Raw genomic sequence first — 72,089 nt, forward strand, 5'->3', positions numbered from 1 at the left:
CAAAACAATAAAAATGGCAATGTTTTTGTTTTCTGTGACTTTTTGAACTCTTTTTCTAAAACAAAGCATCAAACATGCAGAAGCGATCTTATGGCATTCACTATGAACAGTCCTGTTATGGCTCAGTATGATTTCGACAATCCCATCTACCAAGCTGAAGAGGAGAGTGAGGAAGACTGTGAACTCCCTGCAGAATTGGCCAGGTTACTGAAGCAGGAGGAAAGGGTCATCCAACCTCATCAGGAGGAGTTGGAAACTGTTAATTTGGGTACTGAGGACGCCAAAAAGGAAATTAAGATTGGGGCTGCTTTAGAAGACTCTGTCAAGAGGAGGCTGATTGAGATGCTGAAAGAATATGTGGAAGTGTTCGCCTGGTCGTATCAAGATATGCCTGGGTTAGATACAGACATTGTGATGCACCGATTACCTCTTAGAGAAGGATGTCCTTCGGTCAAGCAGAAGCTTCGTAGAACGAGTCCTGACATGGCAACTAAGATCAAGGAAGAGGTTCAGAAGCAGTGGGATGCGGGTTTTCTGGCTGTCACCAGTTATCCACCGTGGGTGGCCAACATCGTTCCTGTGCCGAAGAAGGATGGTAAAGTCAGAATGTGTGTCGATTACCGGGATTTGAACAGAGCGAGTCCGAAAGATGATTTCCCATTACCTCACATTGATGTATTGGTTGATAATACGGCTCAATCCTCGGTATTCTCTTTCATGGATGGTTTCTCCGGATATAATCAGATCAAGATGGCGCCAGAGGATATGGAAAAGACGACATTCATTACACCTTGGGGCACGTTCTGCTATAAGGTGATGCCATTTGGACTAAAGAATGCTGGTGCTACCTATCAGAGGGCAATGACGACTCTCTTTCATGACATGATGCACAAGGAAATCGAAGTATACGTAGATGATATGATTGCGAAGTCGCAGACAGAAGAGGAGCACCTGGTTAATTTGCAGAAGCTGTTTGACCGGTTGAGAAAGTTCAAGCTGAGGTTGAATCCGAACAAGTGTACGTTTGGGGTGAGATCAGGGAAGCTTTTAGGCTTCATTGTCAGCGAGAAAGGGATTGAGGTTGATCCAGCAAAAGTCAAAGCTATTCAAGAGATGCCTGAACCGAAAACGGAGAAGCAAGTCCGTGGGTTTTTAGGGAGGTTGAACTACATTGCAAGGTTCATATCTCATCTAACTGCTACATGTGAACCGATTTTCAAACTGCTTAGAAAGAATCAAGCAATCAAGTGGAATGATGATTGTCAGAAAGCTTTTGACAAGATTAAGGAGTATTTGCAGAAACCTCCGATCCTTATACCTCCAGTTCCAGGGAGACCTCTGATAATGTACCTGTCAGTGACTGAGAACTCGATGGGGTGTGTATTGGGACAGCATGACGAGTCTGGTCGAAAAGAGCATGCCATATACTACCTTAGCAAAAAGTTTACCGACTGTGAAACAAGATATTCACTGCTCGAGAAAACTTGCTGTGCTTTGGCCTGGGCTGCTCGCCGACTAAGACAGTATATGTTGAACCATACCACTTTGTTGATTTCTAAGATGGATCCAGTGAAGTACATCTTTGAGAAACCAGCTCTCACCGGACGTGTTGCCCGTTGGCAGATGATTCTAACAGAGTATGACATTCAGTACACGTCACAGAAGGCCATCAAAGGTAGTATTCTGTCAGACTACCTCGCCGAGCAACCGATTGAAGATTATCAGCCTATGATGTTTGAATTCCCTGACGAAGACATCATGTATCTGAAGATGAAAGATTGCGAAGAGCCTCTCGTCGAGGAAGGACCGGACCCGGATGACAAATGGACACTGATGTTTGATGGGGCTGTGAATATGAATGGTAACGGTGTTGGGGCAGTATTGATCAATCCTAAAGGTGCTCATATACCTTTTTCTGCCAGACTGACGTTTGACGTCACCAACAACGAAGCTGAGTATGAGGCTTGTATCATGGGGATAGAAGAAGCCATTGATCTGAGGATCAAAACACTTGACATATTTGGAGATTCAGCTCTAGTGGTCAATCAAGTCAATGGAGATTGGAATACGAATCAGCCGCATTTGATTCCATATAGAGATTACACCAGAAGAATACTAACGTTCTTCAAGAAAGTGAAGTTGTATCATGTCCCCCGGGATGAGAATCAGATGGCTGATGCCTTGGCTACTTTGTCATCTATGATCAAAGTTCATTGGTGGAATCATGTGCCACATGTTGCGGTGAATCGACTTGAGAGGCCTGCGTATGTGTTCGCAGCCGAGTCTGTTGCTATTGATGAGAAGCCATGGTATTATGACATCAAGAATTTCCTCAAGACTCAAGAGTATCCTGAAGGTGTGTCTAAGAATGACAAGAAAACCCTGAGGAGGCTAGCTGGAAGCTTCTATTTGAATCAGGATGATGTGTTGTATAAGAGAAACTTTGACATGGTCTTGCTCAGATGCGTGGACAGGCCCGAGGCAGACATGTTAATGCAAGAAGTGCACGAGGGTTCGTTTGGTACCCATGCTGGTGGTCATGCAATGTCGAAGAAATTGCTGAGAGCTGGTTATTACTGGATGACTATGGAATCCGATTGTTTCAAGTATGCTCGGAAGTGCCATAAGTGTCAAATCTATGCTGACAAGGTGCACGTACCACCAAGCCCTCTGAATATCATGAATTCGCCTTGGCCGTTTGCCATGTGGGGCATTGATATGATTGGGAAGATTGAGCCTACTGCTTCGAATGGACATCGCTTCATCCTGGTTGCGATTGACTATTTCACCAAATGGGTAGAAGCAGCTTCTTATGCTAACGTTACCAAACAAGTGGTTACCCGGTTCATCAAGAAAGAAATCATCTGTCGCTACGGAGTTCCTGAGAGAATCATCACTGACAATGGTTCGAATCTCAACAACAAGATGATGAAAGAGCTTTGTAAAGATTTCAAGATTGAACATCACAATTCTTCTCCTTACAGACCAAAGATGAATGGTGTTGTAGAGGCAGCAAACAAGAATATCAAGAAGATTGTGCAGAAGATGGTCGTTACGTACAAGGATTGGCATGAAATGCTGCCTTTCGCTTTGCATGGGTACCGTACCTCAGTACGTACGTCGACCGGGGCAACCCCTTACTCCCTTGTGTATGGTATGGAAGCTGTCCTACCTGTTGAAGTGGAGATTCCTTCTCTGAGAGTTTCATTGGATGTCAAGCTGGACGAAGCCGAGTGGATTCGAACAAGGTTTAACGAGTTGAGCCTTATCGAGGAGAGACGACTAGCAGCTGTATGTCATGGACAGTTGTATCAGAGAAGGATGAAGCGAGCCTTTGATCAGAAAGTGCGTCCTCGAAGCTATCAAGTCGGTGATCTAGTTTTGAAGAGGATCCTCCCTCCCGGTACAGATAACAGGGGCAAATGGACTCCTAATTATGAAGGTCCGTATGTTGTGAAGAAGGTCTTCTCCGGTGGAGCCTTGATGCTTACAACTATGGATGGTGAAGATTTTCCATCTCCTGTCAACTCAGATGTAGTCAAAAAATACTTCGCATAAATTGACCCGCTGGACAAAAGAATAAGAGAGTCCAGGCAAAAAAAGGGGCATCCCGGCGAACCAAAAAAAACAGAAAGAAAAGGTTCGGGCAAAAATTAGGGATAAAATGAAAAGAATTTGTACACCCGGTAAGTCGAAAACCCGCAAGGGCGGCTTAGGCAAAAATGGGTATCCCGGTGGATTGAAAACCCGAAAGGGCGATCCAGGCAAAAATAAGGGATTAAAGCGAAGACTACAGTCTGAGTTATCTGTACTTCATCAAGCTTTGTCGTCTGCCATCTCGAAAGATGTAATCCGTCCAGTCATTCTTCTCAGAAAGCAAGGAGTTGGGAGGAAAACTGATGATCTGTGGGTTATAACAGAATTGGGAAATAGTGGATGCCGTGTTCACATTGCCATTAGGATAGATTTTTCCTTTTATGCGCAATTACCTCTTTCTAGGAATTGCTTCCCAATGTATTTTGCCTCTTCAGGCACATTTTCAATCAATAAAAATTGTTATTCAGATAAATAGCTCTTGTTTTTATTTTTACTGTTTTGTTTGCAAAAATGTCCGAATTCTTGATAAGCATTGCATATAAGAACATGGAGGCTATACAATAACGTGCAGAAAGATAAAACATTTGAAAATCATTTTGAATGTTGAGGACACTTGAGCGTATCTTGTCCGTGTATCCCCTGGGGGCATTTTTTTTGTGCTATTTTTTCAGATTGGCATCTGTGAGGACGTTCCCTCAACAGATATTTTCCCCAAGCAAGCTTGGAAGCTGTCATAGCTATGTTCCCCTGTAGAGACACCCGTGGATAGTGCCTTCTATTCCCCAACAGGTCTAAGGATTGCCTATCCCCAACAGGCCTGTATTTGCCATTTCCTCCCCGAGTGAGGCGGGTTCATTAAGGTTATCTCCAGCATTTATCCTACCTGTGGACTGAAGGATATACCCTAGCGGAGTTTACCTTTCCCCAGCAGCAGTGCTATTCTTCAACATGAGTGTGAAGTCGCTTTACCATTCCTCAAGCAGAGTTCCCCGCAGAGTAGTTCCCCAAGAGGAGTCTCCCCACAGAGTTGGAGTATCTGATCATTTCGGCTCCCTAGCCAGGGTTCATTTGCATTTTGCATATAGTGATCATTGCATCCTCAAAAATTGCGTAGCATTTCCATTCAATATGGAGCATTACGCCATAGAAAAATTCAAACATATGCATTCATGTGTTAAGCTTCATCAGACCGTATCCCCGGCAGAGGCGGATCATTTCATTCGACTTCAGCACAGCAAGACTGCTACAGTTGCTCTTGACAGCATTCAGAATTATTTATTCCCCACAGAGGTTTATTTCCTCACCCGATGGTGACAGAAAGTTTGTTTCTCCTCAGTGAGACCCCCAGCAAGTGATCAGCCTTGCTTCAACACATCCCAGATTTTGTTCTTTGTGATACCAGTAAGTGTCATGTCAACACCCGCGTGTGTCTTCTCTTTTTTGATGTCGGTAAACATCATCTTTCGATGTCGGTAAACATCAAGTATTCACCCAGTCATCAGTAAATGTCTGGTCATTTTTTGTGTCGGTAAACACCATTGTTTCGGTGTCTGTAAACATCGAGTCTCACTCCAGTCATCGGTAAATGTCTGGTCATTTTTGATGTCGGTAAACATCATCTTTCGATGTCTGTAAACATCGAGTCTCCACCCAGTCATCAGTAAATGTCTGGTCATTTTTATGGTGTCGGTAAACGCCATTGCTTCGGTGTCGGTAAACATCGAGTCTTTCTTTCAGTCATCGGTAAATGTCTGATAATCCCCAACTAGAAATCCCCAGTAGAGTCATCTGTAAATGTCCCATCTGGTTTCCAGTTGCAAATATTTGTATCTCCCCAATAAATTTCTCATTCCCAGTCATCGGTAAATGTCTGGTCGTTTCTTTTGATGTCGGTAAACATCATCTTTCGATGTCGGTAAACGTCGAGTCTCATCCCAGTCATCGGTAAATGTCTGGTCGTGAAATCAAGATCCCCAGAAGTCGTCGGTAAACGTCTCGTCTGGTATCACCACAAGGATTTTGTTCCTCCCCCAAGTGGAGATGCCATCGGTAAATGGCCCCGTTTTCTTCGATATCGGTAAATATCGGATCCCCAGTTGCAGCAGCCATCGGTAAATGGTCTTGCTGAGTTGACATCGGTAAATGTCAAGTTTCTTCGAAGCCACCATCGATAAATGGTCTTGCTTCCCTTTTACATCAATTCGTTTTTCCAGCAGCCATCGGTAAATGGTCGTGCTGAAGTTGATATCGGTAAATATCAAGTTCTAACCATCGGTAAATGGTTTTTGTTTTCCAGAAGTTTGTTTTCCCCAGCCGCCATCGGTAAATGGTCGTGCTGAAGTTGATATCAGTAAATATCAAGATTCCAGTTCCTCAACCATCGGTAAATGGTTTTGCTTTTCTGAAGCTGTCATGCAGTTTGTCATCGGTAAATGACGTGGTCCTTTTGTATTATATCCAGTCTGTGCAAATTCTACGGTTCTTTGGTATTCAATCCCTGTTTACCCTGAAAGTCTGACAGCCATCGCTATCATCCATTCGGGTTCCCAGCTGATTGAATAGGGGCAGCTGTAGCACCTCAAATTTGCACCTATCATTATACATACATTTTCATATTAGGTCATAGCATGTCATGATCCATTGCATAGCATTTGCATTGTTCCTCAGTTGCCTCAAGTGCAAGCAGTCAAGAATTAGGTCAAACTAATCTCCTGATCAGTCAACCAAGCAAGCAAAGGAATTTCTCATTGAATCAAGGCCTTGGGGTTTGTCCAACAAGTTCACATGGTTTGGAGGTCTATTTGAAGTGTTCATGTCAAGGGTTAAGGGCTCAGAGGTCAGCAGTTCATGCCCAGACAGTCAAAAACCATAGAAAAGTCAACTGTCAGTCAAAGCAGTGGATGGTGGTCATTCTTGTGGAATTTGGGCACCATGGTCAACAATCAAGAGTTCATACAACTTGGGACATCATTTGAAGTCAAATTCTCAAGGAATTAGGGTTTGGAATTCATCAGTCAATGCATAATCAGACAAAAACCCTAATAGTCAACTGTTGGTCAACTGTCCATTTAATCAGAGATTTGATGATTGGAATTGGTTTGTGGGAGTTCATTCATGTCCAAATAGTCATCATATATCATGCCAAACACCATCATGGAAGAATTTGAAGCCAGATCATGAATTTCCCAAAACGGAAACTGGGCCTGTAACTGAAACTTACCAAAAATGGAAAGTTTTGATCCTCAAACTTACATTTTGATACAAGCCTCAAATGAATTTTTGCCCAACATGAAAGTTGAAGATCTTGTTCTCCCATTTCCAAAAAGTCCTAGAACTCTCAATTCCCATGTATGGTCGGCAAGTTATGATCGAATCGATTTTAGAAAATCTTGAACTTCAAAGGGCCATATCTCCCAAACCGTTTGGCCAAATTTGGTGGGGTTTTTTCCTACAAACCACATTTTTCATCCTCTTTCCAAAAATATAAATTTCATGACCTAAAACCTTACCAATCAAAATGGCATTTTTGGACCTTTTTCATTTAAATTCAAAGTTTGACCAAGAGTTGACTTTTTGACTCAAGCATTTTTTCAACATTTGGCCAATTGGGACAGCTCATAAATATCATTTTAAGTGTGTTTGCAAGCTCAAATTATGCAGCACATGTGAATCATTGCTTAGTTGCTTGGAATTTGCAAAAAAAGGACACTTTCATCATGCTAAACCATGCTACTTCATACCATGCCTTGTACCTCAAAAGGACAGCAACATTATGCATCATTTTCTGTCATTTGAAGCCTCATTTGCAGCCTAAAAAACCAGCAAAACAAAGGCCATGCTTGCTTGCTTGATTTTGGAGAAAAAGTACAATTTGCAACCATACCTATCCATACTATCCATGAGCCATGCTTTGTATCTCTTAGCAAAAAGATTTTATATCATTTTTTTTCTGTCAAGTGAAGACTAGAAGCAACCATACACAACAGAACTTCATTCATTCATATTCTTCTTGGCATTTTTTTCCAAAAACCTGTCAAAAAAAAACTTCCAAAAGACCAAGCTTTGCCTTGCCAAAAGCAACATCAAACAGCAGACCAAAGCATCATTTTCTGTCAATAGAAGACCTTAGTTGCAGCAAAAAAACACAAAAAACATCTCATTCTAAAAAAGCTTCATTTTGTGCATTTTCAAAAACCAGTCCAAATTTTAAGCCATTGCAAGTTGTTTTGAACCAAGCATCTTCACCATTCATCATTAGGAGGGTTTTAAAGCACCTGTTTCGCGTTAACATGGCCGAATAACAACCGAATCAGCACTGCTCTTCCAACTCGGTAAAATTTCGACTCTCACCTCTCCCAAAATCATGATACACACTTTGTAGATCTCCTTTCCCTGATCATTATGAGCTTTGAATGGTTGAAAATGGTTTAGTATTTAGCAAGTTATGTTGAGTTGAAGTTTCACATCCAAACTTGTTTTTGCTTATTTCTTTTTGTTTAGTTTGATTTAGTGAATATGGAGTTTGGTTTAGGTTTGAGCATGTTTAGATGCACATATTGGTGTTTTTATTTTTTTAATTTCGAAGCAAAAAAAATTCAACCTGGGTTTGTAGTTGTTGAAGCTGCTACTGTAGTTTTTTTTTTCTCTGCAATATGAATACTACTGCAATATGAATGCTGGATTTTCTGTTTTTTACTGTAGCAAAGCCTATTCTGTTTTTTACTGTAGCAAAGCCTATTAAATAAATGTCAAAAGGTCTGGGGCGAGGGGGATTTGAACCCCAAACCTTTGCTTCAAATACCAAGTGTTTTACCACTGGGGCGCGATGCCAATTCAATTATTAAATGCCTTCTAAAATATATATTTAAAAAGGAGCGCTGCTACTGGGCGCGTTGACCGGGGCGTTGACCCCCCCCCATTGTTTCTTTATTTATTCCATTAATCCATTTAATTTTCAATTTTTATTTCATTTAATCACTCAAACTTACAAAAATCATAACTTGTTCATTTTTAATCCAAATTTAATGGGATTTTTTGTGTTGTGTCCATCTTGATCTCTAGTTTTTTGTCATATATTTTCCAGAATTTTTTCATGGTCGAATTTTAAATGGTGCTAGGGTTTGTGACATGTGACCAAATTCTTGTACACTTTGCCAAAACATTTGTGAAATGATGAGAATGTATCCAATGGCTCCCAAATTTTTTGTGCTTAAACTAGACACACTCGTGGTGATTTTGGTGTAAAGTTTGTGAATTTATCATTTGTGGTTTGTGAGTTATGAATTTTTGAATTAGGGTGTGACAATTTGTGTCACACCATTGATGCCCAACTTCATGATTTTCATTACCATACTTCTTGACCTCCAATTGATCTGATTTTTTGCATGAACCTACTCTTGTATGTCTAGTTTACATGTGAATTTTCCTGGAATTATTTGAGGCATTTTCCTAATTGTTTGAGATTTTCTCCCCTGCTTGGTCAAATATTGACTTTGTGTGACACATGTTCCTATTTCATTTGTGGAATTCTCATACTTTATTGGATGGACATGAAATTTTACATGAGATAACTAGACATCCTCATCTTTGCCATGGTTTTAGTCCCATTCATTTATCATATGCTATCACTGATTTATGAATTTTCTAAGTTGATGCATGTTTGGTTGACTTCTTTGAGCATGTTCAAAATGGCTTTGACTTTAAGATTTTCATTGACCGCCTTCCACTTGTCCAAATGAGATGAAATTTGACATGCTTACCATGCTGTGGGTTATGATTGATCATGATTTATTTAATGATTTTTGGAAATGTTTGAGATTGGTTTTGATGCAAGTCTTGCTGTTGACTTCTATGAGCTTCTGTTTGCCATACTTTGACCTAAATGGTTCATGAAATGATGATAGTGATGGATATGAATGTGAACCCAATTGAGTTTGTTTCTTGAATGTTTAAACTTGACTTTGATTGGATATCCCTTGCTGTTTTGACTTTCTCATTTATTTTTGACCCTAGGCTTGCCCTAGTGGTCCTGGTACTCACTTTTGAGCTTATGTTTTCAGGTTAAGCTACAAATGCTTCAAAGAGATCATTACAATTTGATTGAGCTTGCTTGAATATCATTGTCTAACTTGTTTGTTTTGTAGGTGGCTTGGCTCACATGCCTTAAGCCTTGTGCCTTGCACATTCACTTGCTTGTGTTGACTGGTTGATGTCTGTTTCATTTTGATTTAACTCTGACTTGTATACTAACTGTGCTTGACTGATTTCAGGTACTTTAGTTGCTTTTAGTTCCTTGTGAACTTTTGCTTTGCTTTGCTTGTATAAGCAATTTGCATTGAGGTATGTCTCTTTGTCTTCATGTAGTCTGGAAGACCTGGCCTGTTACTTGGCCAGGCAACTGTCTGAAGTCCTCCTTAAGAGGCAATGTTTGTGACTGTTTACTTTTGTCCTTGCATAGAGTCAAAGACCTCCTAAGTGAAGAGGCAATTGGTGGAAGGTAGGGATATGCAATCTATCCCCCACTATTCAGTGTGTCATCTGCTTTGCTCACACCACTGTGTTGATGCATTGCAGATACAAACCCAAGATCTTGTGCAATTGCACAGTTGAGTCAGTTTTAAATGTGTAGAAGGGTTCCCACTTTCTGAACCCACACATTCTTGTCTTGAGCTCTCCCAGGCCAGGGATAAGAGCTGTGAGGTCTCATCCTCACTTCATCCTTTCATCTGCTTCACCTTAGCCCCTCAATGGCAAGGTTAAGAGCAACATTCACCCAGTTCCAGAGGTTTGTTTGTTGAGGTTGATATGACCCCTCGACTAAAACCTAACCCTTGTTTGAGCCACTTGTTTGTGTATAGCGTGTGCTATCTGTGCAAGTTAGGATAGTTTGACTTGCTTCCTGTGCAAGTTAGGATAGTTTGACTTGCTTCCTGTGCAAGTTAGGATAGTTTGACTTGCTTCCTGTGCAAGTTAGGATTAGTTTAGACTTGCTTCCTGTGCAAGTTAGGTTTTGCTTGGCTTGCTTCCTGTGCAAGTTAAGTGTGTGTGGCTTGCTTCCTGTGTGAGCCATACTTAGGATAGGTTGGCCCTCGTGCCATTTAGCTAGAAACCTTAACTTAGGGTTGATTTTGCATGACAACATCTAGGCTCGAGTCGTAGTCTCCCTAGAGTTGTGTCTCCCTCTGTTATCTGGTTAGGCTAGTCCTTTATCCCTGCGTAGGGGAACTACATCGCCCTGATCTTCATACCAGATGAAGTATGTAGGCAGGAGATTGAGCTGATCTCTCCGGGCGCCTTTTCTTTCTTTTGTGTGTGTTGTCTGACCTTTGCTAGGCTCGAGTCTGTGACTCCTTAGCATTTGCTGTCTGTCTGTTTGTGTGTGCTTGACAGTTATAGGCTCGAGTCCCCGACTCCCTATCAACTTGTTGTGTTGTTGTGTGCTTGGAAGCTGATGTAAGTCCATCGAGTGGCAGTTAGGTTCCAGTGTGCGTGTGTTTAGGTTCGGATGCTGACATAAGTCCAGTGATTGGCGGTCGGGCTCCACGTTTGCCTTTGCCACCCTTGTGTGTTTGTTTATTTAGTTGCGTGCGTGTCAGCCGAGCTACGAACGCTCTGATTCTTCTCTCGTCCGAGAAGATACGTATGCATAGGATGCGATATCCTAGCGAGCATGTGTCGTTTCCCTAGTCCGAACTACTTTGACTCTGATGTCTATGCCTGATAGACTAAGTAGGCCCAGGATGCGACATCCTGCCGAGTCCAGTTTCGGTCAGTCTCTTTCGTTTCTTTCAGCCAGTGTGTGTGAATATTTGAGCAGTGTTTAGCAACCAATTCTCCTTTCTAGTGTGCGTGGATCCCGTAGAGTACTACGGATGCGTAGGGGTGCTAATACCTTCCCTTCGCATAACCGACTCCCGAACCCATCCTCTTTGGTCGCGAGACCATGTTCTTTCCTAGGTTTACTCTGAGCGTTTCCTTTCCCTCTTTTGGGATAAATAACGCTCGGTGGCGGCTCTGTTGTTTCTTTCTTTTCCCGCCGGTTTTTCGCGCGATGCGACACCGGCCACCAAAATAACTTTTTCAAATCATGATACATCTTCGTAGCCCCAGGATGAATACTCAGGCCACTACGATGTCCTTCCTCGAGTATACTCTTCTTAAGTTCGGTAACATCCGGAATACACACCCGATTACCAAATTTCAAAACACCATTCTCATCAACTCTGAATTCACCACCTTGATCTTGATTCACTAGAGTCAACTTATCAACCAAAAGCACATCGGATTTCTGACCCTCTCTAATCTCATCCAGAATACCACTCGTTAACTTCAACATTCCCAATTTAACACTATTGTGAGTACTCTCACACACCAAACTCAAGTCTCTAAACTGCTCAATCAAATCCAATTCCTTAACCATTAACATAGACATATGCAATGATTTCCGACTCAATGCATCAGCCACTACGTTTGCTTTACCCGAATGGTAATTCAAACCAAAGTCATAATCCTTCAGAAATTCTAACCATCTCCTCTGTCTCATATTCAACTCTTTCTGATCAAACAAATACTTTAAACTTTTATGGTCACTGAAAACCTCAAATCTTGACCCGTACAAGTAATGCCTCCATAACTTCAGAACAAATACCACAGCTGCCAACTCTAAATCGTGTGTCGGATAGTTCCTCTCATGAACCTTCAGTTGTCTCGAAGCATAAGCTACAACCTGCTTATTCTGCATCAAAACACCACCCCAAACCCAATAATGAAGCATCACAGTAAACCTCAAATGGTTCTGACGGACTCGGTAATATCAGAATAGGAGCAGTAGTTAATCTTCTCTTTAACTCTTGGAAACCTTCTTCACATTTTGAGTCCCAAACAAACGCTTGCCCCTTTCTAGTCAACATCGTCAACGGTAACGCCAACTTAGAAAATCCTTCAATGAATTTTCTATAATAACCTGCAAGTCCAAGAAAACTCCTTATCTCAGAAACTGACTTCGGAGCTTCCCACTTAGATACCGCTTCTATCTTAGAAGGATCAACAGCAACACCACCTCTTGAAACCACATGACCAAGAAAACTAACCTCTTCTAACCAAAATTCACACTTAGACAGTTTAGCAAATAACTTCTTTTCTCGTAGAACTCCTAAAACCACTCTCAAATGTTCAGCATGCTCTTCTTCAGATTTCGAATACACCAAAATATCGTCAATAAACACCACAACAAACTTGTCTAGGTACGGATGAAAAATCCTATTCATATACTCCATAAATACCCCAGGCGCATTAGTCACACCAAAAGGCATTACAGAATACTCATAATGTCCATACCTTGTTCTAAAAGCAGTCTTCTGAATATCCTCAGTTTTCACACGTATCTGATGATACCCCGGTCTCAAATCTATTTTGCTGAACACACTCGCACCAACCAACTGATCCATCAAATCATCAATCCTCGGCAAAGGATACCGATTCTTGATCGTCACTTTATTCAGTTGCCTGTAGTCCACACACAACCTCATAGTACCTTCTTTCTTCTTAACCAACAACACTGGTGCGCCCCACGGCGACACACTCGGACGAATAAATTTCTTATCCAACAGATCTTCCAACTGACTCTTCAATTCAGTTAACTCAACAGCAGACATACGGTACGGAGCCATCGATACCGGCCTAGTACCAGGTACCAAATCAATCGAGAACTCAACTTCACGCTCTGGCGGTAATTCATTCACTTCTTCAGGAAACACATCAGGAAAATCACACACCACGGCTAGATCGCAAATCACCAGTTTATCTTTAGCCTCCAAAGTCGCTAACAGCATAAACAACTCTGCCCCATCTGCTACTGCCTCATTCACCTGCCTTGCTGATAGAAACAAACTCTTTCCTTCCTCAATCTCAGGAAAGATCACAGTCTTATCAAAACAGTTGATAGAAACTCGGTTAAACACCAACCAGTTCATACCCAAGATAACATCAATCTGCACTAGTGGAAGACACACGAGGTCCATCCCAAAGTCTCTACCAAAAATACTCAAAGGACAATTTAAACAAACTGAAGTAGTAGTCACTGAACCCTTCGCAGGAGTATCAATCACCATACTCCTGTGCATCTCAGATATCTCTAATTTAAGTTTCACAGCACAATCCAAAGATATAAAGGAATGAGTCGCACCTGTGTCAATAATAGCTACAAGAGGAAAGCCATTAATATAACACGTACCTCGGATCAAACGATCATCTGCAGAAGTCTCAGAACCCGATAAAGCAAAGACTTTGCCTCCCGACCGATTCTCTTTCTTCGGCTTAGGACACTGTGGACTGATATGACCCACCTCTCCACAGTTGAAACAAGTCATAGTTTTCAACCGGCACTCTGCAGCCAAGTGACCACCTTTGTCACACTTGAAACACTTCTTCTCATTACTGGTACACTCATGGAAACGATGTCCAGCCTGACCACATCTGTAACACTTAGCAGGGGCACTGGAGTCTCCCCCACTAGGTCTCCTCATCCCACTCTGTCTCTGGAAACCTTTGCCAGCTGCATACGGTTTCCCACGATCATTCTGATTCTTGCCTTTCCTATCAACCCTCTGCTGATAGCTCTCCACTCTGGTCTTGGTATCCTGTTCAAAAATCCTGCAACAGTCGACCAAGTCAGAAAACACTCTAATCCGCTGATACCCAATAGCCTGCTTGATCTCGGGACGTAACCCGTTCTCAAACTTCACACATTTTGAAAATTCCCCAGTAGCCTCATCATAGGGAGTGTAATACTTCGACAGCTCTGTGAACTTAGCAGCGTACTCAGTAACAGACCGGTTGCCCTGCTTCAATTCTAAGAACTCTATCTCTTTCTTTCCTCTGACATCCTCCGGAAAGTACTTCCTCAGGAATCTCTCTCTGAACACCGCCCAAGTGATCTCAGCATTCCCAGCAGCTTCCAACTCAGTGCGGGTAGCAACCCACCAATCATCTGCTTCCTCTGACAGCATATGTGTACCGAACCTGACCTTCTGGTTATCGACACACTCAGTCACTCGGAAGATCCTCTCGATCTCCTTCAACCACTTCTAAGCACCATCTGGATCGTATGCTCCCTTGAACATTGGAGGATTGTTCTTCTGGAACTCACTCAGTTGACGAGCAACTCCCATTCCCAGAACATTTAGATTCCCTCCAAGTACTCCAGCTAGCATACCCAGAGCCTCAGCAATCGCAGCATCGTCTCTACCTCTTCCAGCCATCTCTATTCTGAAAACCCAACAAGCTAAAACAATAAGTACTGATAGGGTTACACAACGCCTATCCCGTACAGGGGAAACAGAATAATTACGACTCGACTCGACCGACTATGCTCTGATACCACTAATGTAACAACCTTCTAAATTACCCCAAATATTTAATTAAAACAACCAAACATAAATCAGAGTAGATATGCAATTTAAGGGTGTCACACTTGACACTTCACACCGTTTTCCAAAATATCCTGTCATGCTCATTTATTTAATCAAAATAAAACATTTGCATAATTCGCAGCGGATAAAGTCTAACAACAATGCAAACTTGTTCAACAATCATCAATGAAAAACAAGTAAAACATCCTGTCCCGATGTTACATCTACCAGAGCATGACCCACTAAGGAACTACACTAGACTCCAAGGACTAGCTTCTACTCAATCACTGCTCGTTACCTGAAACATAGTTGTAAGGGTGAGTTCCTCAATCGATATAATAAGCATTATAAATTATCATGTAATGCTAAGTAAATTAACACATTTCATCACCCTAGTCAGATCACACATTCAGTAACGGCAACACCAACTCATAATCACAATCATATTCAACACAAACACAAAACACACGTACAATATTGGAATACATCCATTCATATTATACGCCATACATACATTATGCAATGAGACTCCATGCATGCGGTACCGACTATTCGTGAACATATAGTTCAACCTCACCGATCAAATCCAGATACGGCTACCAAGCTCACTAGTCCCACTCATTTGAGACCTAGTGACTCACATCACTAATTCCTCACCATGGGAATTAGCTACCACCCCAAGGGATATGCTATGCACGCTAAATCACCTAGCATGCAAACATCAACAACAATCCACAATAATTCATCACTAATTCCTCACCATGGGAATTAGCTACCACCATAAAGGCCATATCATGCACGCTAAATCACCTAGCATGCAACCATCAACAATCCACAATGGACATATGCTCACACTCTAAGCCATAAACAGTCCATTCATAATAGCATACATAAATAGATAGATTCACAACATTATGCACACCATCATTCATCATCAATACAATTATCACAGAATCATATTATGTCATGCCACATAATCAATCACAGTATTAGCACACTCTACTAATACCTACACTGCTCAAAACAACGAGAAATTGATCCCTCCTATATCATACACCAATATAGGCCAATCATCAATTGTTCACAATATTTAAAATATCAGTTTTTCTACTTTTCAAACAGTGTTAACCGGTTAACGCCCTGGGTTAACCGGTTAACGCAAACAGAACACGCTTCCTGGCACATTTTAACAGTGTTAACCGGTTAACACCCTGGGTTAACCGGTTAACGCAAGACAGACAGCAATATTTCACAATTCATAACAGTGTTAACCGGTTAACACCCTGCGTTAACCGGTTAACGCAAGACAGAAAGCTGTTCCTGCGCTAACACGAACAAAATGCAGAATTCTCCGCATTTTTTACCGTCGGAGGACCTCCGGACCTCCGATTTCGATTCCGTAAAAAGCTACACGTCCAGCAAATTACGACTCACACAACTATCGATTCAATTACAGTTTTTAACATAACTCATCCATCACAATTTTCAGCATTCATAATCCGGATTAGGGTCAATTCAACGGCTTATCACTACCCATTACATGTTAACCCATAATACCCATTAAACGACGATAAACCCCCCTTACCTGAGTTAATCCGGCAATCCTTTAGCTTCAAGCTCTTCCTTCTTCAACCTTCTTCTCCTGCTCTTCCTCTTTGCCCTTTTCTCACTTTCTGTCGCTTCTCTGGTTTTCACGTGAAAAACCCTTTTTACCAAATGGAACTCTTATATATTCCAACTTTATATTCCAATTTATATTATTCCAATAATAATAATAATCCAATAAGTTAAATATACTATTAACTTAATTTAAATAATTATCATATTTTATCGGGGTGTTACAGTGAGCATGACCATGATGGTTGTGTGATATGCAGTATGAACCCTCGTGGATGTGTTATTGTCAAGAGGGATATTCAGAGGTTGATGGATGAAGGACTTATCCAAATTTGTCAGTCAAGAGATGTAAATGATGTAAATGTAATCATGCCAGTGTTCAAGACCCCTGAGTAGGTAGTTATTCAGTTCGATAGTAGCAGCAGCAACGACAATAGTAGATCGGTATCACCGTTGGTAATAAGGTTAGCGGGCCCTGTTTCGTATGCATCCAATAAAGTTGTGCCTTATTAGTACAACACCGCGATGATTAAAAATGGTCAAGAGGTTCCTTTACCAATTGCAGACATTATGGTAAATATTGTTGATATTGCTAAGGTGACCCGTAGTGGTCGTGTGTTTGGTCCAGTTTTCCCGGAGGAAGTAGAAGATGTTGTAGCCAGTAAGAAGGTAGAGATGCCAGTGATGAATCCGGTTAGCACTCTAGTGTGTTAGTCTAGTGAATCCAGCAAACTGAAGGCTAGTGATGATGATGAAGTTCTAAAGTTGATAAAGAGAAGTGAGTTTAATGTGGTGGAGCAGCTGCTCCAAACCCCATCAAAGATCTCCGTGCTGTCATTGTTGATGAATTCTGAGGCGATAGAGAGGCGTTACAAAAAGTGCTTCAGCAAGCTTATGTTGAACATGATGTAACTGTGGATCCGTTTGACCACATTGTTGCCAACATCACTTCTTACAATAATTTGAGTTTTTGTGATGAAGAGCTTCCTGAGAAAGGCAGAAATCACAATTTGGTGCTACACATTTTGATGAACTGCAAGGAGGACGCTATGTCCTATGTGTTGGTTGACACTGGATCATCACTAAACGTGCTTCCAAAGTCAACTTTGTCCATACTTTCTTATCAGGGTGCCCCAATGAGATACAATGGCGTGATTGTCAAAGCGTTTGACGGTTCCCGTAAAATTGTCATTGGTGAAGCGGACCTTCCAGTGAAGATAGGTCCGAGTGATTTCCAAATTACTTTCCAGGTAATGGATATCCACCCGACCTATAGTTGTTTATTGGGAAGGCCATGGTGTAGCGGCAAATTCATGATTATCAAGCTATTGACAAGTTAGAGATCAAATAACAAGAGTCGCCACCGCGCTTTTATTGTTTCCAAGGGAAAAGGGGAAAAAGCACGAACAAAACCCAAAAAGTAAGAAGTTTTCAAATAAAAACTAATAAAAGTCAGAGATCACGGGTAAGGGGGTTGGTTACACAGAGGGAAGGTGTTAGCACCCAAAGTGTCCTATGTACTCCTAGGGAGCCCTTTTTGTGTGCATATGTATTTTGTACAAAGTGATGTTTACAAACAAATAGAATGGGGGGATGAGAAAAGAATTCATTAATTAAATTTTTTTGTGTTTGACAAGACCTTCGGACTTGTGCCTACGTACCAACATAAAAATGAGGGATTAAAACCTCGTAGTTCGTGATACAAATTTCAAAGTGGATGCATTGCTTTTAATAAAAATTAATTTTGAAAGGCACAAAGACCTAAAAATGATTTGAATGAGTTAGTTCTTTTTGGCTTTTTGAAAGTTTAAGTCAAGTATAGTTAAGTTTATTTACAAGTTTGATTTAAGAAAAGAAGTTTGAAAATGCAATGGCATAAGGCCAAAGTTTCTATCTTTTTGTAAAATGGTCAAAGTTTAGAACAAAACAAGTTCAATCAAAGAAGATTTTGAAAAAATGGAGGGAGAGATTTTGAAATTAAAGAAATGGGAAGAAGATGAAGAGACTACCCTATGTACAAAATTAAAAGTTTAGAGTTGAAAAGATCTGGCCAAACAGGTAGCAATCCAATAGACAAGAATGTCAAAAGAAATCCAGAATTCCCTTGGACTTTTAGAATCAAGCAACACACAAATGTACAATTATATTATCTTGAAGAGTAAGGCATCAAATAAAGATGTCCTCATCCAAGCTTATCCATTCCATGATCTTCTTCAAAAATAACCCATCTAATAGAAGAATTCCACAAGTCACAAGTTCTGAATAACAGCTTCACAATGATCATGTTGCAGATGAATCCTAGAGAGATCTTCAAAGATGTATCAGATGAATTTCAAATTGCAAGCACTTGGTTCTTCAACAAGTTGGCATTGGCCAAGTCCATTAGCATAGGAAGGTTGCCTAAATTCTAAGTCCATTTGTCCAAGATCAAGCCAACAGTCCACTCAATTTTTTTTAGGGTTTTTATTATTATTATTATGTACATTAAGGGTCAAAGACCATACAAACAAGCAAAGTATACACAAACAAAATATATCACACAATATGGCCCAAATGGACAAAGTGAAAATTGAATTAACATAAACAATTAGAATGATATGAACAATGACAAATGAAATAGAGTGCTAAAAGTAAATTGCATTAAAGTAAAAACTCGAAATTAAAAGTTAGTAGTTAGTATTGTTTTGCTTTTGCTTTTCATTTCAAGACATTCTTTGGAGAATACTCAACCCACTTATCACAAGCATGGATCCTTGAACCAAAACATCTTCCAAAGGAAGAAAATAAGGCCAAGTTTCCACACAATACCATGAAAGAGGGCAGACTTACAATCAGACTAACTAGAATGCTTATGCCTTTTATGTCACAAATTTAGCGCTATGTTAAGCATCGTAATTGGACTTATGTAGAAGTCACAACTATTTGAGGTCGGGTAATAGAATTTTGGTGTTAATGCATGTTAGAGACATAGTATAATGGACTATGCTCATGAAACATACCACACACAAAAAGAATATGCAAAAGGTGTGGCCTAATCTCATCCATACTCATGTCAATTTTTCAATCAACTAGCATTAGGACTTTGAGATATCATAGGCCAAATGGAATGAATGAATGGAGAAGAGGAATGAGATGAAGTGGGAAGGGAATGAATGAAATCACAAATTGCTCAAAGGAGGACTTTTACCAAATTAATATCATTCATTCATTTTGGGATATGGAATGTACATTCCATCAATCCCCTAAATCCAATGATATTAATTTGACAAAGTCAAAACAACCTTGACCAAGGCCCAACTGCAATAAGCAAACTCAAACAAGTCAATACAAATGGTCAACAAAAATAATTGGCATTTATTCAATTAAAAATAATAAAAATAGTGCATTTAAATCAAATATGGTTTGTCCAATTCCTAAAATCTCATCAAAACACCAAAGAAATGGCCATGAGATTTATCATAGATCAAACAAGGTTAAATGACCTTGGAGAAAAAATTTCATAATTTTTGGACATTTAAAAATATTTTTAAACAATTAAAAACAAATGAAAAATCAATTAATTCATGAAAAATATTAATAATGATCCAAAAAATATTTTTAATTCAGAATATGGAAGAGAAAAATATTTGAATTTTTTGGTGAAAGTCCCATATTTTCTGGATCAATATTGAATTTAATATGAATTATTGAAAATAATGCAAATAAAAGGAAAATTCAGAAAATCAAAAATACGTGGACCATCTGATCCCCCTCATTAATTGAGGTGGCAGATCAGATGGTCCCTAACGCGCGTTCCACATGGTCATGAGTCAACAGCGCTGCACAGGTGGTAATTAAAACCAACGCTCAAGATTAAAACAAAAGGAATGAATCATGTGGTTCAGAGCCTTGCCAACGCATCACCGAAGCCAGAGCTCCGGTCATCTTCTCGGGTGGAACTCACCGGACTGGTCCACCATCAACCATCACCAAAATGAAAAACAAGGACATGATCTTAAAGAAAAAATGGAACCGAGCTTGAATCTGACCTCAATTCACTCTAACTCCAAGTATATTGAGAGATACATGGAGTTCAAATTTGAGGTACATGAACTGAGTTGCTTCGATTTGGCCTCAAAGCAACTCAATCTTCTTACCTACATTGGTAGGACTTCTGACAACCAAAGAATCAATAGAATTCAGCAAGAATTTGAGAGAATCGAAGAGTTCAAATTTCTGGAAAATACCTTCAATGTAGGTCTAGATTCAATTGATCTTGATCTTGCTTGTGCTTGGTCTCACTCCACTTGCTTACAGAAGAAGGATTAGATGCTTGAAAGGCTATGGATTCCTGGAGAATTGAATTTCAAAACAGTGGAAATTCAATCTCAAATTCGAGAGAATTTTTTAGGCTTATCCTTTGCAAAGTGAGGGTTTGAGATGGGGGATCAAAGCTGGCGCGAATGTGAGTTCATTTCTGAGCAATTGAAGCTCTATTTATAGCTGAAACAGTTGATAATTGCACACTTCAAATCACTTTCCAATTTTGGCAAATGGTGATGCAAGTGTGCATGGGCGCGCACATGCCCATGAAATGATTGCTTGAGGTCCATAAATGAATATTGGATGCTCTTAACTAAGCTTGGATTGCAAGGAAAGTGTGCACTGATGTTTGAAGTTTGATCCTTGCCAAGTGATGTCACCCTATTTATGCCATGCGCAGCCTAAGCATTTCTTGTCCAAAATGAATGAATTTGAGCTCTTTGGAAAGGTGAGATCAAGAGGAACAACTTTCATGTTCAACACTTTTTCATTTGGAGCTTGGAACTTGGAGAAATTTGAGGTGGAAGTTTGGAAATTTTTGACATATCAAAAATTTTCTAAGTGTCAAGCCATATGTCTCAATATCCCACCTTGCTTAACTTTTTATATGAGCTTAAAATGAGAAAAGTGTCTTCATTAAAGTTGTAGCTCTCTCAAATACCTTTAAAATAGTCACCAATTTCATGTCATTTGGATTTGAAATGATAGAGTTATGCATTTTTGAAATTTGGAAGAATCACTTGATCAATGGTATAGGTCAAAAGTGACCTATAATGTAACCTCATATCACATGCTCAAAAACGTTGAATTAGCTTCCACTCCAAACATAAAAGTTTAAGTAGACACATTGAATTTTATTGTGAAACTTGGAAATCTTTCATCTCATAAATATTGAGCATGTTATGGCCTTGGGAAGTTGACTTTCAAATTAGGGTTTAGACAAAATGACCTATAATGTTTCAACATAGAAAATTATTTTCCAAGAAAAACTAGATCTAGGTATCAACATGAATGTTGTTTGGAATGTCATTTAGAGTAAGTTTTCTCTTGGAATCATTTTCATATGGTGAAAATTGTAGGAGATAGGGTCTAGGGAGACCCGGTTTTGATCAGATGAATTCATCTGGCCAACCACCATCAACCAACTTGCTAACTTCCAATTCTCTTGACTTTATTGGCTCATGGTAGATCATATATGCACAAGATGATGATTTTTGAAGTTTCCCTTGAGAAATTTGATCAATTAGTGAGATAACTTGTTTGAGAAGTTACTCAAGATACCTAGTTAAACTAGGGTTTCCAAGGCAAATCACCCTTAAACTCTTGAAGAAAACTTGATCAATATAACATGTAGAGAACATTGAGACTCATATAAACATTCTTGGATAAATTCTTGGTTGTGATCTTTTTTCATGAGGGTCTCAAACCCTAGATGTGAACTTGATGAATCAATGGAATCATGTCATTCCTACAAAAGAGTTAGACAAATGCAAAGACATAGTTTTGATATTATGGTTAGTGAAATGATAAAATACAAGTATGATACAATCACAAAATGCTTGATGATCTCTCCCAAAACAAACCCAATGAAAGAGAGGTAAGGAGGATGCCAAGGTGTGATCCCAATGCTAATGCTTACGATGAAATTGCATGAGGGATCTTAGGGTCAAAATTGGGGTCTTACACATGGATTCATGAAGCTGGAGTTGTGACGTCTAATTTGCCCCATAAATTGAAATTTGTGAAGAACGGCAAGCTTGTCGTTGTTGGTGGACAAAAGGAACTTCTGGTGAGCCATTTGTCATCCTTTTCTTATGTTGAATCTGAGGAGGAGGTTGGAACACTGTTCCAAGCCTTGTCTATTGCTGAAGAGAAGAAAAGTGGGGCACCTATGTCCTCTCTAAAGGATGCACAAAGGGATATTGAGGCTGGCATCATTGATCAATGGTGCCGAATGATAGAGATTGCTGAGAATAAAAATAGGGATGGATTGGAATTTCAACCAGGGCCGTTAAATGTCAGAATTGAGGATGTGCAACCGAGTTTCCGCAGTGGAGGGTTCATTCATGGGAATGATCAACACTTAACTGTTGTGATCGAGGACAATGACGATGATGAAGAAGCTTGCGCCAACTTTGTGACGCTTGGCCAAAGTTGCAACAATTGGGTTGCTGTTGAAGTTCCTACTGTTATTCATCGCTCTAAGTAATTTATTTTTCATTTTAAAGCAAAATCCTTCTCCTATGCCTAAGGGAGAAGTGAACATTATTGGGCATTTCTATTATCATCAATAAAATGCAATTTTATTCATGCACATCTTTGATGTTTTATTTTTTACTTTTTTGCTTTTCTAAAAATGGTAATCACAAAAAACAGAAATAAATAATAATATTCCATCTGCGTAATATTTGGTCACAATTCACTTCTCTGAAATCAAAATATCAAATCATTATGTAGGTTGGTTCCCAAACCCGTTGAATACAATGATCCTACTCCCTTTCCAAACTTTGATTTCCCTGTGTTTGAGGTTGAGGAAGAAACTGATGATGAAGTATCTGATGAATTATCTCGTTTACTTGAGCATGAGGAAAAAGCCATTCAGTCATTTGAAGAGCATATTGAGCTAGTCAACTTGGGTTCTGAAGATGATGTGAAGGAAGTCAAGATTGGGTCTCAACTGTGTCCAGAGGCTAATAAGGGGTTGATTGATCTTCTTTGAGAATATTCAGATGTGTTTGCTTGGTCCTATCAAGACATGCCTGTTTTGGATTCTGAGATTGTGGAGCATAGATTGCCGTTGAAGCCAGAATGCCTGTCGGTCAAGCAGAAGTTAAGGAGAACTCATCCTGACATGGTTGTAAAGATCAAAGAGGAAGTACCGAAGCAGATTGATGCTGGTTTCCTTGTTACCTCCGAATATCCGCAATGGGTGGCCAACATTATGCATGTTCCTAAGAAAGATGGAAAAGTTTGCATGTGTGTTGATTATAGAAATTTGAACAAAGCTAGTTCGAAAGATTATTTTCCTCTTCCATACATTGATATGTTGGTAGACAATACAACTAAATTCAAAGTCTTTTCGTTTATGGACAAAATTTCCGGTTATAATCAGATCAAGATGGCACCTGAAGATATGGAAAAGACCATATTTATTACACCTTGGGGAACATTCTGTTGGGTCCAATAAAAGGGTTTACACATATTTATGTGCCAGAAACCCCATGCTAAGATCATAATCACTAACAGGCCACTCTACTATGAAGCATGTACGAATAACGGGCTTAATGTGATTGCACCTGAATGAAAAGGACACAAAAAGAGATGAAGAGGCAGACCTAGGTATTGTGGGATAATATGGGTTGGTTAATATAGGAATGAAGTTTATGTCCGTATTTGCGGATTAGTGTCATCATGATACCCTTAGTTCACTCAGTTAGTACCTATCACTGCATCCCGACTTGAACTTAGAATTTTTACCTGAAGCACTCGTTTACATCAGTTTTTCTTGTATGAGTTTTTTTTAATGTTTTGCTTAAGGACAAGCAAAGGTTTAAGTGTGCGAGAGTTTGATAACACTGAAATTTACCGTATTTTTGACTCCGATTTCACATGCATTCTAGTTTTTTTATTGTTATTTTGTTGTGTTATTACTATGTTTTTCTTTGTTTTCAGGTTTTTACTTTAATCGGAGCCCCGATCGAGAAAAGGAGCGAAAAAGAGCTAAAAACCCTAAAATTCAGCATTTTGTACTTGTGGCTTCCACCATGGCTGGCGCCATAGACCCTGCCATGACGTGTCCAAGCTCAACCTCCCTCAACTGCCACGTTCCCCACTACTTCCACTAAGGCGCCTCAGATTGGCCTTGTGGCGGGCGCCACAAGAGGAAAAGTTTTCCCTCCCATTTTCAAGTTGAAGGGCATCCTTGTCATTTCCATCTTTTTACTTGCTTATAAATAGAAACTCGAAATCACTTTTACAATCATCCAAACTTAGAGCAGAGGCAAACTCAGAGCAACTTTGTTTCACTTAGGCATATATTCAGTATTTTAAAGTGGTAATCGCTTCGCATTGAAGTGTTACCACAATTGTGTAATTGAGTTTGTCATCGAGTGTGTAATCGAGTTTGGAGCACTTTGGAAGGAAATTAATCCTGCCGCCATTTTCATTTCCGCTTTGCAATTTACTCAACCCTCCGATTGGAGCAGGTTTTTATTACTTGTCTTTATCTTATTTATTTCCTCGCACTCGCTTTAAATTATTTATTTCCTCGCACTCGCTTTACTTTTATTTATTTCTCGCACTCGCTTTAAATTATTTATTTCCTCGCACTCGCTTTAAATTATTTATTTCCTCGCACTCGCTTTAAATTATTTATTTCCTCGCACTCGCACTACTTTTATTTACTTTCCGCACTCGCACTACTTTTATTTACTTTCCGCACTCACACTACTTTTATTTAAATTAGTGCACTTTTACTTTACCATGTCTAACTAAATTTACAAGGTTAGAATGTAAGGATCGTAATCAAACCGATAATCCGTACAATTGTTTGTAGAAGCACTTAAGGGCTATTTTAACTTTCAACTTAAGTTTTCCCGCACTTCAATTCCGTTGGGTAAGATCGAAAGCCGTCCAACGTCTATCTAAACTTAATTGTTTTTAACTATTTCAAAAACAGCGAAAGTGCTTTATTTAGTTCATTAGGAGATTTTAACTTAAGAAGAAAAGAGATTTTAAAACTATTTTCGGACGCGTTTATAAGTTTAGAGGCTGGTTCGTAAGAACCTCTTTTGGTTAAGAAATCCAGGTTATAATACTTTTCAGCTTAGTTAAGATACTATATTTCTTAAAAATAGGTTTACTACTCTAACACAATGCGCGCCTTTTAATAAGTGACAATAAGAGGGTTTGATTAGGGAGTACAACTCGGTTCTGAATACGCGAAAGCGACAGTTCCCGTTAAATTAGTTCTTTTCAAAGTAGGAAACATTTCCCATAAGTAGATCTATTAGCAAGTACTTGGATTATTAATTGATTATGTGAATTGCATTCGACCCTGTCTTTATTAATTAAACTTTATTCAATACTTTACTTTTCATTGCACACTCTAAAAACACCTATTTTGATTGCCTTTGATAAACACCATAATAATAGATAACGATAGATTGACATTTGGTCTCTGTGGATTCGACAATCTTTTTTATTACTCTGACGTGTTCGTATACTTGCGAAAAGCACCGCATCAAGTTTTTGGCGCCGTTGCCGGGGACCAATTTCGTCAAATTTCATTTTTCTATAGTTATATCGTTTAGAGCAAGGCATCAAATGCACAATTATATTATCTTGAAGAGCAAGGCATCAAATAAAGATCTCCTCATCCAAGCTTATCTATTTCATGATCTTCTTCAAAATCACTCTAAAGCTCCTAATCAACCATTGATCACAACTTCAAACTGAAGCTCTGAATCAATTGAGCTAGACATCAACCCTAATTCAGTTCATCAACATTATCTCTGCAAAATCCATACTTCTAATCCTAATTTTATATATCTCTACTCTACCACTATCCTAGCTCTACAACAATAACAACACAACAACCAGAAGCTCAAGAAAATTAAAAGAGAAGGAGAATAGGGAAGAAGTGTATGGGGATTGAAGCAAGGAATTAGGAAAAAGACTTTTACCTTGGAATCAAGGGTCTATAAGTTTCTATTTTCTTTTATCTTCATCTTCAGCATGCTTTGCAACAACTACCAGGGCCAATCTCCTCCATGTTGCTATGTCTAGAACTTCCTTGATCCTTCATTTAGTAGCTCTATGTTTATTACCATAGTGTATAATTGTTGTTGTTGAAGCATAACCCTAAGGTCTTGCTCTGAATTCATGAACCTTCGTTATTTAATTGTTGTTTGAACCTTTTATGGTTTTACATGCTTGAGTTAGGATAAGGGTTTTTGTTGAGTTTCAGTGAAATTAGGGTGCAAGAATGGAAAGACGATGATGATACGAGCAATTTGGTGGTGGTGTGGATACATTTTAGGCTCCACCACCGTCGGAGGCAATTTCTGACATGGTGAAGCAATTTTAGATGAGATTAGGGAAAGGAAAGGAAGAAGGTTGAGTATGAGTAGATGAGACAAATGAGGGGGGGGGGGGGCTCTTTCCCCTTTGCTCCTTCTGATTTCTTCTTGAGCTTCATCCAAGCCCAAAGGCCTTTTCCTAGAACACACCCCTCTCTTCTCTTACACCTCCAGATCTGAGGCAAACAATAGTAAAGGTTAAACTTGGGCTTAACCACACAGGCCCAACGCCCTTTAGCTTTATCTCACTCCCTCTTTCATTGGTATACCCCCTGACAAACTTTACCATTATTTATTAATATTAAAAAAAATTATTTTAGCTTTATTTAACACATCAAAAATCATTAAAAAAAATAGGTTAAGGCTTTGTTAATTAGGTTTAATAATTCTAAACTAGGATTTATTTCTAGATTAGAATTAAATTCTTAATTAAATTTATATTAGAATTAGTTACAAAATTAGGATTACATATCACTAACTTTTGTTCTTTCTTTTATTTGACCTTTCTTCATAACTAGTGGGATACTCATGCGTCCGCACGAGTATTGGTGTGGCACACAGAGTTATCACCAGAGGTAGTATGAAATTTTTAAAAAACATCAAATGAAAGCATTATCAAAGAAAAAATGTATTATAGAATGGATACATTATATAAAACCTTATTTTAAAAATTAAAAATCAAATAAAGAAAATAATAAAAATAACGTTATATAAATGATATTGTTGAAAAGAATGTGTTAAATTAGTTTATTAAAAAAATAATATTTAAAAAAAATTACAAAAAAAAATTAAATTATATAAATAAGATAAAAAGAGCTTTTATTGGCTATCATCCATCATCAAGCATGCCTAATTGTGAAGACCAGAAGAAACTCTACCATATCCAAGAAGTGTTCAGCAGTGCTGAGTTCAGTAGTTGTGGGAGATGCAAGCAAAGAAATTCCAAGCTACATACGCTAGTGTCCACCTGGTTTCGCATTGAGTAACTGGACGATTTCCATGGTTCCTGAAGTTCTTTCAATATCATAGTAATGCATTTGTATTTTCTAAATCCTTTGTCCCCATCTGAGGCAAAAATATATCTTTGTAAAGGGCATGCATATGTTTAAAAGCATTATATTTCAATCAGTAAAAAGTATTTTGCATTCAAAATTGTGTTCCTTTTCTTTCCTTTATTTTTTATTTTCACAAAAAAATGGTAAAAGCTTCTTTTTCTTTACTTTTTCTCACAAGCATATTTCTAAAATAAAATCCCATAACATGGAGAAATAATGAATCCATTGATAACAACACGACTATAATCCCCTGTAGCTCTTGGCTCCCAATTAACAACGTCGCCGACGACGGTGAGGAATATTATGAACTGCTAGCTGAACTAGCCAGACTCCTTGAGCAAGAACAAGAAGAAATTCAGTCGCACCAAAAGCTTATAGAGGTCATTAATCTGGGGACTGAAGAAGCCATAAAGGATTTAAAGATGAGAGCATCTCTTGAGAAACATGTGCATATAAAGTTGGTCAAGTTACTACAAAAGTATGTGAACATCTTTGCCTGGTTGCATCTAGATACGCCTGGTTTAGACACTAACATTGTTGAACATCACTTACCACTCAACCCTGAATGTCTAACTGTCAAGAAAAAGCCCAAAAGAACAATACCAGACATGGCGCTCAAGATCAGAGAAGAGGTTAAGAAACAATTTGACGTTGGCTTCTTATCTTCAATGGGTTGCAAACATAATACCAATCCCAAAAAAGGATAGTAAAGTCAGAATGTGCATGGACTACAAAGACTTAAACAAGGCGAGTCTGAAGGATGATTTCCCTTTGCCTCATATTGACTTCTTAGTTGACAACACCGCTCAATTCTCCATCTTTTTTTTCATGGATGGTTTCTCCGGGTACAATCAGATAAAGATGTCTCCTGATGACATGGAAAAGACTCCCTTTATAACCCCATGGGGAACATTCAGCTACAAAGTTATGCCTTTCGGTTTGAAAAATGAAGGGGCAACCTATCAAAGAGCGTGGTAACCCTCTTTCACGATATGATACATTAAAAGATTGAGGATTACGTGGATGAGATAATTTCCAAGTTCAAAACAAAAGACGAACATATTAACCATCTGAGAAAACTGTTTACTAGACTCAGGAAGTACAAGCTACGTTTGAACCCTGCAAAGTGCACCTTTAGGGTTAGATCCAGTAAACTATTAGGATTCATCGTAAGTCAAAGAGACAATGAAGTTGACCCCGACAAAGTTTACAAGTTTGTCAATGTTATGACTGCTTTTGATGATGGTGAACTTACACATAGGGCTTTCTTCTGAATAGACAAGGAATGACAAGTAATCTTGAGGTTGATGCATAACATCTCGCTAGTCGTCCACGTGAATAACTGCATTATTTTAGAGACATTAGGTGAGTTGAGCTTTCACCTCTTACGATAAATTGACTTTTATCTTTACGAACTTTGAAGGGTTAGCTCTCATATGTACCTCCATGAACTATTTTTTGGGCTTCAACCTTTCAATATTCATTTTCCTCTATGGGAAACACATGTGCGTCCTCTACATATTTGTCGATAAGCTTCAGCTCCAAAAAAACGTCAAATTGGCTAGTTCACATATAGGGTTTAAAGATACTTAGGCCTCAAACGTCGATTTTTTAGCCTTTTGGATCTTCTTTTTCCTAGCCTTTTTTTGACATGTTATAACTTTTTAATGGTGAGAAGAAACAAAATTAACAAGCTTCTAGATTTACCACAATGGTGACTTTGTCCTTACTTGTATGGTACTTCATTTTTAATGGTGTATTCACGACCTCACTTTTAATTATGCTAAAGTAGGACAACCGATGGAACTATTGTACATAGAGTTCAAATCAATTATTAGGAATTAAGTTTTAATAGCCCTTCTAGATTTATTTTTCTTTCAAAAGCTCATTACTAGTTCTATGTAGCCCAGAGCTTGGTGGTTGAATCATTGAAATTCTAGAGATCATAACCATTATAAGACATCAAGTTCTTGTTGAAAAGTTGAAGTGAGTGGAATATATCACTATACATAATATTAGAAGAACAACCTTATTCTACTAACACCCGAAGAACTTCATAATTGACAATGACAACCCTTACCAAAAATGGAACATGTTGTTTCGGTACTTCATTGATCATATCTTCATCATAGCAAAAGAGTAAGGTATCTTCCTTTTCCTCGATCCAATCTCCTGCCTATGCATTGGTGCAATCATTTCCTTCAACTTCTTCTTCACTGTATTACACAATGCATGTTCCAAGCAAGGGAATCCTCGTGACAACACATGACCACATTTTAGGTGACTCCACTTCTTCATTAACCCATTTCTTGTAGCGAAGTTAATTGATAATAGGCTTTCCTAAGACATATATATCCTCCTTGTCACACTAATAATGACATGAATGTCTTTACATTTGATGAGTATCCCCTATGATACACTATGAGCTATCATAATTCCCTCTTTTCCTTCTCATCTAACACTTTCCTCCCTCAATGTTGGATGGGGTTGACGTCTGGCCTCTAAGCACGTTAGATGGTGCTTTTGCTCTCGGTTGACTTCGATTTGTCTCTAGACAACTCCTGGTTGCCATTGGCTACAATTGAAGGCCATAATCTCTTGAATCTCTGTACCTAGGAAATGAGCCTCTTGATTCGGGTTGAAAATTCTCTGTCTCTTCAACATTGTGTAAAAGTAGCATTTCATAAATAAAATTAAAAAAATCAAATATATAAAAAAAATGTGACACCCATCAAATATGCAACATCAAACATATATCTATCTTAGATACACATATTTATATATGACACACTAATATATAAATTTATTCAACAAAATATTTTTCTCACTAAATTCAAAAATGTATTTAACATTGGTGAAATATTATTTAAATTTTTAGTAATCAATTTAAAATTTATAGTGAATGAAAAAATAGATTAAAGTTTAATTATTTAAAGTCTGTTTGTTGTATTTTTCAAAAATAATTTCTTGCAATATTATATATTTATATTTTTTTTTATGAAAAACTTTTAAATAAAATATTAGTTTGAATAATATTTCATAAAATATTCATTTAGATAGTTTATTATTTTATTATTTTTATATATATATATATATATATATATATATATATATATATATATATATATATATATATATATATATATATATATATATATATATATATATATATATATATATATATATATATATATATATATAAGATCAAATGACATCAATGTATCAAACTTAATAACATAACACATTCGATAACTCTTTACGCATATCTGCATAGTAAAATTTACTGTTGGATTGAAAGATCATATAAATCATGTCTATAAAATTTAAAATCATTTGATATGTTAAAGAGAAGAATTAAAATTAACGAATTTGTTAAATTTTTGTCAGAAATTAATTTTTATGATTTTCGATTGATGTTAAATTTTATAGAGATAATATATATGATAATTACTTTCAATTAAACAAAGAATTTGTTATAGAAATGCATAGTTATGAATATCAGAGATGTTTTGTTACTAAGTTTGACAACTTAATTTTATTTGATTATATATATATATATATATATATATATATATATATATATATATATATATATATATATATATATATATATATATATATATATATATAATTCTGTAATTTTAGTTATGTTTAAATTTCAATGATATAAATTTATGTTTTTTTAATGTTAAAATAAATTTAATAATTTTTAAATAATGAATTACATTTTTTTAATATTAAAAAATATATATTTTAATTTTAAACATTAATACTAAATGAACCTTAATTTAGATGCGTGAATCTTCTATTTTGCGTTTTGATTTGATGTTATCCTCCTCCTGTTTCTGTCACCTCACCGTCAACACCGTACCTAAAAAAGCATCATTCATCAATATCATCCTCTTCCTCTAACTCACACGCTTCTTCCGAAATTTCTGCTAATCTTAGCTGAAAAATAAGACAACGATGACGATGATGGTGGTTGTTTTGGGGTTGTTGGATTTCATTGTTGCCGGTGTTTCTCTCATCTTTGGTCTTTTCCTTTTCGGTCTCATTGCTTCCCTTCTATGTGTTGTCGCCTCCTTCAACAACGCTAAGGACGTTTCTTAACTCCCTCTCAATTCAACTATCATTTCATTTATGTATCCAAGTAAGCCATTATTTCTTTGTAATTATGGATTTCATTGTTGTAGCTTTAGTATTTGGTTGTCCTTGATCTATGAGTGAATTTTGTTTGTTAAATGAATCGTTCTTGGGAATTTTTCTCTCAAGATTAGCGTATGTTTGTCTTATGGAATAGACTAAATTAGAAGATATGGAAAAATATCTAAAAAATCTTATTGAATCATAAGAGGTTAAAGGTATTTTATACGAGGGATTACAATGTAACAAAACTCATAACAAACTTCTAACCCGTAACTAACTTTAAGCTGATTCTAACAATTAATTATATGTATCTATGTTATCAAGCTTGGATAGCGGCGCAACGCGACCATCTCCAAAAAAGGAACGGGAGTGGGGAGCGCAGCGGCTGATATTTTAGTTACACGGACACTAATACAGTTAATAGGAAAGAACATATAATTCTTAAAACTAAAATAAATTAATCAAACGCGTCTTGGATCATTCAATGGTTCCATCAGATTTACGCTTGATCTTAAAAACCCATTTTTTGTCTATGGACGAAGTGTTATTGGCAGCTAATGCCTTCAATCTAACATTGTTGGGTGCTAGCAACTTTGTAGGAGGACGGTTCAGTTGTGGAAGAAAGATATAACACATAGGCTTTATGAGAAGGGGAAAGAGAAGCCAAAGAAAAATGTAAAGAAAGAAGATAAGGTGTGGAAGAAGTGATGGATTGACAGGAATAATCTTCAAGGTGTGTAGGAGGATTTTTGGGGCGAACTGAGGGAGAAGGAAGAGTTGGTCTAGGGTCTGGTGAAGCGACAAAGATAGGGTCAGGATCAGATGCAAGATTTGTGTAGGGCCAAGGTCATGTGCAGAGTTGAGTGGCTTTGCAGTATCAGGAAAATGTTGGAAGGGAGGGGCTGTAGAGATGTAATAGGTCCAATTAATGTATTGTCCTGACAGGTTTATATTAGTTGAGGAAAATCTGATCTTCAAAGGTAACATGCCTAGAAAGGTCTATCTCTCTAGAATTAATGTCAAACATTACACAATCTTTGAAACCGGGTTTGTAGCCTAAAGAGGCATACTTTCTAGCCATGGGAGAAAACTTGTTTCTTTGAATAGAGGAACTAGAAGTGTAACCCAATGCACCAAAAACTCTTACTAAACTAAGGTCAGGGAGAGAGAAGTGCAAAACCTCAAAAGGTGATTTATCATTCAGCACCCTGGAAGGAACATTATTCTTAGGGAAAACAGCATGAGCTATAGCATATTAATTCCACAAATATTTAGGTAAAGAAGACTGCATCATGAGTCCGTGAGCAATGTTCAAAATGTGTTGATGTTTGCGTTCGATTTTACCATTTTGCTTCCCTCAGAAGGAAGGAAGATCAAATTCCATTTGGTATGAAGCGAGCAATTATTGTGAAGAATAAGCATCGATTGTTGATGTATCCCTTCCTCTTCCGGATCAATTTGACCCTAGCTATGAAGCTTGGGGGAGATGCAACAATCCTGTGCATGCTGAATCAAACAAACAGCATCAGAGAACACAAACTTTACATTAGCTGACTTTGTGAGCCTAGGTATAACAATAAGATTGAAACTGAAGTGATGTAGAAACAAACAAAGAAAACTATCAATTTGCCATAAAAAAATTATAGTACTACCCGTCATTTTGGACAATCAAGTTTGTTCTATTTCTCTCTATTCTCTCCGTGGAAGATAATGACTGCTAGTTATCGCTTGAATTGCATTACTATATTTGTGCTTTATCCTTATGTTATTTTTATAGTTGGAACTATCTTAACAACATTCCTTGATGAAAGCTTAATTTTGACCACGTCTTCACAAATTGTGATAATAGCTTAAAGATATAATAGAACTAACTCTACCATACTGGATGCACAAATTAAACTCTTTTGATATGACAAATACCAACAATAGTATCCACTCATTTTGCTTGTCAAATTATTTATCACTTCTTGTCAGAACCTTAGTGACATCAAAGAACACTCGTCCCCTCGATAGACGATTTCATGGTCGCAACTTGTATATGTATGTACAACTGTTATATGCAGAAGATACCTCAAATCGTTTATTATCGATACATATACAATATATGTATATTTAAAAGTATAGATGATAAGGTCATTTCAAAATAACACATTGCCACCTAAAAACAAGTAGCACATTTTCTTAAGAAGATACATCCTTTTTAATTTTCCTTTTCTTTCATTCAGCAGTTCTGGCCCAATAATGTTAAAATGGTTTTGCATAAATTGTTTATTTGGTTTTTAGGATTATATGTTTTAGTCATGCAAGACTCATTTAGTGTCGAAATAATTGAAGGACTTAATTTAGATGTAACCGTGGGTGTTTGTTTGCCATTAACTTCTCATCATGTTACCCTTCCCATAATCATATGGTTTGATTGATCTCTATCTTCTTTTGTATCATGTAGCTGTTAGTTGTACTGACTGTTGGGTCTTCTTGGGATGTTTGGTAGTTATCTATATGAAATCAAATGTATCAAAATGGAACCTTGGATCTTATGAGTGAAAGAGTACAAATGGTACTTCAGGCATCTTGACTATGAATGTTGTTACAAGTTCATCACACTGGAGAACGATTGGTAGTTCTTTAATTTACTTTTTGGCAGTCTTTCTGGAGTTTGGAAGCAGCATACCCTCATAATTTCTTAACTTGAAAGGAAAATCTTTCTTCACCATCCATTTAAAGCTAGCACTGCTCAAGTTTCAGACTTGCCACTCTATATTTCTGTTTTGGACCATTTAACTCTTTCCTTTTGTGTATGTTATGTAGACCCAACCCCAAAATTTTAATTATATGTAAAAGATGAGAGAAAAATATTAGCTATTAACTTGAAAAAGATTAAATATGAATTTATATTTATTGGATACATAAGACTCAGTTCTAAATCAAGAAAAAAACATGATAATAATAACTAAGGTTAAATATATTTTTAGTCCTCTAAATATCTCAATTTCACTTTTAGTCTTTAGAAAAATTTCCTTCAAAGAATGGTTATTATAAAATTTTTCTTCCACACTTTTAGCCCCTCCTGCTAAAACCGTCTTTAAAACCGTTGTTAATTCAGTAGCTAAGTAGTAAATCATCGGTAAAATTGTCATTAATTCTATTGCCAAATTGTAAAATCCGTAGCTAAGTTGCAGGAAAGATAAAAAATATGGATTGAAATTTTAGCAGGATCGTTATTTGAAGGAAATTTTGTGAGGAAGTAAAAAAAAAAATGAGATATTTATGAGGATCCTAATAACTAATATCAATATGATAATAAAAGATACAATCTAAATAGGAATGCAATTCTATTATAATTTCTAAAGATATTGACAAATCAATTATAATAAATATCAATATCTCAAGACTCCCAGTATCGTATGTGTAATACCCTACTTTTCGACACGATAAATAATTAAATAGAACATGTAAAACACATATCTTTCAAGTAGGATGTTACTCAAATTGCAAACAAACCCTAATTAAACAACAATTAAAAATGAAATTGTTTGTTAAGCAACAAAAATTATAAAATACTTGGCATTAAAAGCCCCAACGACATTATTAGTTTGAAAGTGATTCAACATAAAAATAAATGAAAAGGTGCAACATAAAAAAGCAACAAAATAATCCATTCCCCTCGTGTTATATATCATAGCGACTCTAACTATAAGAGTCGATCAACAAGCAAGTAAAGAGGCATAACATCGTCCTCAACATTAAGCTCATACTTAGGTACTTGATTGTCTGTACTCTAGAGAAGCATAGACGCAACAACACAAAAAGAGGGTGAGAATACATTCAAATAATAATCAGTGCAGAAAACAATAAGGGTATATTCACACATCATAAATCTTAGACATATCAAACATGCATCACAATATCACGTATTCATATCTCACCCACATCACGATCAATCACCAACCACACAAGTCATACAAGAATATTCATCAATACACAAACATCTCATTTGCACAATTATTATGTAATGCAATGCAAAATCGACTTAACTCATGCTCGTCACAGTTCTCACTCTTAGCTGGACTTACAACTCAACTCTATATGCATACGATACCGACTCAACATTTGGTTCTTGAACCGATCACACTCTGAGCTCCAATCCCCACTCCGAGCTTGGGACAAATCATAAGTCCTAGCATATGAACTCGTGACTCGCCTCTTTGGTTATTCATACAAACCGAGTCCTAACATCTGAACCCCGAGCCCCCATATCTAAGATCCAAACCCCCACTCTAAGCTTGGGACAAGTCACTGTAAAACCCCAATTTTGACCCTAAGATCCCTCATGCTATCTCATCATATGCATTAACTTTGGGATCACACCTTGGCATCCTCCTTACCCCTCATTCATTGGGTTTGCATTAAGAGAGATCATCAAGCACTTTTGATAGTATCATACTTTGTTGTTCATTATTTACAAACCAAAATACCAAAAATATGTCAGTGTATAGTTTGTTGCTTTTGTAGGAAGTGTGTATGCTCACTTATGTTCCATCAAGCTCATACCTAGGGTTTAAGATCCTCAATGCAAGGAGTTCAATCAAGAAATGATTCACATTATCTCTAGGCATCATATATGGATCCCTATGATCTTCATATATCATTTTGATCAAGAATTCATCAAGAGTTTGGAGATTGTTTGCCTTGGAAACCCTAATTCATCTAGGTATCTTGTGTGACTTCTTCAATAAGTTTCTTCAACAATTGATCAAATATTTCAAGGGATACTTCATATTACATCATCTTATGCATATACGAACCTCTATGAGTCCCAAAAGTCAAGAGAATATCAAGCTAGCAAGTTGGTTCATGGTGGTTGACCAGAGAAAGTCAACTGGTCAAAACTGGGGTTCCCTAGACCCTATCTCCTACAATTTTTGTCATATGAAAATGATTCCAAGCTAAAAGTTACTCAAAATTACATTCCAAACAACTTCCATGTTTATGTCAAGAACTAGTTTTGCTTGGAAAGTCATTTTTTATGGTGAAAGATTATAGGTCATTTTGTCTGAACCCTAGTTTGGAGGTCAACTTCCCAAGACCATAACTTGCTCAATTTTTATGAGATGAAAGATATTGAAATTCCATGATTAAATTCAAGATGTTTACTTCAACTTTTATGTTTTGAGTAAGTTCAAATTCAACTTGCAAATGCATGTGCCAAGAGGAAACATTATAGGTCACTTTGGACCATTACCATTGAACAAGTGATTTTCCTCAACTTCTAAAATGCATAACTCCTTCATGCCAATCCAAATGAGGTCGAAATTGTGACTAAATTGAATAGGTTTTAAAGAGATACAACTTTGATGAAGGAACTATTTCATTTGAAGTCCATAGCAAAAGTTATTCAAGGTGGAAGAAGTGAACATTTGACTTGGGACTTAGAAGATTTTCAAATATGTTTGATTTTCCAAACTTCCACCTCAAAATTCATCATGATACAAGCTTCAAATGAAAAAGTGTTCAACATGAAAGTTGTTCCCCTTGATCTCACCTTTCCCAAAAGTCCAAGATCGTCTCATTTGGCCAAAGAATGAATGACTTACGCATGGGTGCAATGTGAGATACCATTTGGAAGAATTTCATGATTCAATTCAATTCAACAATGCATGGCTTATGGCAACACTTTCAGCATGACATGTGCACACTTTTGGACCTTTGCCAATAATTCTTTGGGCTTTGTACACGCCCATGCTAGCTCATGAAGGAACTTGTTATTTTTGAACTTTTGAATGGAAGTGTGTAAACAGCACATGCATTGACTATAAATAGAGAAGCATTATGACCAGAATTTCATCAATACCTTGCCCAAGCTTTTCCAGGTCAATCCATACCCTCAATTGCATAGAATTTATGAAGATTTATTTTGAAATCGAGCTTGAACTTCATCTTCTGTTTGGAAGTTCAAACTTCGGAAATTCACTTCCCTTTTCATCTCAATTGGTTTCTGCAAGCAAGAGGAAGAGAAAGCAAGCAAATCAAGATCAAGATCAAGTGAAATTGAATCAACTCGAAGGTGATTTTTCAGAAACTTCATATCTTCGATTCTCTCTCAATTCTTCACCATTCTTTGTGATTTTTGGTTGGCTGAAGTCCTACCAATGTAGGCAACAAGATTGAGTTGCTTTGAGGTCAAATCGAAGCAACTCAGTTCATGATCCTCAAAATTCAAATCCATGTATCTTTTTATATACTTGGAATTGGAGAAAATTGAGGCCAAATTCGTGCTCTTGAGCATTTTTCCTTCAAATTAGTGTATTCGCTTTTCATTTTTTATAAAGTTGAGCTTGAACTAGACCGGTGGTGATCACCGGAGAAGATAACCGGAGCTAGGGCTCCGGTGGTGCATTGGTAAAGTCCAAGCCATCTGATCTGATTCAAATGTTTTAATCTCAAGCGTTCATTGTGATTACTATAACGGTAAATTCATGACTATTAAGTTATGGATAAACTTAACATCAATAAAACCACTATCACCACCGTGCTTTTGTTGTTTCCAAAGGAAAAGGGAAAGTACAAACAAAACCCAAAGATAAGAAGTTTTCAAATCAAAACTAATAAAATGCCAGAGATTACAGGTAAGGGGGGTTGGTTATACATATGGAAGGTGTTAGCACCCAAAGTGTCCTAGGTACTCCTAGGGGGCCCTTTTTTATGTGTGTATGTGTTTTTGGTATAAAAGATATTTGCAATAAATAGAGTGTGGGGATGAGAAAAGAATTAATTAATTATATTTTTATGTTTGACAAGACCTTCGGACTTGTGCCTACGTACCAACATAAAAGCGAGGGATCAAAACTTCGTAGTTCGTGGTATCAATTCCAAAATGAATGTATTGCTTTTAATACAAGTTTAAATTTAGAATAGGCACAAAGGCCCAAAAGAATTTGAATGAGTGTTATTTCTTTTTGTCTTTTGAAATTTTAAGTCAATATGATTAGATTCATTTACAAGTTTGATTTAAGATTTTTTTTTAAAAAATGCAATAGCATAAGCCCAAAGTTTCTAATTTGCAATGAAGTCTAAGTTTAGAAATCACAAGCAAAGAAGTTTTTTTTTTAAAAGGTGGAAAGATTTAAAATTTAAGAAATGAGAGGATATGAAAAGACTAATCCTAACAAAAAATTAAAAGTTAAGAGTTGAAAAGATCTGACTAATGGGATGCAATCCAATAGACAAGAATGTCATATAGAAACCCACTTTTTCTTTGGACTTTTAGTCAAGCAATATCAACAAGCAAATAGCAATATGAAGAGAAAGGCATCAAATAAAGATAGCCACATCCAAGCAAGCAACTTCACAGTCTCCTTCTCAATCTTCCCATGTATTAGATGGCATACTCCTTGATTGGCTCAGAATAAGGCATTAAACACAAATTCAAAGTAACTTTTGCATCATGACCACGTAGTAGATGAATTCATATGGATCTCAATACTTGCTTCAGATGGAAGCTCAAATCACAATAACCTGGTCTCAGAAATGTTGGCATTGGCCAAGTCCTTTTGCATAGAGAATGTTGCCTAATTCTAAGTCCCAAGCTCAGATCAAATCCAACAGTCCACGCAAACATTTCTTTAGGGTTTTTGTTGTTTATTAAGTATCTTAAGGTCCTAAGGCTACAAACACAAACAAAATATACAATCAAATATATACAATCATAATATATGGCTCAAGTGAGCAAAGTGAAAAATGGCATAAACATAAACAAGTTAAATGATATATGTAAATGGCAAATGAAATGGTAAATGACTTGAATTTAAATTGCATAAAGTAAATGACTTAAAATTAAAAGAAATAATAATAGGAGTTAGTCAAATGTTAGTGATTAGATGTTAGTAGTGTTTTGCTTTTCAATTGATTAAGTCATCCTTTGGAGAACACTCAAGCCTCTATTCACAAGCATGGATCCTTGAACCAAGACATCTTCCAAAGGAAGGAAAAAAGACCAAGTTTCCATATAATACCATGAAAGGGGGGAGACTTACAATCTCACTTACTAGAATGCTATGCCTTTGGGTCAAAATTTAGCGCTATGTTAAGCAATCGTAATTGGACTTATATAGAAGTCACAATTATCTGAGGTCGGACAATAAATTTTTTGGTGTTAATGCATGTTAGAGATATGGTATAATGAACCATACTCCTAAAACATACCACACTCAAAAAGAAAATGATCAAATGATGGATCTAATCTCATCCATACTTGTATTGGTTCATCTAACACAAAGTTATTGATGAACCAATTAACCTTAAGATATTGAGACTTCAATGGTCAATGAAAGGGACAGGATAGAATGGGATTGAAGATGAAGAGGGATGGGAGATGAGAGAAACACAAATTGGTCATGGGAGGAATTTTACCAAATTAAAATCATTCATTCATTTTGGGAGATGAAATATACATTTCATTAGTCCCCTAAATCTAATGATTTTAATCCAACAAAATTAAAATCAATCTTGACCAAGGCCCAAACACATAGTCAAACTTCACAAGTCAATAAAAATGGCTCAACATAATTTCTACACAATTAATCAATTAAATATCAAATAAAAGTGCATTTAAATTGAATTATGTTTGATCAAAAACCTAAAACCTCTTCAAAACACCAAATAAATGGCCAAGAGATTTATCCTAGGTAAAACAAGGTCAAAGGACCTTAGACAAAAAATTCCATAATTTTTGAAAAGTCAGAAGTATTTTTAAACAATTAAAAATATGCACAAAAACAATTAAATCATGAAAAATATCAAAATTAATCCAAAAAATAATTTTAATTCATAAAATGAAAGAGGAAAATATTTGGAATTGTTTGGTGAAAGTCCCATATTTTTTGGATTAAAAATGAAATTAATATAAATTAATTAAAAATAAGGGAGTAAATGAAATAAACAGAAAATCAAAAAAATAAGGCCCATCTGATCTCCTCATTAATTGAGGTGGCAGATCAGATGGCCAAAAGCGCGCGTTCCACATACACATGAGTCAACATGCTGCAGGCATGGTAATTACAATATGAAAACCAAACTCAACTTGATCCATGATCAAGTGAGTTGTTTTGTGTCCAAGATAGGTTGCTTCTTGGTCAAGCAAATAATCAAAAGTCAATACAAGGCCCTTCCCCTTTTGTTTTGGCATGACAAGTTTATGGAGCTTGGCTTACTAGTCATGATCTCTAACTTGTGTTCTTTGCCTATATTTTTATTGACCGGCCTCAAATAGGTGTGACTACTACATTAGTCCACTTACGATTGCTTAACATAACGCTACATTGTCTTATGACAAGCTAACATAACTTTACTAACTACTAACTTTAATTTGAGCATTTAATTTTTTGTCATTTATTTTTAATGTCATTTATTTTTAATGTCATTTATTTGTTGCTCATTATTCATATTGATTTTCACTTTGCTCACTTGAGCACATATTTTATGCTTATGTCATTTTTCTTTTGCTCATTTGAGTCCATTATTGTATATAAATATATTTCTATTTTGTGTTGCTTTGTGTTTGTTTTGTGTGAACCAAATGCAAAATGAGAAAGGACTTAGAATTAGGACTTACCTATGCTTAAAGGAGTTCAAGATCAACTAGGCCTCATGCATTTAGAATGCAAAATTGTTGAAGAGCAACTAGGCCTCATGCCTTTAGAATGCTAAAATCCAAATTTGATCTCAAAGGACTTCTCCTCCAAACTTATTCTTTGTCCATTACCCTTATTGTGTTGTGAACTTTTTGATGTTTGCTTTTGTGTGATAGGGATCCCATCTTGAGATTGTGAAAAGAGGACCATTGTCATGAGTAGCCAAGTTAAGAGCCAAGCCAAATGGAGATCCTAGGAGATTGAATTCAAATTGTTTGATTGCTTGTTTGTGTGCTAAGTCCAAAGGAAAGGAGCATCTTGAGTCATCTCTATGACTTCAAGAAAAGGAACTTCAAGGGTTTATCTTTGTATGATTTAGGACCAACCCTTCTCTTCTTCTCCTCACTCTAACCAAGCCAAAAATCATTTTCAAAACTTTGACTTTGTTTCAAATTAGAAACATAGGCCTTAAGCCATTGACTTTTCAAAAACTCTTTTCATAAACACTCATTGTGAATAAACTTTAATCCAACTTTAACTTCATTTTGTAAATAACTTTAACTTGTAAATATAACTCATTTCAAGTTGTTCTGTGGTTCCAATGGCCACTTGTTAAAACTTTTCATAAACATTAGTCATAGGTTTGAGTTATCATAGTGGTTGATATAAATCTCACCTCATCCATAGTGGTTGGATTATAAGTCTTCCATGCTTATTATAGGGTTAACCCCTCACTAGCATGTTGAAGCCTTCCTCACATGGTGGATTGTTGGTTTATGTTGAGTTTTCTCCTATTGATAACAAACGACCTTAAGGCTTTTGGTCAAATCAATTCACCAATCTTTGATATTTTTATCCCGAACTATGAGGTTTTGATCCTCCTTTGTGATGGTACGTAGGCAATGGGTTCATCTATTCAAACAACAAAATTTGTAAGTATAATCTATTCTCTCCTCATCCCTCCCATCTTTTGTACAAATCTTTTCACTAATACCAACCTACAACACATATTTGCAAAAAGGGTCCCCTTAGAGTACTAAGGATATTTTGGGTGCGTAAAACCTTCCCATTTCATAACCAACCCCCTTACCTAAATCTCTGACATTTTTATTAGTTTTTTATTTGAAAAACTTCTTACTTGGCTTTTGTTTGCTTTTTAGCCTTTCCTTTGGACAAATAAAAGTGCGGTGGCGACTCGAATTGTATGTTTACTTTTGGTTTAGTCAATAAACCTAAAGGTAACGAAAATCCCGCTACATAAAAGTGGCGACTCTGCTGGGGATTGCTCTCTCTAGTGGGTTTAGCCTACTTTTTGCTTGTATGTGTTGTATGTTTATATTTATTTGTGACATATTTTTGTGCAAATTTGGGATGAATGTATTGTTTGTAATGTATGAATTGCTTGATATATCAATTGCTTGTATGCTTGGTGGCTTCTTGTGAGATGAGTTCTATACCCGAACTCGAGTGCACTTATGATAGGAGAATGGCATAGTCTTGTTGACTCATGTGGAGTTATTCCTTAGAAAGTTAACTTGCAAGTCAATTCGCTTGGTGGAGGTCTTGTTGGGATCAATAATGTCACACGAGTAGTCGTGGTTAGGCATTACTCTTTCCAATACGAACCTTAGAAACTATGGACCTTAGATACCTAGCCCATCTTGGCCTATTTTAGTACGTAGTGCGAAGGTCATTCAAGTGTAAGACTTGAGGCGATTGTTACACGATACTACACTCATAAGAGTCTCTCTTGAGGATATTTTTGGAATACGAGTAGTCGTTTTATCCGATAATATCCGAAAGATGGGATGATGACTATGGGAACCTTTTTAGAACATGATTGTCAGGTTTAACCATAGTACATTCCCGTTGGGTGGTTCCTAACCGAGACTCCATGCTCGTGACTTACAACAAACCCGTGACTCGCAGTTGATCCGTTCTCATATATCCTCAATATCAATGGAACTTGGGTGTTGATAAGGTGTAAACCATAATCCACCAAAATGGATGATTGATATTGACAATGACTTGAGCCATCATGTGACCTTTGTGTGGTGTGACTTGCTTGATCCTTGAGTGTGTTTGTTGCATCCATGCATTCATGCATTCATTCACATTCATGAAATCAACAATAAAGGTTTACAAGGAACTTAAGAGGTCTATTTGCGAATTTTCAGACATGGATAAGCAAAGAAGGAATACGAAGAAGTAAAGTTTCAGACAACCCGACCTGAAAGAGTTAAGGAGTTTGACATCTTATGTATTAGAGCCCTTGGAGTTCAAAGCTCGCCATGGGAAGCTTCTATCTATTCTTTCTACCAAGGTGGATGAGGGTCTGATGAGTGTGTTGGTGCAGTTCTACGATCCTCTATATCGGTGCTTCATTTTTCTGGATTTCCAGCTTTTGGCTACATTAGAGGTGTATGCTTATCATTTGGGTATACCTATTCTGGACCAGTTTCCGTTCAGTGGCTTGGAGAAGATTCCGTCTTCTCAAGAGATTGCTGACATGCTTCATATGGATGCATCTGACATTGTTCCTAATATGACTACCAAAGGTGGAATTCAAGGTCTTCCGTCTGATTTTCTAATTGCCAAAGCTACCTTTTTTGGGAAGGCCATGAGTAAGGAAGCTTTTGAAACCATATTTGTACTCCTCATCTATGGGCTAGTGTTATTTCTCAACATCGACAACTTTGTGGACGTGAACGCTATTAGGATTTTCTCTTCTCTTAATCTCGTTTCGACTCTGTTGGGTAACACTTATTTCTCTTTGCATATGAGGAATGCAAAGGGTGGTGGTTCCATTGTGTGCTGTCTGCCTCTGATGTACAAGTGGTTTATTTCACACTTGCCTCAGACGCTTGCCTTCAAGGAAAACAAGGGATGTCTACGGTGGTCCACGAGACTTATGTATCTCACTAATGATGATATCTCTTGGTATAATCGTGTTTATGATGGCGTTCAGATTATTCATTCTTGGGGAGGAATGAGCTTGGTCTGAAGAACTGTGTTGCTTTGGAACCTTACACCTCTTGGGTAAGGAAGAGAGCTCTTGAGTACCGCATGCCGTACGAGTATCCGAGACCTACCCCTATGGTTATGGTTGGGCCTTCAACCCTCCCTAATCAAGGAGTAGAGGAGTTGAGAGACGAAGACCGTTCGCGTGCTTGGATTCGTGAGCGTGAGGAGCTTCTTCAGCAGCTTAAGGATAAGGATGCAATGATAGAGTTTCTAGAGCATCAGGTTATTGATGAGCCTGATGATGTAGTCACTTCTCTCCTTCCTCACTCGTCTAGGTTTTGGAAGAGGAAGATCTCAGCAACTTTGTCATACCTGGAGGAATCTGCAATAATTGGATCGCTGTTGATGTTCCAACAGTTATCCATAAGTCAACATAGTGTGTTCATTTTGTTTAAAAACCCTTCTCCCATGCCAAAAGGAGAAGTGAAAACATTGTTGACATAGTTGATTAATACAATGATATTCATTCAATAATCGCATGTTAAATGTTTGTTTTTCAAATTACTTTCCATTTTTGTTTTTTCACATGAAATTGGTGATCACCATAAAACCCTAAAAAAGAGAATCAATTTTCCATCTGCATAATGATTTTCCTTGTTTGAATTCTGAAATCTCTTTTATAGTCCAAATCATTATGCAAGTTAATCAAACCCATTGAACATAATGGCCGAACACCATCTCCCAACTTTGAGTTCCCTGTACTTGAGGCAGAGGAAGATGATGTTGAAGAGATTCTTGATGAGATTACCTGTCTGCCTGAGCACGAGGAGAAGATCATTCAGCCACATCTTGCGAATCTAGAAACAGTCAACTTGGGGTCCGAAGACTGCATTCGTAAAGTGAAGATTGGGGCACTCCTTAAAGAGTTTGTTAAGAAGGGGTTGATTGAGTTGCTACGAGAATATGTCGACGTCTTTGCCTGGTCGTATGAAGACATGCCTGGTCTAGATACTAATATCGTGCAACATTTCTTGCCGTTGAAGCCTGAGTGTGTGCCTGTGAAGCAAAAGCTCAAAAGGACTCATCCTGATATGGCAGTGAAGATTAAATAAGAAGTTCAGAAGCAAATTGATGCGGAGTTTCTGGTGACTTCTACATATCCTCAATGGGTGGCCAATATTGTGCCTGTGCCTAAGAAAGATGCAAAAGTCCGAATGTGTGTGGATTACCATGACTTGAATAAAGCTAGTCCAAGAGATGATTTCCCTCTACCACACATTGATATGTTGGTAGACAATACAGCTAAATTCAATATCTTTTCATTTATGGATGGATTTTCCGATTATAATTAGATTAAAATGGCACCCGAGGATATGGAGAAGACAACATTCATCACACCTTGGGGAACATTCTGTTATCGAGTGATGTCCTTCGGTTTGAAGAACGCCGGAGCCACATATCAACGAGCTATGACTACCTTGTTTCATGATATGATGCACAAGGAGATCGAGGTGTATGTTGACGATATGATTGCAAAGTCGAAAACGGAAGATGAACATGTAGAACACTTGTTGAAGCTTTTCCAACGTTTGAGGAAGTACAAACTCCGCTTGAATCCGAACAAGTGTACATTTGGAGTCCGTTCCGGCAAGTTATTGAGCTTTATTGTTAGTGAAAGAGGTATTGAAGTTGATCCTGCCAAGGTCAAAGCAATATAAGAGATGCCTGCGCCCAAAACTGAGAAGCAAGTCCGAGGCTTTCTTGGCCGCTTGAATTATATTTCCAGATTCATATCCCACATGACTGCCACATGTGCGCCTATATTCAAGCTCCTCCGGAAAGATCAACGTCATGATTGGACCGAGGATTGCCAAAAGGCCTTTGACAATATCAAAGAGTATTTGTCCGAGCCTCCGATTCTGTCTCCGCCTGTTGAAGGGAGACCACTGATTACATACTTGACTGTGCTTGATGATTCCATGGGTTGTGTCCTTGGTCAGCAAGATGAATCAGGAAAGAAAGAATATGCGATATACTACTTGAGTAAGAAGTTCACCGACTGTGAGTCTCGGTACTCAATGCTTGAGAAGACATGATGTGCTTTGGCTTGGGCTGCTAAGCGTTTATGCCAGCATATGTTGAATCATACAACTTAGTTAATATCCAAAATGGATCCAATCAAGTATATCTTTGAGAAACCTGCTTTAACTGGGAGAATTGCCCGTTGGCAGATCTTGTTATCTGAGTATGATATTGAGTATCGAGCTCAAATAGCTACTAAAGATAGTATCAGTCCGTGCAATATGACTTCCCTGATGAAGAGATTCTATATTTGAAGATGAAAGATGGTGATGAGCCTACGCTCGATGAAGGGCCAGAGCCTGGTTCTCGATGGGGTATGGTGTTTGATGGTGCTGTTAATCAATATGGAAATGGTATTGGGGCAGTGATTATTACTCCTCAAGGCACACATTTTCCTTTTACAGCAAGGTTAACTTTCAAATGCACGAATGATATGGCGGAGTATGAGGCTTGTATTATGGGTTTGGAAGATTGTATTGATCTTAGGATCAAACATCTTGATGTTAATGGCGATTCGACCCTTGTTATTAATCAGGTAAAGGGAGAATAGGAGACGAATCAACCTGGCCTTATCCCATATAGAGATTATGCGAGGAGGATTTCAACTTTCTGTACTAAGGTTGATTTTCGTCATATTCCTTGAGATGAGAATCAGATGGCGAATGCTCTCGCTACGCTTGCTTCAATGATTGCCATCAATTATTGGAATGAAGTCCCAAATATTACTATATGCGCTTGGATAGACCAGCTCATGTGTTTGTAGTTGAGGAAGCAAAAGATGATAAGCCGTGGTATTATGATATCAAGTGTTTTCTCCAAAGTCAGAGTTACCCGCCTGGGGCCTCTGTTAAAGATAAGGAGACTTTGAGGAGATTATCTGGCAGTTTCTACCTTAATAGTGATGTGCTTTACAAGAGGAATTTTGACATGGTTCTGCACAGATGCGTGGATAGACACGAAGCAGACCTGTTGATGATTGAAGTCCATGAGGGTTCATTTGGTACTCATTCCAATCGACATGCTATGGCGAAGAAGATATTAAGGGCAGGCTACTATTGGCTGATAATGGAGTCTGACTGCTGCAAGTTTGTGAAAAGATGCCACAAGTGTCAAATTTAGGCGAATAAGATTCATGTTCCCCCGACACTTTTGAATATTATTTCCTCACCATGGCCTTTCTCCATGTGGGGAATTGACATGATTGGCATGATTGAACCTAAGGCGTCGAACGACCACCGTTTTATTCTCGTAGCCATTGATTACTTCACCAAGTGGGTTGAAGCGGCATCGTATGAAAATGTGACCAGGCAGGTGGTTGTGAGGTTTATCAAGAACCAACTCATATGCCGATATGGTGTGCCAGACAAGGTCATTACTGATATCGATCTAACTTGAATAATAAGATGATGAAAGTGATGTGTAGTGAGTTCAAGATTGCGCATCATAATTATTCTCCCTATAGACCCAAGATGAAGGAGGCTGTTGAAGCTGCTAACAAGAACATCAAGAAGATTATTCAGAAGATGATTGTTACATACAAAAATTGGCATGAGATGCTGCCATTTGCTTTGCATGGCTATCGTACATCCGTCCGCACTTCAACAGGGGCAACCCCTTTCTCTCTTGTATATGGCATGGAGTCTGTGCTCCCTGTAGAGGTTGAGATCCCATAAATGAGAGTCTTGATGGAAGCCAAGTTGACTGAGGCTAAATGGGTTCAGAGTCATTATGACCAATTGAATTTGATTAAAGAGAAGAGATTAATTGCCATGTGCCATGGTCAGTTATATCAATAGAGGAAGAAGAAAGCTTTTGATAAGAAGGTCAAGCCTCGTGTGTTCCGAGAAGGTGACCTCGTGCTCAAGAAAGTCTTGTCTTTCGCGCCCGATTCCAGGGGCAAGTGGACTCCAAACTATGAAGGTCCATACGTTGTTAAGAGAGCCTTTTCAGGCGGTTCTTTGTTGCTTACAACTATGGATGAGGAGGATTTCACTCGTCCCGTGAATTCAGATGCAATCAAGAAATACTTCGCCTAAAAATAAAAAAAATAGCTCGCTAAGTTGAAAACCCGAAAGGGTGGCTTAGGCAAAAATGAGCGTCTTAGTGGATTGAAAACCCGAAAGGACGGTCCAGGAAAAAGTGAGAGACATCAAAAAAAATATATATATCCCGCTAGATTGAGTACCTCACCCTAGGGCAATCTAGGCAAAAATTAGGGATTTGTCAAGTAACTGCATCCTAACAAGACTTTGTTCTACAACTGTTGTCTATCAAAAATTCTCGCTCAGTCATCATCAACTGAAGTTTCGAATACAGTGGATTCAGAGTTGGTGGAGAAACGGTCATTATGTTCAATGTAGCCCTTTTTCCATGTATATCACCAATTTCAAATTTGTAAAGATCCATGGAGTCTCGCCATTTGCGGACTACCATTCTATTAAATAAATTTGAGCCTTTATTCAATTCTTTGCACTCTTATTTGTTTCAGTTTAACAAATTTGTGCATATTTTTAATTGATGAATATCATTGTTTTAAACAAATAAAGTTTTCATGAATAAACTATTTTAAACAAAATAAACATTCACAATGACTGAAAGGATAAATGGGATGTCCTTAGTGCTTTCCCAAGGATAGTATGATCACCAAAAGGGAAGACATTTATTCATATTCTGGCATTTTTATATCCTCTTCATCAGCTTTCAAGTTGTCTCCCCAGCGAGCGCAGGAAGAATAATACATCGTCAGCTTCCCAGAGAATCTGATATGAGAAGTTCTCTTTGATGGCAGTAGCTTGATCTCTCTTATTGGATTGCTTTCTCCTAGAAGAATTTGTGAATGTTCATCCAACGCATTCTCGGATAGTTTGTTTGTGCATACATGCTTGTTTCCCCCGCGGAGTCTTAGCAATCCATGATTGGTTGTATGGTTGATATGTGGATGATCCCTTATGTTCCAGTTCTTGCCTTGATCTTTCAGAGACGTGTATCCCTCTATATCAGGCACTAGCATTTGTGTTTTATCAATTATATGGTTGTCATCCCTTGTATGGACTAACCTAAAATCCCTTATAGATTGATAAAAGTTGATATATTATCTACTCACGAGGAAGTTTGTCTTTCCCCAGCATGAGTAGAAGTCCCGAGCGGAGTAAGCATGTCTTCCCTGCAGAGCTATCTTTCCAGTTAATTGTCTCCTCAGCAGGAAGTTGCCTAGAGCAATTGATGAATGGCTTGTTTCCCTTTTTATCTCTAACATGTCGCTTGTTGACAAAGGAATTATTTTCGATTTCCTCAGCCAGGGTAGTTCCTTCGAGAGCATTTGCAGCTTGTCCCCAGTAGGGTTGCCTGATCCGAGTTTGATGTTGGTATCTTCTCCAGGTCTGAATATTTCTTCTAGCATTGAGAGCTGGTGGTAAAGATGTTTATTTCCTTCCCTAATGGAGCAAATTTCTATTTTCCCCTTTGCAGAGTATCCGCTCCAGCAGATAGAAGGGAATGTTTTGATTAGTGTACATTTGGTTGGTGGTTGTTCCCCACAGGGTTCCGCATCTTTCCTTGATTAAGCTTCCCCAGTAGAGTTTATTCTCCGGCGGATCTTACTGTTATTCAACCACCTATCCCCATCAGAGTTTGAGTTCTCTGTTTGATCGTCTTCTTTCGCTGCTCCTGAATACATCTTCTTTGTATCCTCAGCGAGTGTAGATTTGGGATAGGGTTTGATGTCCCCGATGATTTATTTTCCTCCTTCTCGGGTTGTTCCCAAACTGAGTTCTCCAGTAGGCTTTTCCCTTCTTGTTGAGATGTTGTGCCAGGTGTCCATTCGTGATTCTCAGACTTGTTTGTGTTAGATATGTCTGTTTGTCAGCATTAATCATACACAAATCATGCATATACATGCATAATCATAACATTTAGATATTCATGATTGCATTCTTTTCCATATATCTTTGCTTGTTATCCGCTGCTATTGGTGAAATGTTCTTCCCCAAGCAGATGTTTGTGTCTGATCTCTCCACATAGAGTCAGCCCCATAGGCAAAAAGTGTCTATCGTTTCTTCTTTCTTCCCCACTGAGTTACGTCCTCGTGGATGGTTACTGTTTCAGTTTCCTCCCCAAGTGTGTATTGGGATGGGAATTACTCCCCTGAGTTATATCCTCATCGGGTTGAGTCTTGTTTGATTTTGTCTTTCTAGTTTGTTCCTAGATTGATTTCCTTTCTTATTATCCTCTGCAGTTCCCTGTGGTTCAGTTTGTCCAATTACTCAGTAACCAGTAATTGTTCATCTTTTCCCCAGCGAATTTTATGGCCTTCTACCCAGTAACCGGTAGTTGTAAGTCTTATTTCTGTGGTTTTCTACCCAGTAATCGGTATATGTTATCCCCTATTTGTTGGTTATCTTTACCCAATAACCGATATTGATATTCCTTCGTTTTTGAGTATACCACCCAGTAACCGGTGATATATCTCTCGGATAATTTCTTTTTTCAGGCAATTTATCCCTTGTGAGTCATCTTTCATTTACCCTTGTTTGGTAATGATTGTTTCTCCTTCTGATTGGTCATCATTATATACCCAGTAACCGGTATCCCGATGTCCTTTCTTTGCGGTCGATTTATCCTTTATTAACCCAGTAACCGGTTATGGATAATCTTCCATGCGAGTATGTTATCTACGTTAATAGATAATATGTCTCATGCACTCTTCAGTTGAAGTCTTTTTCTTCCTCAGTTGAGTAAGATTCGTATTTCCTCGTGGAATCGAATGTCTATCCTGTAAGTCGAGTTTTCTTTATCAGCCCTCCTTTCGGATGATGAGTGTCTTGGATTTATTCCCAATTCACGCTTGGTTGGTCACCTATTATATGCCCAGTAACCGGTATCCCTGGTGTTCCTTCCTTCTGCTCCCTATTATGACTTTTTGTCCCATGTGGAGTCAGATTTTCCTGAGTTGAGATGTGCCTCTTGGGTCCTCCTCAGATGTTTCGGACGATTGATATCTTTCACCCTTATACCGGTCTTAGATATTCTTTCCCCCTGAGCTTGTTGTTCTCTCACCCAGTAACCGGTGTTTTGATAACATGTCTCACTTTGAGTTTATTACCCAGTAACCGGTAATATCTCGTCTTTTCTTCCTCAGCTGAGTCCTTTGTGGACATCCCCGCCTGAGTCCGGATTTTTCATCCGATGTATCCTTTGTGGATAGTTGCACTGTATTGGCATATTCCCAAATACATGCATCTTTGCGTCAGCTCGAGTCTTTCCATCGATTTATTTTCATGGAATCCCTTCGTGTCTCCCAGCAAGTTTTCAAGTCGTGACCTGCTCACGCATTTTTACCTTATTTCCCCCAGAGCCTCAGTCTCTCGAGTGAGTGTGTTACTCCTATGGATTTTCAGTTTCCCCTGATTTCTTTTTCTTTGCGGAAATTATTCACCATGAAGATTTTTATTTCGCATGCATAAATTTGCCTCATGAGGTCTCTTAGGGACCAAAATTTGTCTCTTTGTTTTTATTTAAGCTCATTCTATCTCGTCGATACGAAGATTTTAACCTTCATATCTCTGGCTAGAATGACCTTAAATAAGGGCATCTGTAAGACCCTAATTTTGACCCTAAGATCCCTCATGGCATCATGTTATTACACAAGTGCATTGCCTTAAGGATCATAGCATGTTTGGCTCCTTAACCTTAGGGGTGGGACTTGTTTGAGTGTTTTGAGACCAACAAGCATGCTTGTATTGTATATTATTGCTTTTCTTATTTGATTACTAACCAAAAGCACAAAAATATGTCACTAACTCTTTTTGTTTTGAAGCTCAAGTGATCATGTGTTCCACAATGCTCATAAGCCCAATGCAATGGCTAGATGAAGATGATAAAAATCATGAAAATGGTCCACAAAGTCCCTAATCATCATATATGTCTCCCAAGTATCTCAATTTGCCAATTTGATCAAGATAACCCAAGGGGCTTGAAGATTGTTTCCCAAGGAAACCCTAAATTCACTATGCTTTGACCGTGCCTTGCCCATGAAGCAATATCAACCTTTGATCCAATTCAATCAAGGGAAGTTCTTTCATTCATCATTTTATGCATATATGAGCCTATTTGAGGCCCTTCAATCATTTATTCATCAAGATTGGAAGTTTGGCCTTGAAAAGTTGACCAGTCAAGTCATCTGACTAAACTGAGGTCCATTGAGATACAACTTTTGATGGGTTTGTCAAATTAATATGACCCCAAGAGAAACAACATTCCTAAGAACCACATGAGCAACTTTCATGTTCATCAAAAATCCATTTGAAAAATGTAAGGTCATCATTCATTTCAAAACATTATAGGTCATTTTGACTGAAACCCTAATTTTGGGTCAACTTACAAAGGGCATAACTTCCTTAATTTTTATGATTTTGAGGTGATACCAAATGAATGGGAAATATTGAGATGTCTAATTCAAATGTTATGTTGGACAAAATTTCATAATCCTAAAATAAATACATGTGACAATACAAAACATTATAGGTCATATTGGACCTAATTCATTGAATTTGAAAAAGTACCCAACTTCAAATGCCCATAACTTTGTCATAGAAAATCCCAATTATGCAAACGTTGAGTCTAAATTGATCATATTGAAAAGATCTACAACTTTGAGGTTGAAGGTTTTTCCATCTGAAGCTTTCATCATGAAAACAAAGGGGTTTGATTAAGCTTGCTTTTGGTGAAAGTTTTCAAAATGACTTAAACATGTTTTGTACTTGGATTTTCCAGGCCAGTTTTCATTAATTTTCACATGCCAAATGAATTTTTTCCCAACATGACTTTTGTTCCTTATTTCAAGGGATTTCCAACCATTACTCACATTACTCTTTTGGACTTACCATTTGTGAGTTTCGAATTCATTTCCATTCATGTGCATTTTGGTATTATATAATGAAACTTGAAAATGCAAGCTAGTTCCCTCCAAAATGCATGACCAAATGTTCTTCATGTGAGCTCAGCAAACTTCTGCAATCATCATTGGGCCTTCCACACGCCTGTACAGGCCCATGCATCCAATTTCAATTTTCCATGCACGTGAAAGAAGCGTGTGATCTGATATCTTCAACTATAAATAACCACTTCATGAGCTTCATTTAGCAACCTTTTGGAGATCTAAATTGCTGCAGCACTGAAACCATAGCCATATCAAAGGAATTGTTCAAAAATTGTTCTTACTTTCGAGCTTGAAATTCAGCATCATTAGCTGAGCTTCAAAGCCTAATTCCTTAGCCTTTCACTTCCCCTACATCCATAGATCAAAGAGGAGCAAAGAACTTGGAGGATTTGTGGCCAGAAGTGCTTCAATTCAGAGGTATACATTCAAACTTTTTGGATCTAGAACTCTCAATTCAATGTAGCATTCTTGTGTTTGTGTGGTTTTCTGAAGTCCTCACACTTGAGGCAAGCCATTGGTGCTTTCAATCCATCATTTCATGAGCAAAAAGTTTGAACACCATGATCTTATCCTTCACATTTCTCTAAATATAGGAAGAGTGAGGAAGATCCAATGATACAGTGATGATCTCCATCACACGAGCTTCATTTCCACGCCCTTGTTTTCCATTTTCATTAAAAAAAATTCTCTGCAACTGGTGGCCGGAAGTGGTTGTCTCACCGGAGAAGATGGTGGTTTCCACCACCATCACCACGTGTGCACCTTCATGGCCTTTGCATCTTGTATTCAGGATCTAATCGTGTGCATCCATTGTGTTTACTTATTTTAATACAAGTTGTTGCACGTTTGACTCAAGCACACCATGTTCCTCATATCTGGACCATCCCTTGATACCACGTCAATTAATGAACTCCATCACGTGGCTGTGGTTTTTTCCATTTATTCCATTTTCTTTTATTTTCAGTTAATTCATTTGATTTTCAAAAATTCATAAAAAAACATTTGAAGTCATAAAAATATGAGACCAACTCCAATATTTTTCTTGAAAAATCTAGTTTCATATTTTGATTTTTAATTATTTTTGTGACTTAATTTGATATTTTTCATGGATTATTTGATTTTTAATAGTTTTAATTCATTTTAAAATACTTTCTGGCTTTTGAAAAATCCAAAATTTTTTTCATAGCATTTACGGATCATGATAAGTCAATGAAAAATAGTCTCATCAATTTATTATTTGATTTGAGATTATTTGAGATTTTAATTCATATTATGATATTTTTAATTGTTTTTAAATACTTTCTGATTTCAAAAATTTGTGAGAAAATTAGTCAAAGCTTGTTTGACTATGTTGAACCTATGAGAATTTAATTGGACTCTTTGAAGTTGATTTGAAGTGAATTTGAGGTTTGATCTTATTTGTTTATTTTTTATTTGCATTTTATTTTAATTCAAAAAATACCAAAAAAATATTGTTGACTTGTTAACTTGTTATCTTCATTTCGTTTCTGTTTGGTGTTGGTTGATGTTGATTTGATTCACATTTGATCAATTGGACTTGGTTGTGGTCTTCTTTTTTCCCCCCTTTCATCTTCATCCTTTCTTTCCATCAATGGCCAATGAGTTAAAGTCTTATGGTTGGTCTTGACAAATGAGAAGTTTAACCTTCTTTGATCCAAACCAAACACAACTTGATCCATGATCAAGTGAGTTGTTTTGTGTCCAAGATAGGTTGCTTCTTGTTTTGGCATGACAAGTTTATGGAGCTTGGCTTACTAGTCATGATCTCTAACTTGTGTTCTTTGCCTATATTTTTATTGACCGGCCTCAAATAGGTGTGACTACTACATTAGTCCACTTACGATTGCTTAACATAGCGCTACATTGTCTTATGACAAGCTAACACAACTTTACTAACTACTAACTTTAATTTGAGCATTTAATTTTTTGTCATTTATTTTGAATGTCATTTATTTCTTGCTCATTATTCATATTAATTTTCACTTTGCTCACTTGAGCACATATTTTATGCTTATGTCATTTTTCTTTTGCTCATTTGAGCCCATTATTGTATATAAATATATTGCTATTTTGTGTTGCTTTGTGTTTGTTTTGTGTGAACGAAATGCAAAAGGAGAAAGGACTTAGAATTAGGACTTACCTATGCTTGAAGGAGTTCAAGAACAACTAGGCCTCATGCCTTTAGAATGCAAAATTGTTGAAGAGCAACTAGGCCTAATGCCTTTAGAATGCTAAAATCCAAATTTGATCTCAAAGGACTTCTCCTCCAAACTTATTCTTTGTCCATTACCCTTATTGTGTTGTGAACTTTTTGATGTTTGCTTTTGTGTGATAGGGATCCCATCCTGAGATTGTGAAAAGAGGACCATTGTCATGAGTAGCCAAGTTAAGAGCCAAGCCAAATGGAGATCCTAGGAGCTTGAATTCAAATTGTTTGATTGCTTGTTTGTGTGCTAAGTCCAAAGGAAAGGAGTATCTTGAGTCATCTCTATGACTTCAAGAAAAGGAACTCCAAGGGTTTATCTTTCCCCTCTTATCTTTGTATGCTTTAGGATCAACCCTTCTCTTCTTCTCCTCACTCTAACCAAGCCAAAAGTCATTTTCAAAACTTTGACTTTGTTTCAAATTAGAAACCTAGGCCTTAAGCCATTGACTTTTCAAAAAGTCTTTTCATAAACACTCATTGCGAATAAACTTTAATCCAACTTTAACTTCATTTTGTAAATAACTTTAACTTGTAAATATAACTCATTTCAAGTTGTTTTGTGGTCAATGGCCACTTGTTAAAACTTTTCATAAACATTAGTCATAGGTTTGAGTTATCATAGTGGTTGATATAAATCTCACCTCATCCTTAGTGGTTGGATTATAAGTCTTCCATGCTTATTATAGGGTTAACCCCTCACTAGCATGTTGAAGCCTTCCTCACATGGTGGATTGTTGGTTTAGGTTGAGTTTTCTCCCTTTGATAACAAAAGACCTTAAGACTTTTGGTCAAATCAATTCACCAATCTTTGAGATTTTTACCCCAAACTACAAGGTTTTAATCCTCCTTTATGATAGTACGTAGGCAATGAGTTCATCCATTCAAACAACAAAATTTGTAAATATAATCTATTCTCTTCTCATCCCTCCAATCTTTTGTACAAATCTTTTCACAAATACTAACCTACAACACATATTTGCAAAAAGGGTTCCCTTAGAGTACTAAGGATGTTTTAGGTGCGTAAAACCTTCCCATTTCATAACCGACCCCCTTACCTAGATCTCTAACATTTTTATTAGTTTTTGATTTGAAAAACTTCTTACTTGGCTTTTGTTCATTTTTTAGCCTTTCCTTTGGACAAATAAAAGTGCGGCGGCGACTCGAATTGTATGTTTACTTTTGGTTTAGTCAATAAACCTAAAGGTAACAAAAACCCCGCTACAACAACATATGTGCCTTCATAATTAGGAGTCCATTTTCCCCTAGCATCTGGTTTGAAAGATAAAATCTTCTTGAGTACATGGTCACCTTCTCTGAATACACGAGGCATGACCTTCTTATGAAGAACTTTTTTCAATCTCAGCTAGTATAACTGACCATGACATATGGCAGTCAACCTCTTCTCTTCAATTAAATTCAGCTGGTCATATCAAGTCTGACAGCATTCAGCCTCGGTCAACTTGGCTTCCATCAAAACACGCAATGATGGGATCTCAACCTCCACTTGGAGCACAACTTCCATGCCATAAACTAGTGATAAAGGGGTTGTCCTTGTTGAAGTGCGAACGGATGTACGGTACCCATGCAGAGCAAATGAGAGCATCTCATGCCAATCTTTGCATGTCACAACCATTTTCTGAATGATCTTCTTGATATTCTTATTTGCAGCTTCAACAACCCCATTCATCTTAGGTCTGTAAGGAGAAGAATTATGATGTGCAATCTTGAAGTCTTTGCAAAGAGCTTCCACCATATTATTATTCAAGTTAGATCCATTATCAGTAATGATCTTACTTGGTACACCATACCGGCATATAATCTGATTCTTGATAAACCTTACAATAACTTGCTTGGTTACATTTGCATACGATGCCGCTTCAACCCACTTTGTGAAGTAATCAATAGCCACCTGAATGAAACAATGTTCGTTCGAAGCTTTGGGCTCAATCATACCAATTATATCAATTCCTCACATGGAGAAGGGCCATGGAGAGGAAATGACATTCAACATTGTCGGAGGAACATGAATCTTATATGCATAAATTTGACACTTGTGGCATTTCTTCACAAACTTGCAACAGTCAGATTCCATTGTCCGCCAATAGTAACCTGCTCTCAACATCTCCTTAGCCATAGCATGCCCATTGGAATGGGTACCAAAGGAACCTTCATGGACTTCAGTCATCAATAAGTATGCTTCGTGTCTATCCACACATCTGAGCAGAACCATATCGAAGTTTCTCTTGTAAAGCACATCACCATTCAGGTAGAAATTACCCGCTAATATTCTCAAAGTTTTCTTATCTTTCAAAGAGGCCCCAGGCGGGTAAGCCTGACTTTGAAGGAAACACTTGATATCAAAATACCACGGTTTCTCATCTTTAATCTCTTTAACAGCAAACACATGAGTTGGCCTATCAAGACGCATCACTGTCAATTTAGGAACTTCAATCCAAAACATCACTACAATCATTGAAGCCAACGTTGCAAGAGCATCTGCCATCCGGTTTTCATCTCGAGGGATATGATGAAATTCAACTTTTGTAAAGAAAGTTGAAATTCTCCTCGCATAATCTCTATATGGTATCTGTAATACCCCAAAATTTACCCTTCATCTTTCCTTGGAAGCATGGGATTGTTTCACATTGCATTAGCATCATATTAGGTCATACTCATTGCATACTACATCAGTGACTTGGGAAATCAGGGTTTGATTGGTCACTCCTTACCAGAAGGAGCCCACACAAAGTAAGACTGAGAAATGAACTTCATTCTCCAAATATACAAGTCTCAAGGGGTTCCATATGTCTTATTATGGTCCTCAATTCATCAGTGGAAGATTCAGAGCTCTCAGAGTGTGCATATGGATTCAATCAGAAATCAAGGTTTCATGGCTATCTGCAACAGGCAAGGTTTGGCTGGAAGTAAAGGGGGCTCATTCATGTCATGATTATAGAGGCATCTTGTCCTAAGAAGATCCACAATTATCACAAAAAGATCCATTGGCAATCAGTGCAATTAGTTCCTAGTCTTTTTTGCCCTAAAACTAGGGTTTGGTATAAAATCGGTTCATTTCTGATTCCTTGGGTGAAACTCATTTCCATGGCCCTCCATATGTCCACAAGGATCTACATGCAAAAAATCAACTCTTTATTTGAGCCAGAGGTGTTTCAATTGATCAATGGAATCGGAAATCAAATAGTTTGGGAAAAGTCAACTGTGGGGCCAGAAAAGTCAACTCCTGACATTTTGAAAGGGGAATCTCAAAATTCATGCCTAAGGGAGCCTACATGTGAAATTTTATCAATGTTAAATCATGGATTCATCATTTAATCAGGAGTTGGAAAAGTTACCAAATTAGGAAATAGTTGACTTTCCATTTAGGACAAGTTTTTATGGTTTTTGCACCCACTTTAAGTCCATTTTCCACCACGATGCAAGCTCCATTTGAAAATTTCTCCAACATGAAATTTGTTCCTATTGTTCCAAGCTTTCTAGAGATATAAAGTTTGTTTCATTTGGATTAAAATTGAGAAAGTTATGCTTGGTCAAAGTAAGACATTATTTTAGGACACTTAGAAAATTTTCTAAGTCCAAAATCTTCAAGATTTGTCAAGACTTATGGGCCAGATTTCTTGCACCTCAAGGCATATTTTGAAAATACTTTCTTCATTACAATTGTACATTGATATGTCCTCTTTCACACCTTTTTGGAACCACCCCATTTGGATCATTGGTTTGGAAGATACACTCAACTAAAGTTGGTATCATAGGCTGAATTTTTTGACAGCATTTAGGCCAAACTGGCCCAACCATTTTGTAGCTATGGAACCTGAACTTTATGGCCATTTTTTCGCACACTATATTTTTTAGGCTGCTACAGCTGGCGACTCTGCTGGGGACCCGATTTCCCTAAGCGAGTCCCTCCTAGCTTTTGTAGGTATCTTGTTTGTTGGGTGTTTTTTTTCTTTTGTACAATTATTTATTTACCTGCTTTACCTTATTGCATTTGTGTACATATCATTGCTTGTATCTATTGGCTCTGCGATTGGGTTGTTTTTTTGTTGGGGTGGGATGTTCTATGAGAGATAAGCCCACTACCCAGGCTTGAGCGTACACACAGGTTTTAGAGTGGATAGTCATGAGGCTTGCGTGGCATGTTGCTACGTTAAGTCATTCATGAGACCCACATCCAGACGAGGTTTCTTTTGGATATATTTTGTCCTATGGGTGTTCCATAACGATAGATGTTCCTTTAGAAATCGTCGACTCTGGTGACCATTTCCCGAGAACTCGGTCAAGGCCTCTCCTCCGAGACGCGTTTATGTTAGCTCTGTTGGGTGCATTCTCGTTGCTCAATCCGAGGACCCCGAGGCTGGGAACTTGCTTTAGGATATCCTATTGAGGGGAGTCAGTGGAGGTCTTTTATCCCGTAATAATGCCAAACCTTCAGTTGTAAACATATTATTCTCGACTAAAGGGCTGAAGCTGATGAACTTCTATTCTTAGAACCTACTAGTGAGGGGCGGGCTAAATTCAGGAAACCTTAACCTTCAACCAACCCAGTTTTCCGGAGCAGAGCTTTGATCTTGTATTATATCCCTCAATGGGTTTCTCTTCAGACAGTGCAACCCGACAGATGTCAAGCAGATACATCAGTCCTGATTTCCATGTCACTGCATTGCATCACATCATTTTGCATTCATATCATTTAATACATGTTTATCTATTTTTAGAGGTTTATATCTTCTTCTTGATTCCGGTCGGGGTTCTCTGGTTCTTCTGAGATGGATATTGGCAGAAAGAGACATGCCGCCTACAAGTTTCCTGTGGTTTGTTTGGATCTCATTCAGCAGCTGATTAAGTTAATGGATCATGGTTCGCTAGAAGGATTCCGGAAGGAGTATGGTTTGATTCTCAGTTTCGTTACGGTTCTCTCCAAAGATCAACACGATGCTCTCTTTACATTGTTGCAGTTCTATGAACCTCCATTGAGGTGTTTCACATTTCCTGATTATATCTTGGTCCCTACTTTGGAGGAGGTTGCTAGTTTTCTCAGAGTTCCTATCAGGCCGCAGTTGCTATTCTACAGTTCCGAATTTCTGCCCGATCTCAGCATGGTTGCTTCAGCCACATATTTGGGGAAGTCAGTATTGAAGTCTAATATGTGTCAGAAGGGAGGAGTCAGTGGTTTTCATTTGAGTTTCTTAGAGGGAGAAGCCAAGAAGAAGCTTGAAGATGGTGATCAGAGGGGTTTCAATATTGTGTTGGCTCTTTGCGTATATGGGTTTGTCCTGTTCCCTAATGTTGCAAAATTTGTGGACATAGACGCAATACGCCTCTTCGTGTTGGGAAATCCAGTGCCGACCTTGTTGGGAGATTTCTTTCATTCCGTGCATCACAGGAATGAGAATAGGAGAGGAGGATTGGTGAATTATTGTGCACCTTTGTTTTATAAGTGGTTCAGTTCCCATCTACCCAAGTCCGGAGCATTCGTTGATCTCAAGGACTCGTCGAGTTGGTCGAAGAGGCTGATTGGGTTAAGAGCTGAAGATATTTCTTGCTGGTCAGACCGGAACTTGCTTCGGGCGGATATCATTCACAGTTGTGGGAACTTCCCAAATGTACCGTTGGTAGGAAGAAGAGGAGGAATCAACTATAATCCTTCTCTAGCAGTTAGACAGTTTGGATATGCTTTAAGAACTCCGCCTTTGGAAAAGGATGTGGAAGAATCTCTGTTTTTCCATTCTTCGCCTGATTTGACTGTATCCTATAAGGCAGCTGAGGCCTGGCTCAAGGTGATCAAGAGAGGAAGAACTGTGCTTGGAAAAGGAGATTGTAGAACTTACCCTTAGTATGAAGAGTGACTTCAAGGAAGAGTCGAAGAGTTTGGTCTGCCGTTTCTTATTGAAGAACCTTTGTATCCACCTACTCCTGAGCAGTCAACAATGGTGAGCCGAGAGGAGTATGACAAATTGAAGAATGCCATGGAGGAGCTTCAAACTGAAAACTCGGAGTTAAGTGCGAAGTTGCAAGACTATATGCATCAATTCCATGAGGCAGAATATCAGAAGGGGGAAGCCGTCAGATTGCAAGAGGAGGCAGAGAGGAAATTAGCTGTGGAGGTGGACTTCTTCAGGAAGACAGACAAACCTTGGGATCATCTAGTTCTGAGATGAGGCGAGTCAAACAGCAGTTAACAGATGCTCATGGTAAGTTAGCTGGGTGGTAAGAGCAATGGGATGCATTTTCAGCTTCTAGGAAGGTAAAAGAGGAGAAGATGGTGGCCGAATTAACTGGTCAGATGGAGAAGTTGAAGATTCTTCTGAAGGAGAAGAACAATGAGCTTCTGTGCGCCCGTTCAACCAATGGTTACATCACGGATCAACTCAACAAGGCTCAAGAGCAGATTGAAGAATTCAAGGTGCTGACAGGTTTGAAGAAGTCCAGACTTGAAGAGGTATTCGGAGAAGATGATGGGAATTACTACAGAGAGAACATCAACAAACTGGATGGAGTTATTCACTTATCCGGCGTTTGACAGAATCTCCCGATCATCCTGACACAGTGGCACTACTGGCTGAAGTGAGGAGCGGTCCTTATGGGTTGTATACAGGAGGCTGGTTCCTGATTTTTGTTCCTCTCTTTACTTATTATGTTGTAGTGATGATCCACATGCTTGTTATGGGAATCCTCTTTTGATATACTGTTGGCCAAGGCCTTTCTCTTTGAATTCATCTGTATGAAGGTTTTCTCTCTATTGCATCTTGATCTCCGAAGTTTATCTATGGCTCGATCTTCTCGTGAGACCGGAATCAAGGGGTTAGAATACCCCTTGGAATCGATAAACATGTCATTGCATTAACATATTCATTTGCATATCTTGCATAACAGGTACCACTGCGGTGTTCTCATATTATTTGGTGTTCCACTAGCAAGATAGCTGATTCAGGAATTCACCGGTACGGTACCCGCAGAAACCAGCAGAGAGCTATGGAGGGCCTACAAGCAGAACTCGCCGAGATGAGGATCCGCATGAACCAATTCATGGATGTGGTTCAGGGAGTAGCTCAAGGACAGCAAGAGCTCAGACAGATGATGCAAAGGAATCCCTCCACTACTCAACCAGAGACGTTGACTGATCCTTCAGCTGGAGAGGTTAACGGACCCAGTGGACTAGGGCCTACCCCGATCCCACATGTCAACTCCGGTCAACAGCCCGTCCATGATGACCAGGACGATCAGTTCACCCAGATGCAGGAAGACTTTGGCATGGGCCATGACATAGACCCCATGTTTAGAAGGTTAGAGGAGAGGCTGAAGGCAATGGAAGGACATAATCCTCTAGGAGTAGACGTTGCTGACTTGGGATTGGTCCTAGGCGTGAGGGTTCCACCGAAATTCAAAGTCCCAGTCTTTGACTAATACAATGACAACTCTTGCCCAAAGACTCATGTGCAATCCTACTTCCGTAAAATGGTTGCATACTCTGACGATGAAAAGTTGCTTATGTACTTTTTCCAGAATAACCTAGCTGGGGCATCCCTGGAATGGTATATGAGGCTGGACAGAGCCCACATCCGTTGCTGGAGGGATTTGGCTGAGGCTTTCGTGAAGCAGTATCAGTATAATGCAGACATGGCTCCGGATAGAACTCAACTTCAGAATCTGTCTCTTAAAAGCAATGAGTGCTTCAGGGAATACGCTCAACGCTGGAGGGAGACAGCTTTCCGTGTTCAACCTCCCATGTTGGAGAAGGAAATGGCTAACATGTTCATGAACACTCTGCCCGGATCTTACTTGGAGCGCCTGGTGGGTTGCAATGCCTCCAACTTTGCTGATGTAGTCTCTACCAGTGAGAGGGTGGAGAACTACCTGAAGACATGCAAGATCCAGAGCGGAGGTGGATCTTCATCAGGGGTGAAGAAGCCATTTATTGAAGGACAAAAGCAGAGAGATGAGGGTGTGAATTCTTTGTCTTCATATCAAAGCAGGGGTATCAAAAGGAACAGTTTTCAAAACTACCATCAACAACCGTATGTTGCAGCTGTGACCATTCCGGCTGCAGCACCAATACAACAACAACAACCACAACGTCAATAAACTCAGTATCAACAACAGCAACAGGGTAACAGACCCGCCTATCAGCAGAGGCAAAAGGCGATGGACCGGCGTTTCGACACTCTTCCAATGTCGTACGCTCAGTTGCTTCCTAGCCTTCAACAACTACAACTTGTGCAGTTACGCACTCTGGCTCCTCCCGTTGGCAGACTTCCGGTGGGTTACGATGGCAACGCTAGGTGTAACTTCCACTCTGGGGCACCTGGCCATAATATTGAGAAATGCAAAGCTTTTAAGCACGTAGTTCAGAACCTCATCGATTTGAAGGCCATCAACTTTGTGTCGGCTCCTAATGTCGTCAACAATCCCATGCCGCAGCATGGTGGTGCAAATGTTAATAGGGTGGAAGGGAAAGCCAAGTCCATTAAGGATGTGCTGAAGTTGAAGACTCCGCTGTTGGAGATCAAAGAACACTTGCTGAAGGCCGATGTTTTCCTCGATTGTGGGAAGGATTGTTTGGATTGTGCTACAAAGAGTGGAGGTTGTTTGAAGCTGCAGCAGGGCATCCAGGCCTTGCTTGACAATGGTATCCTCCAGGCTAAAGACTTGTCTGTCCAAGAGACTGTTGAAGGGGTTGATGAAGAAGTGTTTGAAGATGTTGCTGATGAATTCACAAATGTTGATCCTGTTGATTGTGTAATTCCTGATAATGTATTTAATTTTTCCAATGTTGTTGCTGATATCCCAAACAATGTGGTTGATTCTGATGTAATTGAACTTGATTCCGATGTTTCGGATGTTTATGTTTCAATGAACGAGAATTCTGAGTACGACTGTGATGTTGCTACTATCACCATTTTCTATCCAACTGCTCAGATCAGTGTGCCAGAAGCGCAATCGGTGCCACCAGTGCGACCATCCACTACGACCATCACGACCCCTGGTCCCTTACCTTTCACCAGTGAAAGGGCCATTCCTTGGCATTATGGGGGAGTGTATACACGCACGATCATGGAGTGGAGCAGCCACTGAAAATAGAGGAGAAGTCTGAATCTGAAGTTGAGATAGTAGATCCCGCAGTGGACAACGTCGGTGGAATCGGGTGATTCACCAGGAGTGGTAGACTGTTCTCACCACCGGTTACCCAAGCTGATAATGTTGATGCCGCGGCGAAGACCAAAGGCAAACAAGTTGTGAATGAGGGTACCTCTACAAGGTAGTCGATCAGTTGATTCAGATGCCGTCTAAGATATCTATTCTCTCACTCCTGTTGTGTTCGGAGGCACACAGGGAGGCACTTCTGAAGGTTCTTAATGCTGCTTATGTACCTCAAGAAATATCGGTAAACCAACTAGAAGGGATCGTTGCCAATGTTCATGCAAGCAACGGGTTGGGTTTTACCGATTCTGACTTGACACCAGCCGGACGCAATCATAACAAGGCTCTGCACATCTCGATGGAATGCAGAGACACCGTGTTATCACATGTTCTGGTGGATACAGGTTCCTCTCTCAATGTGCTACCCAAGAGAGCCCTGTCAAGGTTAGAAGTAGAAGGTTTGGTCTTGAAGCCTTCTAATCTCGTGGTGAGAGCCTTCGATGGTTCTAAGAGGTCGGTGTTTGGAGAGGTAGAATTGCCAATTTTGATTGGATCACAAACCTTCAACACTGTCTTCTATGTGATGGATATCAGTCCCTCGTACAGTTGCCTGCTGGGTCGTCCCTGGATCCACAATGCTGGGACAGTCTCCTCAACTCTACATCAGAAGATCAAATTCCCAGTCAATGGAAGAATTATCACCGTATGTAGTGAGGAGGACATTCTGGTTAGTAACCTGTCTACATTCAAGTATGTAGAGGTAGAAGGTGAATTTCATGAGGCCCTTTGTCAGGCCTTTGAGGCAGTTCAGATCAAGGATGCAGCTCCGGTGGAAGAAGTTAAAGCGGGTGCCTCTATCTCGTCCTTCAAGCAGGCACAAGCCTTGGTAGATTCAGGTGTTGCCCCCGGTTGGGGACGTCTGTTGGAGTTACCGATGAAAGAAGACAACTTCGGGATTGGGAACCAACCAGCTCTGACTTCTACAACTTCAGCGCCTTAGACTCGTCAGGGCCGATTACTTTCTCCAGCGCTGACATCATTCAGTATGGCCAGATCTCTACAATCAACAAAGAAGACGGAGATAGTGATTGCGACATCAACAACTGGGTGCGTCCGAGGGTCCCGGGTGAAGTCATCAACAATTGGTCTTCCGAGGAGATTGTTCAAGTCACTCTTCTTGAAGAGTAGTTTTCTGTGTTTGTTCATGCATGTCCAAGTCTTACGTTCCGCCCAGGGCGTAATGACTCATTGTAGGGCTCATCTATGTGAATACCTGCATTGTTTATCATAAATGAAGGACGTCTTTTGCATTCAAATATTTTGTTCACTGTCTTTCTATTTTTGCAGTTTTCAAATTTTCAAAAAAATAAAAAATATTTGGCAATGTTTAGTTTAGTTTTCACTCACTGATCACACTCATAAGCACATACCATCACTCATGCAGATGCACATCACTGATTCTTATTGATAACGGTTCTGCTATGGCTCGCTTCGACTTCGAAAATCCAATCTTTCAAGTTGAAGAAGAGGGTGATGAAGACTGTGAACTCCCTGAAGAACTTGCCAGGTTGTTGAAACAAGAGGAAAGGATCATCCAACCGCATAAAGAGTCTAATGAAGTGATTAATCTTGGCATCGAGGACGTCAAGAAAGAAATCAAGATAGGGGCTGCTTTAGAAGATGACGTGAAGAAGGGGTTGATTAAACTGCTGCAAGAGTATGTTGGCATCTTCGTCTGGTCTTATCAGGACATGCCAGGGCTTGACACAGACATTGTGGTGCACCGTTTGCCTCTCAAAGAGGATTGTCCTCCGGTCAAGCAGAAGCTCAGAAGAACAAGACCAGAAATGGCTGTCAAGATAAAAGAAGAAGTGCAAAAGCAGTTGGATGCAGGTTTTCTAGCAGTTACCAATTATCCACCATGGGTTGCAAACATCGTCCCAGTACCTAAGAAGGATGGAAAGGTACGGATGTGTGTCGACTACCGGGATCTGAACAGAGCTAGTCCAAAAGATGATTTCCCATTACCTCACATCGACGTTTTGGTGGATAACACGGCTCAGTTCTCGGTATTCTCCTTCATGGATGGCTTTTCTGGATATAATCAAATCAAGATGGCACCAGAAGACATGGAGAAGACAACTTTCATAACCCCATGGGGCACCTTCTGCTACAAGGTGATACCGTTTGGTCTGAAGAACGCTGGGGCAACATATCAACGAGCTATGGTGACTCTTTTCCATGATATGATTCATCATGAAATCGAGGTTATGTGGATGATATGATTGCCAAATCTCAGACAGAAGAAGAACATTTGGTGAATCTGCAGAAGCTGTTTGAGCATTTGAGGAAATTCAAGCTGAGGCTTAATCCGAACAAGTGCACTTTCGGGGTGAGATCTGGAAAATTGCTGGGTTTTATTGTTAGCGGAAAAGGGATTGAGGTGGATCCTGACAAAGTGAAGGCAATACAAGAAATGCCTGAGCCAAGAACAGAAAAACAGGTCCGTGGTTTCTTAGGTAGGTTGAACTACATTGCAAGGTTCATCTCTCACCTAACAACCACGTGTGAGCCAATTTTCAAATTGCTAGGAAAAGATCCGGCTATCAGGTGGAATGACGATTGTCAAAGGGCTTTTGAAAAGATAAAAGAGTATTTGCAGAATCCTCCTATCCTTATGCCTCTAGTCCCAGGAAGTCCGCTGATTATGTACTTGACAATGCTGGATAATTCCATGGGTTGTGTTCTCGGTCAACACGATGAGGTAGGTAGGAAAGAGCATGCCATCTACTACCTGAGTAAGAAATTCACAGATTGCGAGTCGAGATACTCAATGCTTGAGAAGACATGTTGTGCACTTGCATGGGCTGCTAAGCGATTGAGACAATATATGCTGACTCACACAACCTTACTGATCTCCAAGATGGATCCAGTCAAGTACATATTCGAGAAGCCAACTCTCACCGGAAGAGTTGCTCGTTGGCAAATGGTACTGACAGAGTACGGCATCCAGTATACATCCCAAAAAGCCATCAAGGGGAGTATTCTGTCAGACTATCTTGCTCAACAACCGATTGAAGACTATGAGCCAATGAAGTTTGATTTTCCTGATGAAGACATCATGTTCCTCAAGATGAAAGACTGTGAAGAGCCAGTTGTTGAGGAGGGACCTGATCCAGATGAAAAGTGGACGTTAACATTTGATGGGGCCGTCAATGCCAGAGGAAGTGGAATTGGTGCTATCATTACCACTCCGAAAGGTGCCCACATGCCTTTCACCGCTCGTCTGACTTTCGAGTGCACCAATAATGAAGCTGAGTATGAGGCCTGCATCTTGGGTATTGAGCAAGCCATTGATTTGAGAATCAAGACTCTGGACATCTTCGGAGATTCGGCTCTAGTGATCAATCAAGTGAACGGTGATTGGAATACTCTCTAGCCTACTCTGGTCCCCTATAGAGATTACACGAGAAGACTGTTGACTTTCTTCACAACAGTAAAGCTGCATCATATACCCCGTGATGAAAACCAGATGGAAGATGCTCTTGCTACTCTATCTTCCATGATCAAGGTGATTCGGTGGAACCATGCTCCCAGGATCGATGTTATGCGCCTTGACAGGGCCGCGTATGTGTTTGCTGCTGAACTGATAGTTGATGACAAGCCCTGGTATCACGACATCAAGTGCTTTCTGAAGAATCAAGAGTACCCTACAGAGGCATCCAACAATGACATAAAGACTTTGAGAAGATTGGCAGGCAGTTTCTTCTTGAACAAAGATGATGTGCTGTATAAAAGGAACTTCGACATGGTTTTGCTCAGATGCATGGATAGACACAAAGAGGACATGTTAATGCAGGAAGTTCATGAAGGCTCCTTCGGTACTCATGCCGGCGAACATGCAATGGCTAAGAAATTGTTGAGAGCGGGTTATTACTGGATGACCATGGAATCTGATTGTTTCAAATATGCTCGGAAGTGTCATAAGGTGACTGCCACTTCAAGAAAATCTCACCTTGAACCCTCATTTCCACTTTCGCACCTTCGAGATCGAATGCGTGTATTGAATTAACTGAATATAGGAACTGGAGATCATCAAGAAGAAGGGGTGGGTAAAAATAAATTTTGAGCCTTATATCCTTTTGTTTCAAAAAACCATGAACCAGACCATGTTACAACCCTTAAAAGACCTAATTGAGACATGGTTTATTCTGAAAGCATACTACAACAAGGTTGTGTTAACCTGACTCCAAATGATTTTTGTTAATCATTTGATGGCACAGACTTGCATGTTGCGAATGACTTGATCATCATTGTGTTCTTATCAATGACTCGTTCGCTATATTTCACCCGTTCATATCAATAAATTTTGATCTCAAATTTTTGCATAAACACTGCATTAAAATTACCATTTTTGAATGAACAATCTTATTTACAAGTCAACACTTAGCATCAAAGAAATTCCAACAATATATAGTTGAGGAACTTGATAAAGTGAAAGAAGTCCAGTCATGGAAAAATCACTTTGAGTATCATTCAACCCGATCCAATCACCCCAAGGGTCATTTGGTTAAGAGTAATTTGTTTCAAGACTCAGACCGGGGCAAGCCACCTCAGAGCTCAGTAAGTCCAACTATCCAAGGAAAGTCAATCAAGAGTCTACCATTCCAACATTTGGTTAGTCAAGTTCGGACCGTTGCAAGTTTCAAACACTCGGGGCAAGTCATCTCGAGGTAGTCTCATGTTAAGCTGTTTCAAACTCACTTTCAAGGTGAACATTTTCAAAGACCCAACAGACTGGGGCAAGATGAGCCACGGAGGAGCAAACCTCTTTCTTCATGCTTTCAAACCGCTCAAACAAATTCTGCCATATGTCAAGAACTTTTGAGTTTAAGACGAGTGCCCGGAAATTATGCTAGCACGATTCGTTAATCCTAAAAAAGGATCCCATTTGCTGAGTTGTGGCTGTCAAGCTGGATAAAATTCTCCTTTGACAATATCTATCATAAAATATTTGGTTGAGTTCTCGGTGTTAAGGAATCATGAGCTTCCATAAAAAGCCTTTACCAACTCCCAGTCCAATCAAGTGTCAGCATTCTCATAATCATGATCATTCATATATCATGCATAGCCGAAATGTACTTCGTGCTCATTTTGCATTGACCTAGGTCTTGTTGTTGATCCTATATCCTTTGACCTCTAATTCCAGTTTGTCTTTGGTGCCCTTAAACCAACATCCGGTTTTTGCAGTCATTTTCAAGTCCAATTGTTGTTGGCAAAATCTGTTAAAAGCTGGTTGTAATCCATTGCTTACAGTCAAAAGTCCAATTGTTGTTGGCACGTACAAAGAGTTTAATTACCCTGTCTTTCCTGATGGTTCCGTGAAAGTCATGTATGACTTATCATCTTGAGGAATTCCCAGAAGCTTGGAGGTTTTTCGTGTTAGAAAACTCCAATGATGTTGGTTTTGTTTGATTTCTTTATAAAGAATCATCATAGCCTTCTGCACGGATGATCTACTTATAAGAACACTTCTGCTTATCTTTGTTTTGCATAAATTCCCTATTAGGAATCTCCAAAATCTTTGATCGGATGAATTTCTTATGAGAAATCTCCAGAACTGTCAGGTCACATATGAACCTGTTGGTATGATCTTTTTGAATTTTTCTGAGTTTGTTAGGTCATATCTGAACCTGCTGTCAGAACTTCTTAATATCCCTCAGCTTTATTCAGGTCATATATGAACCTGTTGTTGACCTTTATTCCAGTGTCAGGTCATGTATGAACCTGTTTTGAAGAGTCTTTCTCTATGATTGTTTCAGTGTTATCAGGTCATATATGAACCTTTTGTTGAGCTTTATTCAGGTCATATATGAACCTGTTGTTGAGCTTTATTCCATTGTCAGGTCATATATGAACCTGTTGTTGAGCATTGTTAGGTCATATATGAACCTGTTGTTGAGCTTTATTCAGGTCATATGTGAACCTATTGTTGAGCTTTATTCCATTGTCAGGTCATATATGAACCTGTTGTTGAGCTTTATTCAGGTCATATATGAACCTGTTGTTGAGCTTTATTCCATTATCAGGTCATATATGAACCTGTTGTTGAGCTTTATTCAGGTCATATGTGAACCTGTTGTTGAGCTTTATTCCATTGTCAGGTCATATATGAACTTGTTGTTGAGCTTTATTCAGGTCATACATGAACCTGTTGTTGAGCTTTATTCCATTGTCAGGTCATATATGAACCTGTTGTTGAGCATTGTTAGGTCATATATGAACCTGTTGTTGAGCTTTATTCAGGTCATATGTGAACCTGTTGTTGAGCTTTATTCCATTGTCAGGTCATATATGAACCTGTTGTTGAGCTTTATTCAGGTCATATATGAACCTGTTGTTGAGCTTTATTCCATTGTCAGGTCATATATGAACCAGTTGTTGAGCATTATTCAGGTCATATGTAAACCTGTTGTTGAGCTTTATTCCAGTGTCAGGTCATGTATGAACCTGTTTTGAAGAGTCTTTCTCTATGATTGTTTCAGTGTTATCAGGTCATATATGAACTTGTTGTTGAGCATTGTCAGGTCATATGTGAACCTGTTATTGAGCTTTATTCAGGTCATATATGAACCTGTTGTTGAGCTTTATTCCACTGTCAGGTCATATATGAACCTGTTGTTGAGCATTGTCAAGTCATATATGACCATGTTGTTGAGCTTTATTCAGGTCATATATGAACCTGTTGTTGAGCATTGTCAAGTCATATATGACCATGTTGTTGAGCTTTATTCAGGTCATATATGAACCTGTTGTTGAGCTTTGTTCCATTGTCAGGTCATATATGAACCTGTTGTTGAGCATTGTCAGGTCATATATGAACCTG

The 72,089-nt window shown here is 38.5% G+C and overlaps 1 long non-coding RNA gene across 1 annotated transcript; it reads left to right on the forward strand.

Annotated features, from left to right (window-relative positions):
• The first annotated feature begins 31,857 nt into the window (after positions 1-31,857).
• On the forward strand, positions 31,858-35,071 carry LOC127119077 (uncharacterized). Its single transcript, XR_007802597.1, has 2 exons — positions 31,858-32,209; positions 34,652-35,071. It is a non-coding gene; the product is annotated as an uncharacterized LOC127119077 (long non-coding RNA).
• Positions 35,072-72,089: the final 37,018 nt, after the last annotated feature.

This window comes from Lathyrus oleraceus, chromosome 2, assembly GCF_024323335.1.
Source record: "Lathyrus oleraceus cultivar Zhongwan6 chromosome 2, CAAS_Psat_ZW6_1.0, whole genome shotgun sequence".
Taxonomy (NCBI): Eukaryota; Viridiplantae; Streptophyta; class Magnoliopsida; order Fabales; family Fabaceae; genus Lathyrus; species Lathyrus oleraceus.